The following is a 71,724-nucleotide window of genomic DNA, read 5'->3' as shown; positions in this document are numbered from 1 at the left end:
AAGTGCTTCCTTATAGGAGATCATCTGATTATTGGGGTTTCTTTCCAATTTTGTAGACTCTTTAACGTATATTATAAAGCACCATGAGGTGCCTTTTGTAATGAATTGGTGCTATATAAATACAGTTGAATTGGGTGTTAACGCTCTTTGTTCCACAAGACTGTCAATACAATCTCTTGTAATATGAAAGTGTTTTTGTCGTAACAGTATTCTTCACAATATTGTTATTATACAAGAGGGTACCTTTTAATTAGGAAAAAAATCAAACATATCCCCTTTTCCTGCCTCATTGAGCTATCATCAGCTGACTTCAGTTTCTGTAGTGGGAAGAGGAAATAATCAGTCATCAAGTTTTTGAGAAATGGAGTTATGAGCAACACTTTTATTTTTAGTCAAGCTCAAACTGCATCTAGAAAAGACTAGAAAAGTCTAGAAAAGACTATCTACTACTGCTGTATGCCAACCCCCAACGAAGCAGCCAAAGCCTGATTTTCAGCGCTTCATGTAGCCTAAGGTTTATATTGTAAACTAATAATAATGTGACAATGAATCTCAGGCTGTGAGAGCAAAGCAAAAGTAGTATAGAGAGCAGTGTAAAGACTTAATTTCTTCAGGGAGTAAATAAGTGACATAATGTATAACTTTTTGAGAAAGTAACAAGTGATTTGTAATACAATACCTTTCTGTAATGACCCCTCACGGTGATTGTTAATGTGCAATCTCAGAAAAAAATTAAACAGCTACTTAAAATCTAGCTTTGTAATTCACACGGATTTAATGGGAATTAGAAATGAATTGTGCTGTGCAGGTTAAGTCAAGGGGTTTTTTGAGGTCAGTGTGGTGGGAAAACACTACATATTCATTACAGCATGCGAGGATGGTGACCAGCACAATTGTTTCCCTCTTGTCATATCTGTTTTTCTGTCTCAGCTCTGGTGCTATTGTCTCATGCAACCAACAGCGTTTCAATGACAGGAATCTTGTTTTGTTGAATAGCGCTGCCTGGACTGACACAGATGCCAAGACATTCCTGGAGCTGGTAGTCTTTCCTTCTTGGCTACTCTACTTTACTCTCCTTCTGTTTTCTCTATTTTCACTCCTATTCCCTCCTCATCTTTCCCTAGTCCTCCTCAAGGTGACTGTCAACGTGAGAGAAACAGAAGAAGAGAACGCAAGTGGAATGGACAGGTTTATATTAAAGTTTTGTTCCCTTCTTTCTTTCTTTCTTTCTTTCTTTCTTTCTTTCTTTCTTTCTTTCTTTCTTTCTTTCTTACTTGTGTGTTAGGGTGTTGAATGCTCAAAGAAAAGCTGTGTACTCGGCAGTCCAGTCAGGATTGCGCAATACAATGTATATCCCAGTGTTGTTTTCCCCAGCTGAATAAGCCACGCCACTTCACAACACCTAATTACCATTCATTACATGTCAAGGTTAGCATACACTCCCTCGTTCGTACGTATCTCATGTCCTTCTTACATTTCCTACCTCCATTTGTCAGTAATCCTGCGATGGTAGAAGTTGGCAAGACTCAAAGAATGCAGCAATAGCAAGCCTGAGCTTTTCTCCAGGCTTTATAAAGTCCCCAACAGATGGCAGTGTGAATCATCCTATCGGCAAAGACCAGCTTGTGATGAGTGAATCATGTATTACTAGACTTCTTCCTATGAAATTGTAAAGCAGACACAAATCTTGTGAAATTATTAATTATACCTTGTAGCATTTTTAAACAAGGTTACAAAATTCTGCTTGAGACAAGCTGCATCTCCAGAAATAAATGAAAATGTAAAAAAATAATGAACATTCAATCAGCGTTAGGCCACATACTATTTGTGGTGAGAAGGCTTTATGAAGCTGACACATGTTAAACCAACATGTGATGTTATCTGTTCTCATTTCCATCCTGGGTGGTTTTTACTGCTCTTTGTGCTGTGGCTCCACTTTACAAGTTGATTGTCTTGTGTGTTATTTTATCTGATCATGAACTTGGTTTGGACCAGACTTTGAATATGGCCACAGGGAGCGAATCATCCTCTATCCTAAGCGGCAGAATGTTTCTACTCCAGCTGCAGTTAAGTCCATAAGTATTTAGACAAACACGCATCTTGTTTTTCTATATTTTTGCCCTCTCTACACTTCTACAGTGGATTTAGCTCAAAGGATCAAGATGCGACCGAAGTGTCGAAATAGAAGTCGCAGGATCAATTGTTGAGTGCGCAGTGCAGTAAAGGCATGGCAGAGGATCTCAAATGAGGAAACGCAGCATTTGGTGATGTCCATGTGTTCTAGACTTCAGGCAGTCAGTGACGGCAAAGAATTTGCATCCAAGTATTAAAAAAATATATAAATGTAAAATTATGTTTGTTCTATTACTACATACTACATACATTTTCCTGGACAGTCTGTTAGACTGGTGACATGACGACTTTTACGACAGTGTTAGCATCTCAACAAGGGCGTGGCTTCTTGTTGGCTCCATTTTTTTTGTTTGTTGTTTACTAGGTGACAAGAGTGGAATTTATGCACATTGTATGTGGCTGTACTTGTTATTGTGTACAAGACAACAGACAGTCCCAGGGGAGGGCAGGAAGGTGGTTCAGGAAGGGTGTTCCTGTGTGAACGGGAGCTCTATGCTCTCCTCACCACTGTGGTTCATGTCTCGACTGATTGTTCTTATGATTGGAAGTACATGAAGTACTGGTGAAAAATAGAACAAAGTGTACCTGCTTTGTTTGCTAACTTTATATAACATCCCTTTGTGTTCCCACAGTCATTGATTTTGACATTTTCTGTAAGTTAGATGATAGTCGACAACATTTACCAATTGCAGCCTTTACACTTTTTTCCTCTCTCGCTCACTCTCTGAACTGGCTCAGTCAGTCAAAGGGACCTCAGTGGAATTCAGGGAAAGCCCTGCTGCTGTAGTGTCAGGTTTGTGACTTATCCCATGTGTTGTCTGTGGTCAGAGGGCGAGGCAGGGACAGCTGGAGCATCACCTGTCACTGGATCGCATTTGTTTTTATGACACAGCAGTGGTTCGATCATGGCCCTAGTACAAATCACTTTGGACACCTATATAAATAATGGCACATTACAAAGTGTGCCACATTTAATTAGTATTTCTTCTGTATGTGCACTGTGACATAAACGAGCAGTGAAGCAGAAGGAACTTTCTCAAACTTTATAACCACATGGATTATTGTAAAGGCTAATGTCCGTATGATAATATGTAGATTCATATGTAAAAAGGAAATTTGTGTATTGAATAACTTTGTAAAAAGGCTTGTTATCATCTCTCATGGGGTCACGTAAATGGTTTTAACTATTATGTTTTTTTATTACACCTCAGCATAGATTCCAAAAGAAAAAACACCTCTGACATACGCTAGTGATATATTCAAACACATGCGCTTTGTCCCCCTCTCACCGGCACCGGCCCCCTTTCGACCCCATAAAGCGCACACATACATAAAGTCAGTTGCAATAAATAGGTCCGCCGTGTTTTGGAACACGCCTGTCTAATTATGTTTTTCTTGTCTCTCTGTGGGTCTCCTGGGCATTTCCTTTCAGATTCACAACAGGAGGAATTCCTGATCCATTTTAAGCTCCAACGAGAATGTTGATAAGTCTGTAGATTACCAGCAAACATGTTTATGATACCCTATTATTCTCTAAGCTTCATCCAGGCCCAGCGCGTGCTTCATCTACTTAGCACAGCTATTTAGGTCATGGGACAATCTCAGAAAAGTCCAGTGGGTGGTGAAATATAAGCAAACCTTAGCAGAAAAGGTCAAAATGAAGTTATTGTTGCACAGTCATACTGCAGAATATTGGCAACACAATTCAGAGCAATTCAAACTTTATGAGTAAGTGAAGGTAGCGCATTGAGGCACGACTGGGACGTTACTATCTGTGTAATCTTTAACTTGAAATGCGTATCATAAATTTAAGGGTAAAGCCATCCTGTCTTGATGTCTTCTCTCTTCTGATTTGACAGTGTACAGTTATCTGTGAATTATGGCCATTGCCGTGCTGTGATGTGATTTCACTCTTCCCTGTGACCTACTCTGATATCTGAGATTTACGCTTCCTATTATGGCTCATATTTCAACAACAATAATAGCCGCTAAATGTCCTACTCTACCATAAAAATGTCTCGGCCATCAGACACACACAGTAAAAGATGGGGAGGGGGAACAAAGGCACATACCCTTTATCCTAGAAAATGCCACTGATGTTATGATGTTAACTGCACAACTGTGCCTTGCCAGTAACACAACAGCGCTGTGCAGAGACCACAGTCTGAATCTGTGTGCTCTGCCTGATGCTTGAGATGCTCTTTGATGTGAGTTGCTGTTTAGGCTTTGATTTATGAAGCACAGTCATTTTCTACAGTATATTTGAAGACATCTGAGCCATCAGAGGATTTTGGTTTGTGTGTGTATGTCTGTAATTGCTAGATAAGTTTAAAGGTAAAACCAAGGTTAAGGCTAAGAATATGTGAAGATATAATCTATCACATTTACTCACACAGTGACCAGGGCCTTTGTATGCTTTTAGCTGCAGAAGATATCAGGCCTTTATTTGAAGCAATATGCTTATATTTATAGGCTGGCCTTTTTTTTCTAATTCAGGCGACTAATAATAAGATATGTTAAAGCATATAATTTTAAGTCTTGATCTCCTTGTCAAAGTTACTTCTTAGTGCTGTTGATGCTGTGGAGAACAGTGAATCTTTATCAGAAAGAATCTGGACAAGGTGTTATTTTAGCAACAAGCAGATTGGGACAGAATGCTGTTACATGTGCCAGCACAACTGTCATCAACACAGAAGCCCGCTGCACTCATAGTGTCACAGTTGGCCTAGTCTAACACAAAGTTAAATAAAACACAATGTGAGGAACTGAAGTAGAGCATGTTAGGCTTTACACTTTATGCAACTGACTTAAATTCAAAGCTCAGGCTTTATTTCTTAACAGGGCTTTTTATAATTGCAGCATTTGCAGGCTTTAGGGGGCGGGCATTGCCAACCACTCCAACCGTCATTATCAGACACCCAGCTTTTAATAGACTGTTAGTTTTTATTTAACTTCTGTACTTTTTCCCCTAAGTGTGGCATGCTAATGTCATTAGCAAGCTCCATATGCTCATTATTTCAGTTTAACTTAGTGACTGGGTGTTTCTCATATTTAGTAGAGTATTTAGACACATTGGGAAGCTAACAGAGAGTCTGGAAGCAAAAATTACATTTTAATTCATGCTCATTGGTACTGCACTGCTTAGTGTTATTTTTGACATGCAGAATGAACAGAAAAACATGATCTGTCAGAAACCAAGGTTAGTATTACTATTAGTAGTAGTAGTACTTTTAGAAGTAAGTGGTGGAAAACAGTGGTGAAACTATTTTTGAACCTCCAGCTCCTGCAAATAATTAAAAAGTATAAATAGAAGTTTTTCGTTTTTTGTATGTCCATGGATGGGTTTAAATCCATATTGTTGAATGGGTGGATGACTTTTTGTGTAAAGCACTTTGGGGTCCTTAGGGACTAGTAAAAGCGCTATACAAATACAGGCCATTTACCATTTGTTACAGAAAGAAAATTGCTTATTAATTTACAAATGGCCTGTATTTGTATAGCGCTTTTACTAGCCCCCCCTAGGGACCCCAAAGCGCTTTATCATCCACCCATTCACACACTGGTGGAGGCAAGCTACAGTTGTAGCCACAGCTGGCCTGGGGCAGACTGACAGAAGCGAGGCTGCCATATCGCGCCATCGGCCCTCCTGGCCAACACCAGTAGGCGGTAGGTGAAGTGTCTTGCCCAAGGACACAACGACCGAGACTGTCCAAGCCGGGGCTCGAACCGGCAGCCTTCCGATTACAAGGCGAACTCCCAACTCTTGAGCTACGATCACCCCAACTAGATGTAAGCCAGACAAGCCTATTTTTCATTCTTAATACCCAGTAATTCACAGCCTCTCAGATTCATTTATGTTCTTTTTGTGTATATGAAGGTATGTTTACGAGGTCTTGTAAGTAGGTGCTGTACATACATACGTCTGGATGTGCAGTGCTCACTGCATTTGCATGTCACCAGGCAGTCTGCGGTCTGTTTACTTGTGCAACTCAGGTGGAGACATTTATGTATTCACACCATGGCTAGACTGGCTACGCCCTGTTAGGTCTGGTAGTATCTTAGCATCTATTGGGTGATACACCTGTGTTTACAGTTGGGAAAGCATGTAAATAACAGTGGCCTTAATGTGTGTGTGTGTGTGTGTGTGTGTGTGTGTGTGTGTGTGTGTGTGTGTGTGTGTGTCTGCCCACTTAAGGATCATATAGCTCAACAGCTTTTGTAATGAGTGCCTTTAGCAGGTAGATGGCGACTGGCAGACTAACGTGTCATTATGCAGTCTGTCATTGGGATGACGACTATATTAAAGAGGCAGATGGATATGAAACAAAAGAGCAAACCAAAGCTGGAATTGTTACATAGTGCAGGTCTACACTGTACTTATGTTGCGAGTGTTCATCTCAGAGGTATTCAGCTAACCTAACCTGTTTGGCTTTTTTGCTGCTTTCAGATCCATCAGATGGACGAGAAAATGGACTCGGTTCTACGGATCCTGTTGGAGCAGTTCCCACCCAAAGTAGAGCTGACGTCCAAGCCCTCTATCCGCAGGGTGACCATCCAGAAACGGATGGGTGGCAGCACCGACGAGGGCCCCTGATGTCACAGAGCGGCTCACGTTGGCTACGATGATGTCATCACCAAAGGACAATTAAAGAAGCAGGAGTTCACATAAACAGCCTAACCCCTTATGTGGGGACTTAATAAGGGGGTTCAGTCTTCCGAAATCACCCGTCCCCCCACCCTACCTCTATTCCTTTCACAGTTCCAAATTTTCAAATTAACTTTTGACCCTTGAGAAGAGAACAACTTCTAATTGTCCGCTTAACTGTGATTTTGGACACAAGGGCAAAACAATCACTCGAGTGGGATTGATGTGTGGAAAGCAGACTGACTGGCTGACCTCTTCCTTAGGGTGTATGAGTGTTTTGTTTTGTTTTTTAAGTTTTCTCAATGTAGCTTTGTCTTCTATACTAGTCAGTCTACCCCTGCAGCACAGTCATTCAAGCAGCGACATGCTGCATGAATTTATTTCACTACATTAGCCCTCATAATCGCACTACTCTGTGATGTTAATTTATGTGTGGCCTGTCAGTGAGCTGCATTCCTCTACTGCAAATATTATTCCAAAGCTAACTAACGCCGTAATGAAGTCGTAATGCAATCAAAGCCCTGAAGTTCCCAAAGACATAGGAAAAAGAAACCCAACTCAAAGTCCAGCCATGGTAGAGGAATTCCACAAATCCTTCTGATTACCTTGGCACCACCAATGCCGAGCACACAGTGGAGTTATATCCATAGATACATATCCATCTCGCCTAGCTGTACTCAAACTGTGGCAGGTGTTTGTTGGTAGTGATCGAATAACACGAGGAGGGTAGATGGTTTATCTGTTGACTTTTTCCTACGTTGGGACCGGAGGGGCTGGAGTGGAAGAAATTAAGCTAACCAAATGTGTATGGTCCAGGCTGGGTGGCTAACACGGTGCTGATTTGCAGCTGTGTTAGTGATAATAAAACAGTCAAACCTCTGAGACAAGATCGGACACTGTACAGTCAAGAGTTGAGGCATGATCTGTGTGCTTGCTCGGGGTTTTCCTGTAGGTATCAAGCTCACGCATTTTAACCTTACACCACTGCTAGGATTCTGCAGGACAGCTTCTGTTACCCTCGTCACGGCGTTCCCACTGCTGTATTGCATTTGAGATAAATTTGCCCCATTAAAGCTCTGATTATTTTTTCTCTCCTGAGCTAATTAAGTGTCGAATTCGCGGTAAGGAGAGATTTCTGTCCATAACCAGGTAGTAAAAAAAACACAGTGTAGAATTTAAACAGAACGCTTTGAGGAGCTGGAGCGCTAATTCTGTGTGAAAGCCTTTTGGGAAAAGTCGGCTACTACCGAGGGCGATCGTCTGAAAGATAAAGACAATGCTCTCATTTTGTTTCTACACTCACATTATCTATCTGACAGAGGCCACTGAGGCATGGAAGAAGTAGAAAATAGAAAATAACTCAACTATGGAGCTGTAGTATGAAAGGCCTCCCATAATTATAGCATGCACATTCCTAAAAAGACGAATGCACACACAAAAAGAAGGGCGAACAAGGGAAGCAGAAAGCTCTTTCTCTGCACAAATGTGTGTTTTCTTCTTCTTCTTCTTCTTTTGCAGTGGTTAAAAATGTACTATTATTTATTATCTATTACCTAAAGTGGGTGTAATTCTTCTCCTGTACAGTTTTATAGAAGTTGTAAATAGAAACATTGCCTTATTGTTCTGTATTTATTATAATGTGTAAAAAGAAAAAAGATCAGCCTGGAATATGTCTGCTTGTCTGATTGGTTTAACACATGGTGAGGTTCCTGTTGTCCAGATGGATGGACATGATTGTAAATGATACTCTCACACACCCTGTGCACTGTAGCTCTGCTGTAAATAATAAAACTCCATTTCATTAAAGCTCTGCCCTCCTGTCTTAGTTTGGGAGAATTTGATTATCTCATCTATGCCATAATATAGTTTATAGTTATATAAGCTTATAGCTTATAGTTTTTGTTGTTGTTGTTTTAAGCTAGTTCTTTAAACATCAAGCCGAGAATGGGTCGAGGTAAGTCACGAGCTGACGTTTCCATCCAAATAAAATGTCTCCAAAGCCTCATTTCACTAAATTCCTTTTTAAGCTGCAATCACCACTAAGGAGGAAGAGAAGGGGGAGAAAAAAAACATGACACTTTCACTGTACCTACTTTGAACTTCAATATTCCATAACCCATTGAGCCAGGCATGCAGAGGAAGAGGGAATGCATCTCGTATTACCACTCAATTATATTTTCCTTCAAAGGCCAAAAAATACTGGGGATGTCCCAAGATCAGCACACTTAGATGTGAGATTTAGAGAGCGAGAGAGAGGCTAGAAGAAGGAGGCAGGGTCATCCTGGGGGAAGGGTGGGGAATAGGCAGAGTAAAGTGGAAGAAGGAGGAGATTCAGGAGAACAGCGGGGGCATAAGTGACCTTATGTGAGGCGGAGAGCAGGGGCATTTTCAATTTACCAGAGGGACTACGGGGCGTAGTGCTCCGCTGCTTTTTGTCCTCCTTTGGTTTCTATCACTGCTAGGGGATTTTGGCAGAGAGAGTGCCGGGGGGGGGGGGAGGAAAGAAAGCGAGACCCCATGGCTAGCTCCGTCTGCAGAGGCTGCTCTGTGCCTCCCCTTGCTGCTCTTTCATCTCGAGACTAGACAGAGAGAAGAGAGAGAGAGACTCCCACTTCAAAAGGCAGTTTGATCTCAGAAGTACACAGGAACGCAGCTAAAAGAGGATCTGAGGAAGCAGTTTAAAAGGAGAATATAAGGGGCACACTGTCACAGACGCTGGACAGTGAAATCTGGCAGTCCTGGAAAAAAAAACTGTGCAGAGGAGGAATTCAAGGAAGATCATGACCGGACTCTGAGCTGAATCGATGATCCGTGTCGACTTTAATCCCGCCTCCCGACAGAACCTCATCATGCAGCTGAATATGGCCCCGTACAACACAATATCTCAAATCATACAAAAGACTTGCAGTATATTATGTACTTTGTGTCTCAGACATATACAAATATCTGAGGATGAGCATGATCTTCTTTAATAGTGTTCATTTAAAGTAATACGATCTAATGGAATTAAAATAAAATTCCTGCTTACCCAAATCAGGGTCACCAGGGCAGGGGGTAGCCTATCCCAGCTGTCCCCCTGGACAGGTTGCCAGTTTGTCACTGGTCTAACACATAGAGACGGACAAGCATTCCCACTCACAGGCAATTTAGAATCACCAGAATCATCCTAACCTCATACATCTTTGGACTGTGGGAGGTGTCAGAAATTAAAAAATTTCTATCTGTTCAAGCAACTGAAAACTGGGGGGGAAAACAAGCACACTGAAACCCGAGGTTAGATTCATTACTCCCTCATATACTTGACCACGAGGGGCACTTCCAGCACGGTGGTGGTGGCCGGTGACTGGGTGGTGGTTTTCATGCTGGGGCGGCTGGTGGTGCATGTAGGCCACCTGTCTGTAGAGGCCCAGCAGCGCTATATGAAAGCAGATATGTTTCAACAGGTGTGCATGCATGTGTGTTTGTAGTGTATCTTTCAGGATTGTGACAAACAATGTCCGCAGCAGCTGATGCCAGCCACTCTGTCAGGAGTTGTTGCTAAATAAATGGGGCCAACAGTTGCCTAGAGGGCAGTTGCTGTAATTCCTTGCCCTCCCCCACCTCTCAGTCACCAGAGAATATTTTTTGACCTTTAGCATAAAATTTTCTTGGTGACCTAGTCAAGCTGTCATGAAACGCCTGATGTACGCACCCCTGTGATCCCATTAGAGTACAGCCTTTTTAGGAAATGAAAGAGGTTGCTTGGAAGAATAATTTTCATATTCACATTCATATTCATATTGTGTTGTAGAATGATTACTTGCCAAAAAAGTAAGTAAAAACAATGCACATAGCATAGCACATAGCACATAGCACCTCTCTTATTACTTAAAAATGTTATAAGTATGATAAAGCATGCGTAAATAAATAAATAAATAAATGAATCTATCAACAGAGGTTTAAGCACATTACTAGATAACTTGGTGCTGGGGAATTACGCAGTTTCCCAAATATCTAGCTAGCTTAGGCTAGCTTAGCTTAGCAGTTTAGCAAGAAAACAACTACCGCAAAAAATATATTAATGCCATTTGGAAGGTTTTTTTGGTATGGGTTGATGTGTCAGTTTTTACACTAAAGATCACTTTTGTATCGCCCAAACAAGCTCAATGCCCAGTTTATGTGCTATAAAAGCTATGTTCCACACTGTATTCTTCAACAGCTACACTTGCTTCACGTGCTTGACTTCATTCTTTAAATGTTTTAAATGGTAAATGTTCTAAAATGTTCCTTAGGCAGATTCTGCAGTGCAAACATCTCACTTAGCAAAGATATTAAGACTGCCAGTAACACTAAATGAGATACTTTCATTGCTATATATAGCTCACTTACTGCAAATACATGCATATTATGTTAACTGGTGATTCTAAATTGGCCAAAGGTGGAAGTGCAAGGCTGTACCCTCACACGCAAGATGGATAGCAAAATGGATAGCTCTTACATACTGACCCTTTAAGTACTTACTTGTTTCTATCTTTGCGTTGCAGCTGTGTGTTTACATAAGTGATCCCATAATTATTCAGTTGGTCTGTAGGCTTTTCTGCATCCTTTTATTCCTAACTGACAAAACCGTGTTGCTAAGCCGGCTTTCACAAAAGGAACAGATACAGTATGCCCTTTGACCCCTGTTCTGTTTGGTCCAAGCAGGGCAACATTGCCCCATGGGATAATAAATCAACCAGAGGCTAAGAGGTTAGCTCGACCCACTCTGACCTTTGGTCTTATGAGATTTTCCTCAGCCATATGTCTGTGGCTCAGCAGCGGCCCGCCCCTTGCTGTGACCAGAGGAAGGCCGAGCAGCCAACAACAACAAAAGCTCGGATCAGCCCTGTTCAGATCCAAAGATGTGTCTGAGCCGCTCAATTTCACGTCCTGGGTCCAGCCAGTCACAGAAACTCCGCCCAGGGCTGGCTCTGGTAATTGTGACTGGAGGTAATGCGTTGTTAACGGCTGCTGCAGATTTGAGGCGATGTCCAGGCACACTTCCAGGCCGAAGGTGGTGTGTGGGTGGGATGGAGTGGGGGTGGAGTGGGGGCGGGGGGGGTTACATAGGTCATATTATTGGGGACTTTTCTCCAGACAGGGAGAGAATTCCTGGCTGCAAAGCAGAAGGATTTCAGCGGTGCGATGAGGTTTGGCCAGCCAAGGCAGAATGTCCGGCATGGTGGACAGCTGCGCCACCGAGCTACTGTAACGAGAGGGGTGGGGGTGGGTAGTTGTTGTTGGTGGTGTATTACTGTAAGACAACACATATTCTAAAAGCTTTGACCGTCACTTCATTGGTATGTTTAGATGTTCTGAAGTAATTTTGATTAGCAAGAGGAAGTGAAAACACAACATGAACACCAGAATTATTAGAAAAAATTTGCCTTGCAGTTCTTTGTATCGTGGTTTCACAATTAGACACAATTTCACAGACACAAAGGAGGTGTGGTAGACACAGCTTCTGTTTAGGTATCATCAAATGTATGTCACCCTCAATTTAGTATCATTTCTATTGTACGGCTGTAGCAAGCTGCCGAAATCCCAACACTGTCATTTGCCGTGAGTTAAAATTGAAAACAGAGTGAAGAATTGAATTTTGTGAAGTCAGTGTAACACATCTACAGCTGTGGAAAAGCAAAAGGTGGGTTTTCATATGGTGAAAAATCTGCTTTTCTCATCAAGGTCCGTGTTGAGGAACATGCTCATGCATTCTTATGACAGCAATCTTTTCAACACCATAACAGAACCGTGTAGTGTGGAGGCCCCGTGAGCCTCCTGATGATGAGGGCAGCAGAGAAAGAAAAAAGAAACTCAGAAAGGAGGTTACAAAGAAGTCTGGGTATACGGTCATAAAATGTGGGACGTGTTATCGCAAGTGAAAAGTGGAAAGTCGATGGATTTCTGGTTCGACTCCAAAGCAACACTGAAGACAGTTTTCCACTTGGTGTCACACTTTAACCAACAGTGTTCCCTGTGTCAAAGGTTTAGACATGCTGGCAGATCAGCTTGGTGGATGGGATCTAATTTGATGTATACTGTGGTCCGTGATGTAAGACATATTTTGAGTGACTGGAATTATTGCCCCATACAGTTCTTCAAGAGTTACGCAATGTTGCATCATATGGAAATATTTTTGCATCATGTCAAATACAAATCGCGACCTAACACACCCATGCTGCGATCGACTGTGTTCAAAGCTCTTCTGGCTTGTTTACACACAGTTACTGTACACATGTGTAGTTTTCCGTAACAACTATACATTCTTTTGGGGTTGGGGGTGGGGCTTAAATCTCACATGCTCTTTCACCTCAGTGAACTTCCACATATCGCTGCACACACATTTATTCCTTTGGTTATTTATGGACTGACTTACTCCTTTTACTAAAGGTTAGCAGGTCAACCCAAGTGTCAGTATTATCGATACAAACGCCAATATGGGTGTCAGATCAATACTAGTGCGATAGGATCGATACTTTGTTTATTAAACGTTTTAAAAAAAAGATAGACATCATGAAAAATGTCAGAAACCTTTTGTGGGATTTATAGTCTATACCAAATTTAAGCAATAGAAGTTGACCCAAAGTGTTTTAGAGACAGGCACATTGTACACTCCAGGTCTCCAAAGAACACAGTTTCAAAATACATGAAAAGTTGAATGGTGTTTTGTTGGGTAAATCTTAAGAGCTTTACAGTTTGATAACACCATTGTGTGAGATTCCTTGAGGTCAATGAAAAAGGATCTGATATGAAACTGATGAGAGGAAAGACTGTGCTCTGCACAGATGTTTCAGCGGGAAGAGTCGTCTCGATTTCTCAGCCAAATGCATCCAAATACACCCCTCAGCATTCCTGACAGGATTAGTGCGCCAGGTACTATCCACTGGTCAGAAGAGACTGGGAGAGGGAAAGAGATAAAGAGACTATGAGTGAGCATGCAGCACAGTCTGCTTGTTTTGTGCGTCTAATGCTGCGTGCTTTAGCAGATTTCAATTGATAAGAGATAAAGGCTCTTTGATGGGCTGCAGGTGTGCTGCTTTAATGAGCATTACCCCCCGCCCCAATCCCACCCCCCGCCCCAAACTCCCTCACCTTTCTGTCCCCCCAAACTGCGCCGCAGATGCACATCTGTGCATCTGTCATTCAGAGCTCTGCAGTATCTCTGACCTCTTAACCGCTCCTCCCTGCCTCTCATTCACGCTAACTCTGCAGCATGCACCCTTTGCATACGACACCAGAGTATATGACATACTGAAGTTCTGACAGTGCATCTGCTATTCAACGAAGTCGTTTCCCTGTATTAAAACAGCCCTTCCTTGCTCAATTAATCAAATTCAGCAGTCCAAAAAAACAGTTGAAATTCCATCCCGGGCTGCAGCAAACGCTCAGCAAGTAAAGCAATTTGTATGCTTGCAGACTGTTAGAAACTACACTGGAGAAACCAAGAAACAGACACAGAACGAGACAGAGAGATAAATGTAAGGTGTTTGTTTGTGGCCACTTGCTTTCTCCTTATTCACAGCCTAAGGTGCCAGGGGAACAGCTCGATGACGTACGTTGTGGCCTGGGCAGGAAACACAGGGAGGAACTTGTGGCTTTATATTAAGTGCTGGGGCGCTTAACAGGAAAAGATAACCTGTTTCTGTTGATATAGCAAGGAAGTGTGAATTCTTGGCACATGCAAGATGTTGCAGAGAGGAACAGGCCAACGATGCCTTCCACATCTTTGATTGACTGGCTTACAGGAATTTCCTCAAACTCAGTGCGTTTTTTGTTTGGTTGGCTGTGCTGGAGTGTTACGGGAATGTTTTCTGGGACATTCCCGTTGTTGCAGAAAAGGTGTTTCCGACGCAGAGCTGGATGCTGCTGTGTCACAGCGGTCCAGGTGCACCCTTTTTACTGACCTTTTGAATAAGGAACCCTGTTATTCCCTGTCATTTAGAATATATATATTATTTAAGTGTTGATCCAATAGTTTAAACATTAGATTACATGAAATAGCAACAGCATGATAGAAGTATGCTACAGATAAGGATGCTCAAGCTGTTATACAATTTATAGATATCTATATGAGAGTTTTACAAACAGTGTAGCATTTGGGAAATGTGTGCAACTTTTACACCAGCATTGTACAAATATACTTGAAGAAATTTGAAAAATGCACCCATGTAATACAAGGCTGGTGTGAATATGTGGAATGATGTCAGTCTTATGCATGCAAAAACACCTGCGACTGTTGCATTTTCCTGGAAAAAAAACCCAACAACAAAAAACTCTTTTGACATTTTTTTATTTACATTTCAGAACATGTCCCTTGAGTGCCTCATCAGCCTGCGTCATTTCACAACTTATAGCACTTTGTTTTTAAATGATCACCCTAACTGTCAAAATCCCATTAAAGCTAATGCATTTTATACATATTATGATAGTAAAAAACTTATTTGGTATTTCATTCATCATACATTTAACAGTATCACGTATATAAGTGACACTGATGTACACTGAGTATTACAGATTGCCTGAAACACAGTACTTCCACTCTTCTGCTCCATCCAATCAATCACTCAACCAATCAGGCACCCAGTCAGCCATTCAGTCAGTTAGTCAGCCACCTAGTCTGTCAGTCAGACACCAAGTCAGTCAGTCAGTCTGCTGTTTGGGTAGGGTGGAGGCTCATAGACGGGGCCTTTGTTTGAGCAGAGAAGCCCCAGACACAACAGTGGCCAGCCCTGGGCTCTTACAATGGCTGTCCACACAAAAGCCCACACACTGGGACAATGGGACAAGCTCAGAGTGGGGGTGCATGGCTGAGCTGAGGTTACCCACCTGCACACTTCAGGAGTGGACCCATCCCCCACACACTTTTACCGTACCACACCACTCACACCCCCACCATCTCTTGGGCACACTCAAATGCACAGCCTCCACCCATCCAGCTTTAAAATGCTCTAAGCACAGGTGTCTTCCTGTGCTGCTCACACAAGAAGGAAGTTGGGAAATTCTGTGCAGTGAAAACATTTAGTGAAGTTACTAGAGGTCAAAGAGCATCTCAGCACAGGTTAGGGCTCCACTTTTAGCATACAGTACAACATTAAGACACTTCTGTTTAATAGAAACACCAATTTATTTGAAGTAGCATCACTGAGTCAGTTTTCTACTGAGTTTCAGACTCACGACAGCCAGATTGAACAACACTTACTCTGAGGAATTCTCTTTATATTATTATTACTATTATTATCAAGTACTGGATGAAAGTTGGTGTACAATGGCACATATGTGTTGCCTGATAGCACCTGTAAGAACACCTTTCATTTACTAATTCATCCTTTATTTGATCTTTTTCATGTTTCAAGTGGATTACTGTAGGTGATTTAATTACAAAAAAAAATGCAAATTATAATTTTGACTGATTAAGGGTCAAACCAAATCAATACCTATGTGAATTAATTTTAAACATATAAAAGACATAATTATGATTTTTCAGTTCGAAGATTAAAATGTATATAAGTACAATACTGAGCTTGTGTGCACATTGCATTGTACACATTCAAAAAATTACTTGAATTAAATAAAAATTTATAAAAATAAAATTTTGATGAATTTGATATATTATAGAAGACACATGTATGAAAGAAAAGTTTTTAAAAAAAATCACTCTGGGTCTTCCAGTTACACACTCCCTTATTTTCTTACACACACACACTTTTTATAGACACAGACAGATGCAACTAAGCCCATGTAAATAGTGAAAAAGAAAAAACAAATGGTAATAAAAAAAAAAAAAAAAAAAAAAAAAAAGCCTAACAAAACAAAAAACCTGACTTGCCTTGTTTTACTTTGCATTCAAAAGACTCTTGTACTGAGATTAAAAGCAAATGAAAGCCTTACCCATAAATTACTAAATGTTACTGGCTGCAGCGAGTGGTCTGCTTTCCCCACTGTCTTTTTGATTGGATGACTAAAGTGTCAACCTGCTGCTCATAGTGCTGATGGAATTATATTGGGAGTGTCACTGTATTATTCCAGGAAGTCCACCCACACAGCTGTTGCAAATACTTTGTACGTCCCAATGATTTGGGGAATGAACAAAGCAAAAACTATTTTCATCCTATTTTTCTACAAACCAAGTGTGTAATTTACACCGAGTGTAAGAAGGAACCACAACTCATTTTTTTCTTTTTTAATTGATTGCAATACATTTTATAACCACACATTAAAAAAATGCACATCAAAATATTTTACCAGGCTCAGTTTGCAACCTTTATAAGAAAAGAAACAAAACAAAACACTACCAAAAATATGGTTTTACAAAATAAAACAATTATAATAAAGTAAATGCCACTTTGGATAACCGTAATCAAAAACCCATATTTTTTTATTCTACATAAACAAAAAGAAAAAAAAAAAAAAAAAAAAGGCTTGACATAAATAAGTTAGTATATTTCTCAGTGTTTTTACAAAATTATGTACAAAGGTACATTGCAAAGATTTACATAATACACAGGCATGGTGACTGCATTCCAGAGACGAGCTGTTTTCTGTCTCCATTTAGGTGTACCCTGGTCTTTTTCAAAAAAAAATAAAAAATAAAAAAAACCACACTTCAGGCAAATAAAGGGAAGCTTTTAGATGCTCATGTGCATCCTCAGCAGGCTAACAACATTGATGAGAAAAGTACAAACATCTCTCGGTTATCACAAAGTAACACAATGTGAAGTCAATTGAAGAGCACAAGCAGTGCTGGCAAATATATTGATGCAACCATGTATTTGGTATTGTAGGACATTCAACCCTTTAACAAAAAAACCAAAAAACCCAAAAACAAACAAAACCCCTCACAAGCCTTAATGTTCATCAAACAATAGGAACAGTCAAAGAGAACTCAACCTGTGCAGTTTGTATAGTCTTTGTCCTTCAATATCTGAGTACCTCGCAACTCCAGAGCGTGGGAGGGAAAAAAAAAAAAAAAAAAAAAAATCTTCCAGGATTAAGCTGATGCTAAAAGCACCTCAATTACAAAATAAATATCAAGGGACTTAAAGACTGTCCTTACACAAATATTACACTTCTTCCTGTTAAACTAGATCGTATAGGAGAATTTACACTTGGTGACACTAGACTTAGCAGAAAAAGGGGGGAAAAAAAATTATTAAAAATCAAAAAAACGCTACATTTGTACCATTCTTCAATGCTGAGTTAGGAAGATGACGAGGGAAGAAACACTATTAAGAAACCGTAAGAAGCCAAAATTTTTTGTTTTAAATGTAGCAATTAGGGACTGTGTCAACACCCCCCCCCCCCCCCAAAAAAAAAGAAAAAAGAAAAAAAATTAAAACAAGAGAACAGCATTTTGGAAACATTTATCAAACATTGCAATTCAAGTCAAATCAAAATTCACACCGTTTTACATAAAGGATTTCTTTTTAAATCATAATGTCTTATGTGCTACATATGGAGAGAAATAATATATATGTTTATATATTTATATATATATTTTTTTTTTTATTTACACACAGGTAGTTAAAAAAAGAAAAAAGAAAAAAGAAAAAAAAAAGGAGCAAAAAAGTAAATTAAACCTAATTGCACACTGCTACATCGACTGCTTTTAGAGGAAGTAACTTTTAATTAAGTGCCAAAAAAATTTAGTGTTTCTATTCAGTGCTTCAACAGCGTCCTTCCCAATCTTCAGGAAGGTTGATATGTTTCGGATGCTGTGTAGATCCTCTTCCAAAAAAACAAAACAAACCCCCCCACAAAACAAAACACTAGACTAAAAGCAAACAAACAAAAGAAATTACAAAAAAAACAAAAACAAACAAACCCTAAAACAAAACCAAAAAACAAACCAGCCAACACTGAGGTTTCTCCATGTTAAACAAGGAGGGGGGAGGCATTCATCTTCAGTTCTGTGAGACAAAACAGATGAAAGAAAGAAAAAAGAAGCATAAGAGGTTGCAATGATGACACTAATGTGGGCATTGTGCAACAATTTCTGCAAACAAATAAATGAATAAATAAAATAAAATAAACTTAGTGTGGTCTAAGGGGTAAACCTCAGAGCAGCAGGAGACCTGAATGAACTAATTAGTTTTGTACATGTATTAATACATAAATAAAAACTGATATCAAAAAAGAAAACCTGGTATAGTTTTACATTAGCACCCCTATTTAATCATGAAAAGATCTGAAAATGCCTATGAGACAGCCTTGTTTGGGGGTATTTTTTGATTTCTACAATTAAAAAAATAGAAATAAATAAAATGCATTAAATAGAAGTGACCACCCCCCAGCTTTGACAGTTGACATCCTGCCATAACAATGCTGATTGCATGCCTATTGGCCGTCGCCCTGGCCAGTACACACACACCCACACACTTGCTTTCAGACCTGCACGACTCTTCTGCACACTCTCCACCGGCAGGGACAGATGTGTGTTGTAACGTTAGTGTGCAACGCGTGTGCAGCACTGCACAGAGACCAGCCCCTTCCCGTCCCTGCTCTCAGTTGCTGACGTGTTACACTACTACACTGTTGTTCAGCACTTGTTTACAAGTTTCGACGGAAACTCAACGGACTCACCGTGTCAGACAGCGGTTAAATGTTAAAGATCTTTAAAATGTACAGGCATTATTTGTTCGTTTGTTTTTCCTTCCCCTGTTTCACCTCGATCGCAGTGTATCGACAGAGCTCTCTCTGTCCGAGTGGAAAATTAAAAACCAACCCCCCCCCCACAACCCCTTTTACTCCCTCATGTTTCTGTCCCCGCTCATTAATGAATGAGACAGACTGACAGCACATTTGAAGGACGTGCACAAAAGTATGCAGACTGTCAAAGCTGTGTAACATCCAAATCTTATTTAAGTGAACTGAAAGGGTGTTTAAGCTGAATTAGAATGCCTCCTAATGGTTTAAAAGCGGTATCAATTTTTCAGTAAACGAATAACCAGATGTTTTTGCAGATTTACTCGTTTTCCAAAGGTACCCCCAGTTGGCAGATGGAGTAGCCAGTAAACAGCCTACTGTAGTTACACTATGCACAGAGCTATTTTTTTTTGTTACGAAATCTTTGCTTTTCCTTAAGAAAAATATGATTAAAAAAGGAAAAATATTGCATGAACAGTCTTTACCTTTTCTCACGTTTTCCTCTTGGGACTGGTCTTTCTGGGCGTGTGCTCTGCAGAGTGACTCCGACTCGGACAACTAACATCTGAGCTGCTGTGTGACCTCTTGCTCGGAACAGGGGAGTCTGCAAAAAGCAAAAAAAATAAAAATAAAAACAAAAATTTCGTCATTTCTTAAAAAAAAAATAAAAAAAATAGTGGTATAGTGTTGCAGGCAAACCCCACTCTTTACAGTGCTTTTTGGGGCCATGATTTTCAAAATTTTATTTTCGGTGCACAAATCAATACGCGATCAGCTGCGCTGCTCAGAAACAACTGATGTAAACGGGTTAAACTGGAGCGTATGTAGTACCGTGACACGCGTGTCTTTTCCTCAGCGCTGTACACTGTTCCGTGCACTCCATTTGCCCGTCAGCCCTGTCGGGATCTTCGCTCGGAGGCACCACAACACAACTGTGATTCCCGTTAAGATCCACATTGTTATTCCCAGTGGAGCAGACGCCTTTCTTCGTAAGCGGCTGCCGAGTGTAGAAGCCCGGCAGGTCTCTGCAATCCACTAGTTTCCACTCGAACCTGGAGTTGGCCCTCGGCGTGTCAGTGGCGAAGTCGAAGCCCCAGTGGTCGGAGGCGCGCTCTTCCAACTCCCGCAAATGTCCCTTTAAATCCCTCTTTAACTCTTCGTGATCCACCGAGCCGAAGAGGCTCCTGCAGGCTGACGGTTTCGGGTGTTCAGACAGCCGTGAGTCCGTCCGCTCCAGCGTCGGGCTCCCGTTTGAAAGTCGAACATCTGACATTTTGCTCCAGCAAAACACGCAATTTTTTAAAACAGCCTGGAGCGTCCAGTTTTTCACGAGGAGGGAAAAAACAAAAACAAAAAGGCAGCGCACACACACACACACAACACTCAAAAACAACGGTTATCTCCTCGTCGCTGAGAAAGCTCCAAAAAAAGCGTGAAACGCGTTATGCCATGCATACGTCGGAATGCAGACGCGAACAGCCGCCGTGTTGTGAAGCCCTGCGTAGTCTCATCAAAACAAAGTGCTCAGGAACTGAAGGCGCTCTGTCAATTTTGTCCCGTAGCGAGAGAAACTGCAGACAGCCCTTCTCTTTCGCCCAATATGGCGAAAGGTTGATGTGGGGGTAGGGGCATGATTGACATGCTGAGCTATTTAAATTCCCGAAGAGGTCGCTCATTGGTCAGAGTTTTTAAGCCCGCCTACTTTTCTTAAGGTGGACCGGCTAAATTAAGCCGCTCTGATTTCTTTTTTTCTCCTTTTCCCTTAAAACAAAAAAATATCAGCGTGTGAGTGTCATGTATATATGTAACTCTGTATTTAACGTATAATAAATAACTGAGTGGGGGAAGAGGATGTACAAAAAAAGGTTATTGATAATAAATGTTGTCATGGCTGTGCCAAATAAGAAAAATTATAATCTTTGAAATAAAAAAATAGCATAACAAATCATTCCTAACAGGTGCAGAACAATTAACTTAAAACAAAAAGATCAAACAAAAAAAAAATTGTGCCAATCTGGCTAATGTGTATCTTTATGACATGCCATTTCCACCAATTATCTGCACCTCAGTGGTTAAGGTCAAGGTCAGCACACATCAGACTCTGTCCACACTGCCACCAGAACCCAGAGCGAAAAAACAAAACAAAAAACACAGTGCTAAAAAAAACAAAAAAACAAAACAAAAAAACCCCACACAGTATCAGAAGTCAGCAAATTTAGAAATTTTTTTTTTTTAAAAAAGAAGCCGAAAGTACTCAATGTTAAAGTTTTTCCCCCGACACCTCAGGAAAAACTTGGCAGGTTCGCACAAATCCCTAGCGTTATCCAAATCCCATTAGAAATTACCAATAAAAAAAAGAAAAATATGGAAAATTTTAATTTTATGTTTTTAACCCTAATCTGGAAAAAAGTAGGCAGGGTGTGCCAAAGTGCAAAGCAGTGATTTCTAAATTTACACTGACTCTCATATTGAGGACACTAGATTAAATGTTTTGATCATTACCTGCAAGGAGGAGGGATCAGTAATCTGCTAAAAATGAGCAGATGTGTTGCTTTCAACACAAGTCAGGTCAACAATAATGTACAAATTCCTGCTTTGAATTGAATTTGAAAATAATAGTCCAAACTTCTTTGTTTCTTATTTAAGGCTCTATTTAAAAATGTGATCTTCAAGCAAAAGTACTGTTTGTTTTTAAATTTATCAAGCTTTTTTTTCCAGCTTCTTTTTCTTTATCGTCCAAGTTTTACACTTTTCCACTGAAGGGGAAAAAAACAAACAAAAAAAGCCCCCAAAACAAGAGTGATGTCAAAAAAGATGCTCGCCTCAGGTTCTGATCAAGATGAAACAAATTGGATTTGCTTAAAATAGAAGCAAGCAACCTGCAAGAAATGATGCAATTTAATTTTACTGTGAGCAATTATTTACTTAAGAGGTCACAGCAGGCTATGTGCTGCAGCTGTGGCTGCTGGCTGGCCACCATTAATTCTGGGGCAATGATGCCCCCTAGTGGTCATCACACCGCCTCTCAATGTCCATACAAAGTAACCAGGAAGCAATCGTGATATCAAACGCTTTTAATAGAAATGTTTTAAATAAACATTTAATCTGTACATACACATATTTATATCCAAAAAAATGGAAATGATCCTTCCTGACTCTGCTGAGGTGTAGTCGCCTACCTTCCCAGTTAGTCCATTATAATATAGTGGTCTCCTGCTTGATAAGGCACCGTCAGAGGCTAAGCCACTTGATAATGTAGAAGTTCTTCTTGCCCACTCTGAGCAGCGTGAGTCCATTAGCCAGGATGTGGAGTTTGGGGATCAGTACCTGCTCCGGGTTGTCTGTACGTGTGTGGTTGATCCACACTGCTCCATCTGAAACCATTTGATACCTGCACACAAACATTTACACCATCAGTTAGGACAGGGTTTCATCTTGAAAAAGAAAATCTAAAAGTCATGTGAAAAAGAAAGTACACCCTGTATTCTTCCACAGGAATTTAGAGAGTGAGGAGGATCCAGGAGCTGCTAATCAAATGGACTTAACTGATCTACAAGTGTGAGCACCTCTAAAGGTTTTGGCAGTTTACTGGTCTGAGGCATTCGGGCACATGTTAACATAGTGCCAAGGAGGAAAGACAGCAGTGGCTTTAACAAGGTCATAAGGTCAAATAATTTCAACTCCATCTCTGTACAGTCAGAATGATTATTCACAACTCGGAAACATTCAAGGGAGCTATCAATCCTCAGATAAGTGCACATCCCAGCAAAGGTCAGACTATGCAATGTTCAGAGAAACTCCAAAAAACCCCAAGAGATACATCACAGACAGTAGAGGCCTTTGTTAGCATTTTTAAATGCGGAAGTTCATGATAGTACAATTAGAAAAGAGTTAACAAGTCTTATTTGGAATCGTTACCAGAAGAAAGCCTCCTCTCTCCTTAAAAAACAAGCAAGCTGTCCTTTGAATAAACAAGACCAATGTGGATATATACTTGACCTTCACATTTGGAGTGAACCAAATACAGCAAATCACAAACACCTCATACTGACTGTCAAGCACGGCGGTGGAGGGCTGATGATTTGGGTTCATTTTGCAGTTTTGCATGGCTTGGGTAGTAGCCAGAAGAAGGAAACAACGTACTTTTCAACAACATTTTTGAAAATACGTTAATCTGATCATGACATTTTTATGCTGGTAACCTATAATTATGACACATTTAACTGTTTACATGTTGCAGGGCTGTTGCTACATTATACACCTTAGATGTGGCAGTTATCTTGGCTGTAGCTACATGACAGCAGAGCTAGAATCAAAGAAAACGCTTTTGTTTTCTACAAAAGAAGCTTTTTGAAATGTGGCGGCGTGAATGTGACTGGTTGCTATCGTTGCACTAAAGGCACACATCAAACTGTTACATGGTTACAGGCTGTAGGGGCAGCTGCAACCCAGCTAACACAAGCAATGCTTTTTTTTTTTCTCAGGAAACCAGCTTATGAAATTTGACTGCGTGATCGTGACTGGGTGTTATCGTTACACCTCGGACACAAAGAAGTTGTTGTGGCTACCTGTGAGCGTTATCACTGAAGAACAAAGAGACCACAAACTCCTGCACCTGCTGCAAAAAAACACTACTCTTCAGCACTTGTGTTCTACAGGATAGAAATAAAATAGCTGTGACAGTCAACTCAAAAAGGTTCAGATGTTTTTCATTGAAGATTTTAGCTTCATTTACTAAAAAATTATTTGGTTAACAAAATTCAGCGGGCTGGAGGATAGAAACAAAGTATCGATCTTATCTTGCTACTCTCGTTCTGATACAAATACCAACTTTGGTATCGGTGCTATCGACATTTGGATCAATCCCCCCACCTCTATTTCCCAGAATGTGTAACTGCATTACACACCATACACAAAAGATTACACTGTGGATCTCTGGGTGCATGTATGCTCACACTAACAAGCTCTATCAAAGCACTACATACCACTCTGGTACCGCATTTAGATAAAGGAGAACTGGGGTGCTTACCCTCTGGGACCCTCAGGGATGGCGCCGACCTTGCGGCAGGCATCTATAACAGTTGTCCCCGGCTCCAACAGCAGCTCATGGAAAGGTGCCTCCCTGAAGAGTTCCTGAAGCTCCTCATCACTCATTTCCTCCAAGGCTTGCACGCTGCTGTGATAAAGTGCATTGGTGCATCTGCAATGACGACATTAAATATGACCATTCTGTCCACATGGAAGACAGAGGACATGGGCAGCCACAGCAAACAAAGACTACAGCAATGAGCACTTTCCTCTTACTGTACTGCAGGCATAACATTTTCCACTTTTTGGCAGAGCATAGTCCTGCTGTTCTAAACACAATGCACTTTGACTCTAATAAGTTACAGCGTAAAAGAGCTCTAGATGAGGATTCAAGAAAATAAAATGTATAATTTAGGGGAATAAACACACAGATCAATTCTAACCTCTTTGCAGTCTCCAGGCCCTCCTTTCCATGCACCAGTTTTGTCACTTCAGCAGCCAGTCTTTTGTGGGCGAGGCGTTTACTTGGATCTTCTCTCTGTTGCTCCATCAGTTTCTCTACCTCTGCCAAAGGCAGAAAGGTGAACAACTTCAGATACCTACAAAAAAAAACAAAAAAAAACAGCCCACACAGTACACCTCAGCATCCTATGACTGTGCACCGAATACTTACTTTCGGATAAAAACAGGGTTGCGATGAGACGTTTGTGGATATTGCACTTTCATTAAAACTCAACAAACATGATCAGCCTTCACTTCCACATACCCTTCCACACTGGCATCAGGCTGCCTGAGAAAGAACTGGTAGAGTTCAAAGGGTGACGTCTTATCTCTGTTGAGCCACACTGCATTGCCTGCAGTTTTCCCCAGCTTGTCCCCGACAGTGCTGGTAACTAACGGGATGGTCAGGCCGTACACCTCCTCGCCGCTTACTCTGGAGAAAAATAACGTTTTCAGTGTTTCAAGGCAGCCTTCAGGGTAAATCTGGCAGGCATGTGTGTGTTTTGGTTGGTAGAGAGACAGGCAAAAAAAAAAAAAAAAAAAACCCAACCCAAAAACATCTTGGTGGTATAATTGGGTGTAGAACTTAATGTCTCAAAAAATTTGATGTATGTGCATCTAATGATCAAGAATATATAGTGAATTTGCAGATTTTATAATGGAGTCTGAAATACATGCAGGGTTTATCCACACAAAAATAGCCTAGTCCTGCTTCAAAAGGTGGACTGCAGGCTTATCAGGGACAGGTAATTATGAATTAATTAGCCCAGTACTGTAACAGTAGTGGGCTTGGAAAAACATTTACTTGTGAATGTACTCATGGCCAGACATCAAGTTGCCCAGTTGGTCGGTGCCTCCAAGCTGAATCTTGCAGCCGTATATTTGGTTCAGGTGGTGGAAGTCATAAGCTTGGAACACCTGGTAGGTGAACTCTGTCAGGCTCATGCCCTCGGCGCTCTTTAGCCTGGACTGCACGCTGTGGCGGCTGAGCATGGTGCCCATCCTGAAGTGTCTTCCAGCCTCCGACAGAAACCCCACCACGCCCCAGTTCTTATACCAGCTCAGGTTGTTTAGAACAGTCACGGTTCCCAGCGGCCTGGAACCGTCGTGAAAGTGCAGCTCGTGGTTGGTGAAGATCCTCTGAATGCTCTCCCGGATGCTGTGGGTGTTCGCCTCCACCACGTCCGCGGACAGCTGCTCCCGCTCGCTCGTCTTCCCGCTCGGATCTCCGATTTGTGCCGTGGCTCCTCCGAGCACCGCGATCACATGGTGTCCGGCGCCTCGGAAGTGCAGCAGGCCGATGAGAGCGAGCAAGTTCCCCACATGGAGACTGTCGGCTGTGGGGTCAAATCCGCAGTATACCGTCTGAGCACCGGACTGGAGCAGCCGGGGGAGCTGCTCTTGGGCTGCGTTTTCTGGGAATGAGTCTTTCAGAACGCCGCGTTTGTGCAGAGAGAGAAGCAGCCCGTGGTGCGCGGAAGAAGAAGAGTGAAATTTAGACCTGAGTGTGAGGCAAAGAGTGGCCGGCCCGAGAAGATTACAAGAGCCACGCCGCCACACATAACAGCAGATACCCACCATGGACGCAGCCATGTTGGACAATGTGACAAGAACACGGAGGTGGAACTGAGTAGAAGCTTGGGTCGTTTGGTAGGAGCAGAGCGCCCTCTGGTGCGGTGGTTCTCAAGGAAACGCTTGGGTGTACTACCCGCAGTTTACATATACTCATCGTGGGCATGAATGCTGTGGTCAGTTTGGACTTTTAATGATTTCTTTGAGCTATTTTCCCCCTCTGATGCGCAGGGAAGCAAAACAACGAAATGACTTTGCTTGGACCAAGAGTGTTCATCTTTAATATGCACACAGAGGAATTTAGAGTTATAGGCTCTTTCAACAGCCTCTTTGTTGATGTACACAGGACCTGTGTCTGTTCTCTTAGACCAGGGGTGTCAAACTCAACTACACAGTGGGCCAAAATTCAAAACTGGAACAAAGTCACGGGATAACATTAATATTTATTAAAAAAAAAAAATCTTCCTCCAGATATAGGAATGAATCTTTTCTTATGGACTCAAATAAGTTTTGCTGGAAAACTGAATATGGAACAAGCAAAGCTTAATACTAAACAATATATATATTAGCTGTATAATACCAGTAGGCCAGCTCTAATAGTAATTTGGTATGGCTTCGCGGGCCAAATGTAATTAGGCTGCGGGCCAGAGTTTGACACCTATGTCTTAGACGGTCTGAAGTCCACCACAATCTCCTTGGTTTTGCTACCAAGGAGACAGTGTGTGTGTGGTGAGGTTGTTAGTGGTGCACCGTGCCATTAGGTTCTGCACTTTATCTCTGTATGCAGTCTCATCATAACTGGAGATCAGGCCAATGACCGTTGTGTGAACTAATGGTGTTTGTCACACGGGAAGGTTGACAGTCATGGATGAATTGGGCATAAAGAAAAGGCTCAGCAGCAAATCCAGGGTTCTGCAGTTTGGACTACCAGTTTGCTGGAGTTACCCGTTTTAAAATGACCCACAGGATCAAAAGTATACATACAGCTCATCTAATATGTGGTTAAATGTCCCTCAGCAGTCTTGTTGATGGCACCTTGGTTTTGTATGTGCACATCTTGGTGTCGTAAAGATGCATCTGAACTAGAAACCTAGCTCTGGTATAAAAAGTAAATAAGGCAATGTTATAATAAAAATAACTTGCACTGACTGGCGTTACCTACTAAAGTCTGAACACACGATACGTAGCAGATTTTAAAATCACTTTATTTTTAAATCCATTCAATCTCAATTTGTTTCATCGTTTAAATGACTAAATATACATTCATCAAACATTTACAGTATTGTTATCAAGCCACAGTACACATTAACAACACATCGAAAGGGAGACTCCATGGTCTCTTTGCATGACACTACAGCCACAGAAACAAGTTTAACTCAGGAGAGAAAAAAAAAAATCACGTTTCTAAATCCTATAACTGCTGCCCCAAGTAAGCCCAAGTTTTTCTTTTCTTTCTTTCAGTTCAGGAAAAACAAAAATAAAGGTAATCTTAATCTGTATTGTTGTTGGTGTATGCGTATTGTAAGGCAGAGCACTCTATACTCACTCCAGAGTGAATGAGGAAGGGAAAACAGTACTGTCCTATATCCTGAGCTAGTTCAACAAAGGAAGACTACGATTCCCTGATAAAAGTTTAAAAGTCCCTTGACAGTTCAACACACAAAAAAACATTCTTAAGGGAAAGCTGACTTTGCAAATTTACATGACATCTTGTTGACATTTTAAGTTGCCTTGTTGATAAAGTTTCTAGCAGTTTTTTTTTTAATGTTTAACATTTAAAAAGTCTGTATTTTTGAAAAGCAAATCCTTCACTGTTACTGCCCAGAAGGGTGCACATTGTATAGAATGTACAGTGACATTATTTTCCAGCCTGTGGGACCCTTTTGTGTCACAAACAGCTAAATCTAGCTGAAGATGCCAACAGTTTACAAGTGTGTGCGCAAGAAACTTTTTTTATTTTATTTATTTTTTTTAAATCTGGTGTTTTATGGCACACACTAAGGCACACACAGGTTTGTGGTTTTTCCCCGAGCACACCTGGGATGAGCGAGTCCCAGGAAATCTGCAAGGTTAAAAACTGAGCTGCGCTGAAGTGGGTCTGACATTCTGTGACCAGATATATGCAAGTAGAGGCAGTTTAAAGATCAGTAATCTACTTATGGCATAAGAAATGCTTGGTAAGTTATTACAATATAGCAGCGAGTGAGAAAAGTCAGACAAAAACAAAGAGAAAAAGCACGATGAGATCAGAATTGTAAAACAATATACGTGTTTTTCTCATTACTGCAACACATTTACTGCTATAGCATGTGATTTAACACTTAGACCCCCGGAGAGCAGTCATTTTGGTTTTCTACCTTAGACCCCCGCGGAGTCATCATTTTGCGTTTCTACCTTTAAAAGCCGGAGAGCAGTCAGTCAAATGCTGGAGTCGTTCATATGTATATTGGGTCGTTACCTAGGAATTCTGGAGGGAGGGGAGTGGGGGTGAGTGATTGAGGGGGTGGGGGAGCTGCTAAAAGCGGTGAGCTTCCTTTTGTGTTTCATCTTGATGCATTCTCAATCATCCAGGGAAACAAATCTCCAAAAGTCACCAACTTGGAGTGTTTCAGTTTGCCATCTTGGGGAGAAATCAACACACATGGGTGTATGTCCTTTGTTGCTGACATTTATTGATAAAAACAGTACAAAAAACCAACCATTTGTACACATATTTACAAATAATTCAACATTGTCAGCAATCACTCACAATCCTGGCACTGCCATGGTACCTGTAGTCTGCATTTACCACATGTGTACCTGTAGCAGTGAACACATCGCACAGTGGCCTGATTTTTCTTGCATTTGTGTTTGACCTGACACGTGGCTCTTTTTCCAGGGCTCGGTGTGGAGGGTTCTGCCCGAAGCAACTGATCTTTTCTTGCCTTCTTCGCAGCTACATGAGAGTGAGCCAACTCTGTTGCAAGCGCCACCAGGAAGTCCACCCGTCTTTCCTTCGTCCCGGTGCATGCTTGATACAGCACATGTGCATTCAGTGCTGCCATGTCAATCATGTTATAAAACACGGCGACTGGCCAGCGCCGTGTTCCTTTGCGGACAGTGTACTCCAGAACCATCTGGTCAATCACATCCACGCCACACTTTGTTTTGTTGTAAAGGGTGACAGTGTTTGGTGAACCACGCTGTGCATGCTGCTAAGAATATAGACTGTCTTCTTCCGTTTGGCCGCATACGCCGTCAGCGTGGCAGCAGAGGTTGAAAACACCTAAGAAATAAGATAAATTGTTATTTTCATAGCCCTTTTACACACAATGAAACACATAAACATAGAACCACAAAAGACCTGCAACATACCTGAGTGGTGAATTCATTGCGATCTGTTGCGATCTGCAGCAAACTTGTCAGTCTTTGCTCGATCACAGCGGGTGGACTTGTCATCAAAGCGTAGGTGTTGCATGATGTTTTGGAAGCGGTTTCGTGCCATAGTTCCAATTATCTGTGGGTTTCCCAGGTTTGCTGACCAGCAGTCATTTACCGATGGAAGCCTGCAAACCCCCCGCAAGATCACAATTGCAATAAATGCCATTAGTTCAGGGAGGTCCATGAACCAATGAACATGCTCCGTTTGCTGTGCATGTTGAATAGTCCATTCTTGAATGCTACGAAGCATGTCAAGAGTGACGAAACACAGGAAGCTCTGAAGGCGACTCGAGATACTTCTCCTGGCCTTAGCCGTTGGCTCTCCATCTGCAGCGTACGCTTCTATTGGGGTGAAAGGGAGACAGGTCCCCACCTGTTCTTCACGCCACACTGTGCCATCTTTCGCTGTCTCAGTCCCCAAACAAGGTCTCTTTTTCGGTGGAGAAGCAGTCTCCTCATCTGCAGTGTGAACAAATTCAAATTGTGAGCAAAATGGGAAGGTCAAACAAAATCACAAATGCATGCATAGATACTAATTATAATTCCAGTATCTCCTCCTCTGTATCAGAATAATGTCTGAAATATCTTACTTACTAACTACATCCACTTACTTGTTTGAAATGAAAAAGGAAATAACATGAAATGAAACTAACCGGAAGACTGATCAGACAGCTCTGAGTCCGAATCCGGCTGAACTGCTAGGTCTTCTCCATCCGAGTCACAAGGGTCGACTTCCGTCAGGATCATTTCCAAGGCCTGCTGAGTGGTGAGTCTTCTCTGCATTTTCTTTCCTTGGAGAGGAGGTCCGTACACCAGAGGCAGTGCCAGGATTGTGAGTGATTGCTGACAATGTTGAATTATTTGTAAATATGTGTACAAATGGTTGGTTTTTTGTACTGTTTTTATCAATAAATGTCAGCAACAAAGGACCTACACCCATGTGTGTTGATTTCTCCCCAAGATGGCAAACTGAAACACTCCAAGTTGGTGACTTTTGGAGATTTGTTTCCCTGGATGATTGAGAATGCATCAAGATGAAACACAAAAGGAAGCTCACCGCTTTTAGCAGCTCCCCCACCCCCTCAATCACTCACCCCCACTCCCCTCCCTCCAGAATTCCTAGGTAACGACCCAATATACTTATGAATGACTAGCCAATTTAGCTTCCACTTCCACCATTTGACTGCTCTCGGGTTTTATAGGTAGAAAGGTAGAAGCCTGGGGATGCTAGTGTTAATGGCAAATTACATTACGAGTGCATTCAGTTTCTCTATAAACCAACAGAGATATTATGTGACCCCCCCCACCCCCCCCAATCTGTGCATATATTACCCCCTTTGTTTTCTTATGTACAACCTGAGATAAAAGCATTAGAAGAAGGGATTAGTACTGGATGATCAGTGCTAAGCTGTGCCTTCACATTTCCTATGAAATGTTTTGTTCCTTTTTACTCTTCATGGTAATCAAAAGGTCACAGAGGTCAAGTTTATAACTAACCACTCAAACGTGTAAGCTAGTGTAGCCCTGCGCAGACCACGCATGCTTGCAGTTTAAAATTCTAGTGCTTAATTCGACAGATAAACGAAGTGCAACTTGAAGGAACTGAATGCACATTATGGTCTAGATGACTCTCCATTTCAAAAATTCAGATCTATGGATATGCAGATTACCAGTTGCCCTGTTACACCTTAAGTCTATTTACAATGTACTCTTCAGCTGTGCCATTTCAACTAAACACATGTGAGATTTTGTTATTTATATATATATATATATATATATATATATATATATATATATAGTCATACTTCAGTATAAAAATACGATTCGATTCAAAGACAAGCATGACGCATTTAGACCAAAAAAAAAAACAAAAAAACAAAAAAAACAGTACATAACTACATTTACTGTAAATGTTCAAACATCTGAAAGTATTCACCCAACTTACGAATACAAAAGTCAATCATCATTAGTACCTTGTTTACCACGAGAGTTAAAAGCTGGGGTGAGCAGTCAGTGTGAAAGCTTCAGTTATGTAAAGCCTGCTCTGATGTTGCGATGTGTTACAAACATAAGGAACATTTCTCTGAATTCAATGATCATTTCAGGACAGTGTGAGTGATGAGGCAGAAAAGGAGTAGCGCCCTCTCACAGAGAGTCAGATGTGTATGATCCGAACTATCAGAAAACTATGCATGTTTTCAGCATTCCCTTAACATAGGTCCTCTGATGTCCACCGTATGTATTTTATATTAAAGGCAGTGTGACAACAAAATGCAGGAGCGGCACTTTCACATGGAAATGTGCCTATTTTGTTAGATAGCAAAAAACACCAAAGCCAGAGAATAACTGAGTAGGAAAAGGGCTACAGACTCATTTTTCTTTTACCTGCATACGTCCAGATTGACTGTCTTCTATAACTGGCCAAGTGATTTCACAGAGAAAACTAAACAAATGAAAGTGTGACAACCTTTCAACTAACAAACTAGATGTTTCACCAATGAGGCCTCATCACTGTGGTTTTCTCTTAGCTGGGAAAAATAAAAACAATTACATTTTCATCAGGGAAAAATGTGCACATAAGATTGTTAAATCTTAACTAACACGTGTGTTATGAGGACCAAACAGACAGTTAAACACAATAACAGAGAGAGAGATTCGCTGAGTGAATTCATGTGTCGCCCGTGTCAGAGTTGTATTGTGGTTAATAACAGTGTTAGCCCTTTAATACCAGAACACACATCAGGAGGGAGTGCTAAACACCTGTGTATGTCTTTTTTGTCCTTTGAAACCTCCATTAGAAAAGTGTCACATTAACATATCACAGGCATGCTTGTGCTTCAGTGCATTGTGGTGCATGTACACAGTGAGTCTGAACTTTGGGCACTGCTACCTAATTTAAAAAAAAAAAAAAAAAAAAAAAAATAGCATTCCCAGTACAGTTTGTGGACAACTTAAGCACTAAGTCGTATTTCTTGTTAAGAATATTAAAATAAAATAAAATAATAATAATGATGATGGCAATTTCTACTGTGTCATTAAGAAGTATGACTTCGGGGACATGACGTACAGATAAAATGGTTATGTTCAGGACGTGACTCCACAGAAAAGCTTGAGAATCACGGTGGCGGGCTGGTGTGCTCATAACCACTGGCTCCTCAACCGGCCACATTTTGGTAGCCAATTGAGGAGAAGCTGCCTTGATTTAAACTGCATAATTGCTGCTGTTATTAAGTTATTCGGGCATATGGCTCGTTGCTGTAAAACATCCGGCTGGAGTGGCAATTATAAAGTTCACTTTTGTTCTTCAAATTAGGGTTACCTCAGGGTTTCACCAAGGAGGCGACCTTACAGACGTTTTAAAAAAAATATGGAAAAAAGAACATTTAGAGTTTGGTCAGAGATTGCATTCAGTGGTGTCTGGACAGGGGCTCAATCAGCTGTACAAAGTATCTTAGCATACATGATTCTTCTGCCTGATAAGGTTCACACACAATGAAGTGGAAAGCACTTTGTCAAATCAAATGAATCATCAGCCTCCTTTTTCTTCACCTTTAGGTTCCCTTACACTGGATAGACACCAAAGCTAACCCTTTAGGGTCAGAGGTTAAGTGGTTCAAACCCAGTATGTGGACGTCTCCTCTTCTTTTCAAGTCCCCGCTCAGAAGGAGATGGTTTCTTGTTTTCCTACTGTGGTTATACCTCCAAAGTCTTCAGTACATGTCTCTGTAGATCTCCTGCAGGAGCGGATGCAGTGAGGTGTCCTCTGTCTTTTTGATCTCCTGCACAAGCTGTGCGTGCTCAGTGACTAACTGCCTCAGGTCAGCTAGTTTCTGCAGCAGCTTGGGGAAGAGGAAAGTGTCATCGGGGTGATTGGCCAGCAGATGGAGCTGCAGGACCTGGACGATGCTCTCCTGCATCACCTCGATGTGTGCCACATTCACCAGGCCTGGCCGGTCTAGCCAAAATGAAAATGAGAGAAACATCATCATCTTTTGTAATGTAAAAAGGATTTTATAGGATACTGAAGAATGCATGCAACAAATTTCCTCACCGCCACAGCAGATGATGGCAGCCACAAAGAGAGCCAGATCACTGTCGTCCAACTCCAGCGCATTAAACTTCATGGCAAACTGGAACTTTGGCTCCATCATGTCACTGAACGGTCGACGCAGGCTCTTGAGGAATTCCCGGGTGATGAAGCCTGAGCCGTACGCTACAAGAAGCCCGTCCTTGTTCATGCTGGAGGCGAGCATGGCGAAAATGGCTTCGTACACTCCGTATTTCAAAAGAGTCACCTGATCGTTGAGGTCCAAGCTCGAGAACCCGGGGACGGACTTTGCAAACTCTGTGAGCTCCGTGACGGTTTCCACCGACGTGCACTGGCAGCAGTGGAAAATCCGAACCTCCACCTCCTTGTCCTTCATCGCTCCCACGGAGCCGACCATCTTGGCCGCCAGTGTCTGCTCTGCCAGCTGGAGGGTCTCCATGTCGTGAATGACAAAAGGCTGTGGATGGTAGGGAAATAAACGTCACTATAAAACTAAAAATATAATGCTTTGTTAAAAATGTGTCTCAGCTGAAATGCAACACAGGTTATAGAAGCGAGAACTGGGATTTTGGCCTGTTAACAAAAGACGATTCGTGACAGACGAGACCTGACATGGAACATGCCGACTCAGCAAACTTGTCAACGTGAATAACTGACTGACTGGAGTGTTTACAGATAATAATCTTCACTGAGAGGAAAGGCTAAGCCTAGAGCCCTTATTGACATCTGAATGTTTTGTTTCCGCGATGACACGCGTACTGTCCTTCATTTTACTGCTACACACACACACCAGCCACATCATTAAACCCACAAACAGGCACAAAGTGCAACAGTGATCATCTCATCACAACGCAATGCTTGAATTCATGTGAAAGTTACTTGAACAGCTAAAACTTACTTAAACTTAGATGCTGATGCACACATTCCACTAATTCCAAATCCGAGTGAACCAAGCGGGGACATGTGGCCCAGAGGATCCGTCGCCAATGTTCTAGTGCCAAAAACCGCTGGACACCCACAGAGGTCCCATATCCATGCCCTGAGTCAGAGCTGTTTCGGTGCTTGAGAAAAACCAGCTCACTATTACGTGCTTGAAGTTCTGCTGAATTCAATTATATTTATATAGAAAAATAAGAAATATATGATTGTAGGTAACTATAATTATAAACCTCGCACAAAAAGTAAGGAAATTTGTGTTTGATCAATTATTTCTTTGTTGTAACAACTGTTCTTGGCAGTAAATCTGGAACGTAAAGATTTGGCTTTTAGGGTTTTTTTTGTTTTTCATATGCGCAACCCACAAATGCATTTTCTGTCATTTTCTGGCGCCATTGTTGGGCAAACAAACAGGCTTTCCAACAGTATAAAATTTATTTCCAAGAAGCATTGTCACAACAACGAAATCATCGACCAAGACAATTAAAAAAAAATTTTAGATGTTACTCACAATATCCACAACTGAAGGCACAGTTAGAGCTCAAAGAAATGCAGCGTGAACACAGAGTTTAATTCAAAATGTCTAAAATTTTAAATGTTGACACTGTGCCCAGTGCCCTGTCAAGAGGTCTGTTTACAGTGAGTGTACCTGTACAGAAACCATACAAAAGCATTGTGGGCAGTTAACGGGTGTTTCGGTTATGTCACTGTTCCCACAGAGGACAAGTTACAGCATTTCGATGAACAGCTTTACACCTGCTGCTGCACATCGGAGCTCTGACTCATGAATGCTGCTCTTACTGTGGGCTAGAGTAACAAGGGAAGGTATGCGCAACACAACGCTGAGGTGGTTAATTTTGTACTTTTACGTCATGCTAACATTCCTTGATTTGATAACGGAGGTTCAGATGAGGAGAAGATCAAAAAAGGTTCACAGCTCCAGAAGTCAAAGCGTGTATACTCTGCTTTTTGAGCACAACATATTTTTGAGTAAAACTCGCTAGAATTATTATTGTGATGCATTAAAAGAAAGACTAAATAGGTGGAATTCTTTTGAAAAGCGTCTTTCTATTTCTCTTAAGTGAAATAGCAAAACTAGTGTTTTCCACAACTTGTTGCTGATTCCAATTTGTCACACGATACACTTTTCAGGAACTGTCCTTATATTATATCACTGCTTGCCACATGAACTACACAAATGTGTACTGGCATTGCAATCATTTGAATTGTTTTCTAAACAGAAGACGCTGCAGTGGAGTAACACGTCAAAGCAGGGGGGGGATACTAATCTACACTTATAAAGTTTTCAGAATGCAGAAACTTGCTATTTACTCATTGGTGAGACCTTTAGGCCTGGGTTGAAGTGACAAGCATTTGTATCCAGATCAAGACATATATATATACATGTATATTTAATAGTCTCTGTATGAGTAAAGTTAAATTTGACGAGACTTATTGAGATGTACATTATTGAGATTACAACAAGATTTTTATGGGCAGTTACGAGTTGTGTAAAAGCGCTGCGATAGCAAAGGTAGGTTAAACAATAATCAGTCACTGAGTACTTTCTACCCACTCTGCTTGTTCATCAGGAGCTTTGAAGCAGTGGATAAGATCTGTGCCTGAACTTGGATGAGCGCTTGGACCGATCTGTCCCTCTTGACCTATTTTACACCTACACATCCATCCATGGAATTCAGACTCTCTGGGCTGCAGTCCATGAACCTCTCCTTTTCTAGCCCCCCGCTTTTTATCCCCCTCGGTAGGAAAGAAGCACATTGGAGGGGGGAATGCTTTTAGGGTGAATGGGAATGGGTGATAAAAAGAACATACACATTAAGGGAAATGCACAGTGAAAGGCTAAGTAACAGGCTTAAGTAAGTCCTTGCCCATCCTGTGTGCTGAATTGCTCCGCTGGTTGAGCAACTTATTTTTGTCATTGGCTGGCTGTGTCTAATCTCTAAGGGAGCGATTGCCAGGTCATATTGAGACATGAAAAAATAAATTAAAAGTTACAAAACCACATGACCTCGCACTATGAGGAAAAGCTGGAAATGGAAGAACGTGCGAATATGAGGTCCACATGTGCAACACTTTTCACTCACCAACCCATTACTTTACTCACTAATCAACGTACAGCAGTGTTGGTCTTGCCCATGAGAATGGATCGAGCCTTGGCCTTGTTCATGTTGAAGTTCTTCAGGTAAGCCTCATAAATGTGCTTGGCCAGGGTCTTCTGGTCAGCTAGCTGGGGGTTTTCCACCTCTTTGTCCACCGTCACCATCTCCGCCTTTAGTTTGAGCTTCTCTGACTGGGGCATCCGACCAAACCGGATGGCTGCGGACAGCACACAGAGAGATGGAGATGACTTTGTGGTGACATAAAAGTGTCGAGTCATAGATTTATTTCAGTTACACTAAGTGCAGTTCCAGTAAAAGCACCTTGCTAAATACAACTGTTTCAAGCAAACTTAAAAATGAAGGCAAAATATTAAATGTATCCAGAAAATATAAACAATTTCTGCAAATTCAAAAAGCTAATACTTTAATATGGTAGTACTGCAGAAAGCATATCTGTTGCCAAACACCACAGAGGATGTGCAGACAGGCTTATATTGTATTCTAAAGAAGGAACTCTTGAATAACATACAAGCACAGGATGAATTTAGTGGAAGAGAATACACAGATGGAATGGACAAGTTAAAACGGCATTTATAGCTGAACACAACAGAACACATTCCACGATAACACCATAAACGTCCAATGCTGAGCTCAATCAAAGATGTAATTTAACTTGTATCTGCCCGTCTCAGTGCCAGCTTAAATTCAGTGGCTTATAGCCGGATGAAAGTACAAACATCGAAGAAACAAGAGACTTGTTTCATGAAGTCAATTTAGTTCCCCTAGCTTTTGCCAAAACATCTCGCTATGCCTGAACACGTACAATAAATCTACAGCAACAAAAACAGTTTAAAAGGTCAGGAAAAACACTTTACCATAGAAGGTTCAGTCAAATATGTAACAATTTTCAGTGCATCAGAAATATCCTGTGCTATATGAAACAAAGGATAAGAAGAAAAAAAAAGAGACAGTAAACATGTCTGCTTGCCATTATAATAATAATAATAATAATGGATTGGATTTATATAGCGCTTTTCAAGGCACCCAAAGCGCTTTACAATGCCACTATTCATTCACTCTCACATTCACACACTGGTGGAGGCAGCTACAGTTGTAGCCACAGCTGCCCTGGGGCAGACTGACAGAAGCGAGGCTGCCATATCGCGCCATCGGCCCCTCTGGCCAACACCAGTAGGCAAGTAGGGTAAAGTGTCTTGCCCAAGGACACAACGACCAGGACAGAGAGCCCAGGGATCGAACCGGCGACCTTCTGGTTACAGATGCGATTCCCAACCCCCTGAGCCACGGTCGCCCATTGAAAGGCAAATGGACTCACTCCTTGGCGGCCGCTTGTCGGGGCCTGGGGCCTGGGGCTCGCTCGGGCCCCCTTTGGAGGTGGGGTGCCCCCGGCCTCTCGGCCTGGGGCTCGGTCACTCAGGCGCAGCTGGGGGCCGGCGGAGCTCACGGGCGCGTCACTGCAACTCCCCCTGACTTCTGCTCCGCGGCTGCTGGGCGAGCCCTCATCTGGGACTCTCCTCAGCTCTTACTGGAACAGTGGCGCGGCTGCCCCTCTGTTGGTCTTCCATGGTCTCTTGTGTTCTGGGGGCCTCTGGATGTCTGGAGTTTTGATCTCCTCCATACCCGCTTCACACCCTGGAGGACGGGGCTGTGGCCCCCCCACACTCCCTAGCAGATCATTACATGGAGAAACCTTTGGAATGCAAGCATGCTGATCCACACAGGTATGCACACATGGGTATTCACAGACGCGGACTAAAGCTTTCTTGGCTGCTACCTCAAAGCACACTGTGCGCTGTCTATCTTGCGTGCTGCACAATATCGTTTATTATTTAGTAAATATTGATATCTATGGCTAGCTAGTTTATTGTGATGGTGCTTTGTTTTCTCTATTATTATGTTGCTCTTTGTTGTTTGCTGTCTCCTCTGTTTGTTTTTTTTGTTTGTTTGTTTTTTTTTCTCCATACAGGTGACCCAGGAGTTCTTTTTTTTTTTTTTTCTCTCTCTTCCCCCCCCTTCTCACCGTCTCTTCTCCCCTTTGGTTTTCTTTCTTTCTCTCCCCCTCTTTCTCTCATTCATTCCCCCTGTCCTATTTATTTAAAAAAAAAAAAAAAAAAAAAAAAAAATGACAAAGGATGAACTGAAGCTCTGCCATCACGTAATGTCGCATACTGCTGTTTCTGATGTCATTTAAAAAAAAAAAAAAAAAAAAAAGAAAGGCAAATGGACTTTTTATGCATTACAGTAATGACATAAGTTAGCACAAATTACAAAGTGGGCAACATTTGCTTGAAACGTTCTTCAACAACGTGTTAATAAGCGCTATTTCTCTATGAGAGGATGCTGGCATCGCTCAGACTGTCTGATCCCATTTGACTAATGAGATTAGAGGTGAACTATTTCCAACCCCTCTTCACTAGTTTAAATGTGCACAAGCTGTTTTACTCACACACAAATCTGCACGTCTGTGTGAGGAGACCAGCTGTACTAACTGCCTGTTTTTTATGAGCCCGTAAAAGCATTAAAAAAAACATCAGACATTTATTGATGGTTGCTTACAAAATGAATCCGAGCATACTGAAGAGGACTGCGAAAGGATGAGACCTTGAGCTGGCAGGCAGCACGAGGGCCCGTTAGATTACTGCTCAGAATGTGGATGGATCATCTGAAGCTAGTAAAGCTCCACGGTGGGCGCCTGGCCAGGAGCCAAGTCCAATTAAGATGTGAGGAAGTGATTGATGCTAAGCTTCGTGTAAGTCTAATTCCTAAGCAACAGTATGAGGGGATAAGCGTGGAAGGGAGCTGAAGGTGGGCAGGGGTCAGTCCGTCAGTCTGCTGAGCCGTCTGCGTCTTGTCAGCAAATGAAATGCGTGAGGAAATAAGTTGCTGGATTTGAGAAAACTTTCAGTCCCTTTTGCTAATAAAGAGTTTTTGTGCTGTTGCAATGCTTAGAAACAAAGTGTTTGGGTAAAGAAAAGTGCGATGTGTGTATTTTTGGGTGAATGAAGCTTGTATTAAAAAAGTACTTTGAGTGTTCATTTAGAGTAGAAAAGCACTATATACCATGATGAAGGATAACATTATGACCACCTGCCTAGATATTGTCTTGGTCCTCTTTGGCTGCTAAAAACAGCCCGGCTCCTCAGGGAAAGACTCCTGAAGGTGTGGTGTGATATCTGGCACCAAGATGTTTGCACCATATCCTTTAAGTCCTCAAAGCTGAGAGGTGAGGCCTCCATGGATCAAACACCTCAAACTTGTGCTCAAACCATTCCTGAACCATTTTTGCTTTGTGGCAGGGTGCATTATCCTGCTGAAAGAGGCCATCAGGGAATTCCGCCTCCATGAAAGGGTCACGTGGTCTGCAGTATTGCTTAAGTAGGCGGTATGCGTGAAGTAACATCCACATGGATGGCAGGACCCAAAAGACAAAAAAAATCTGACTGCCCATCCCTGACTCATTTGTGTATTCTGACACCTTTCTATCAGAATCAGCATTAAATATTTTTCACCAATTTGAGCTACAATAGCTTGTCTGTTAGACCGGACCACACTGGCGATCCTTCACTCCTCATGTGCGTCAATCATCCTGTCACTGGTTCACCACTGTTCTTTCCATGGATCAACTTTGACAGATACTGACCGCTGCAGACTGGAAACACCCTAAAAGAGGTGCAGTTTTGGAGATGCTCTGACCCAGCCGTCTAGCCATCACAATTCGGCTCTTGTCAAACTTGCTCAAATTCTCACACTTGCCCATTTTTCCTGATTTTAACATGTCAACTACAAGGTCAAAATGTTCATTTGCTCCCTGATATATCCCACCCACTAACAGATGAGTCTGATCACTGCCTGATCGGTGTACCAGTCCTTTTTTCGATTACCGTAATTGTCGGGCTATAAGCCGCTACTTTTTGCACAAGCTTTGAACCCTGCGGCTTTTAGTCAGGTGCGGCTTTTCTATGGATTTTCCATGATTTTTGTCATATCGTAAGACGATTTGTTTTGTTTGTTCCGCTGTTGTACGGCACTACGTTGCCTGGCGGAAGGATCGGGGTTCAAGAGTGGTATGTTAGTCACATGTCCGTCCGCCAGGCAACGTAGTGCCGTACGAAGTAGCGCGAAAAACAAACTTCAAAGTAGCGCTACGCATTCAGCGGGAGTCGTGGATGATGAGCGGCGATAAACTTGCAAAAAGCAAGTTATGCCCAACTCCACCGGTGGATTCTGACAGCGTGGAAAAGTGTGAAAACATCCACGATCACCAACGGATTTTGAAGGGCTGGACTGCTGCATGATGGAGAGGAGGACTCTGACACTGACAATGAGGATTTCTTTGGTTTTGAAAGTGACAACGAAGGAGAGAAGCGGAGAGTGGATGACGAAGCCATCCTGAGCCTGTTCGTTTCCGACATTGGAGGAGAGGACTTTGGTGGTTTTAGTGCGCAGGAAGAAGAGAAAGATGGTGAATGACTGACTTTTCTTCTTGTTAAAGCTGTGTCACTGCACCTGAGCCTAAAAGGTAGGCTGAATCTATTGTTCTGGTGTGCTGTAGGCTACTGTTATGTACTACATGTGCAAATATGTACCCATAACTTGTTTTTCAAAATATTAATAAAAGGGGTGTGTCTCCAAACAGCCATCTCTTTCCTGACAATTCCCTTTGTGCATATTCTCTTACATATGATAAGTCAACATTGAAACACCTGCGGCTTTTAGACAGGTGCGGCTAATGTATGTACAAAACAGGATTTTCCCCTGATTTTAGCTTTTGCAGCTAATATTCAGGTGCGCTTTGTAGTCCGGGAAATACGGTACGTTTTGGAAATAAAGACTTTTACATAAACTACATGCTGAGACTGAAATGTAAATGTAACCATTTTTATTCTAAACTTCTTCACCTTTCTGTTGACGCTTTAACTTTGAATGTCTGATCAGTTTACATTTGAAATTTAAAAAAATAAAATAAAATGCAATACTTGTGGCTACTGTAAATGACTCTAAATCGATACAAAGAGACATACAAAAATAGCCGTGCTGTGGTCCTCTGGTGTCACCACACCTCCAAAGATCAGGTTGTAAGGTTGCGACGGTCTCACATACCCTCAAGTTCCTGTACTCGCTTACATTTTGCTCAATGAAGTCAATAACATAAACCATAAGAGGAGGGGTAACCTAAACTATATCTCAACAGAGAAGGCTATATTCGGTCAATCTCTCCAGAGAGAAATCAAAGCTGTTACACACTGTGTGCACGGACTGGCTGCATTGATACCTTTAGCAGAAGTCCACTCATACAAACACATACACTCATGTTTTCGATCAGCACAATGACCTTAGCCCAGGGTCAACATGACGTGCTATATTTTGAGTGTAAATATCATTTCACACAATATTTTTGTATTTAAAAGAAAGACAGCCCACACCAAGGAGGGAATCTTTTAAGCTTTTCCAATTGTGAAATCCTTGTGTTCCAACATGCATATCTCCCCTCACACACAGACAGAAATAGAGGTTATTGCTGCAAAACACAAGATTTATTTTCAGTGTCCAAGTGAATAGAACTATGCGGAAGTTCAACGAACTAGTAACGGTGATAAATTAGCAATAGTGAGAACCACTTAAACTCTTAATAATTTGCTCTCCTGATGTTCTCCATGTGCTAAATTTGCACAAAATCGGACTATTAGTGAGCGCCAGGTATTTGCAAGCTGGAAATAAAAAATAAAAAAAATCGGGTGGAGGGACGCACAAGGTCATGTGATTTTCCCTTCCTGTTTGCACATCTGCACCAAATGGGTCAAGCAGTTTCAGCCAATGTAATTATAATGCAATGTGATACTAGCACTGCCAAGACAGAGAACGGGCGTGCCTTCCATCTGCAGGTTTGTTTCTGGTCTATTTCTGAATAAAAAGAGTGGAAATTGTCCAAAGGTTAAATGAAGACGACATATAAATCTATATTCGCCTGAATTAGGTGTCAGTTAGGGACCTGCCTTAACATGCATCTGAACACCCAACTGTCTGATGGCTTATTTGTGCTAATTATGTGGGTACGTGCCTGTTCAATCTTCCCTGGCAGCAGCACAACTGTGCTACTCTGTTAAGTAGTCTGTGTTTACAAGTAACAAGCAAGATGGACGTGTGGATGTGTGCTTCTGAGCTCGAAGCACTGCCCAGGACTCACCATTGTGGGACATTCCCACTGACAGGCACTTCTGGAAGCGGCAGTATTGGCACTTGTTGCGGTTCTTTTTTTGGATTTTGCAGCGACGTTCACACTTGTCATACTCCAGCTTCAGACGGATGGTCCGGCGAAAAAAACCCTGGGGGGTTGAGGGGAGGGGTTAAAAAAAAGAACATAAGAAATGTAATTAGTGCTCACATGAAGCAAACGTGTTTTCATTTGACCAGACTGCTCAGACACAAAGTGAAGTATTCTTTGAGAAAGTTCATAAAAATTTAAATAAAACAGAGTAAAGTTTACATTTTACTTTTAATAAAGTTAGCCGTTCAGCAGCCAGTTTCAGAAATAAAATTATCGTCTCCCCACTGTATTAAGACGATAATCATGGGAAAAGCAGCTCTTTGTTCACAAAGCAATACCACCAGTTTCCTTCTGTTTACACAACCTTAACACAAAGCAATATTTAACTTTGGTAAGGAACAGATGGACCAAACAGCACTTATAGTTCATCGAAGGGTAGGAAAATGTCCTGGGGAGGTGCTTCATAACATATTTATCCTTTACTTGCTAACAGCAAGCTTCAAAGATTTCATCCAAAACTCAGTCAATCAGTTTGCTAGAGTATGTACGGAGCAAGAATACACAGACGTGTGACAGTCATGTGAGCTCGCAACACCGGCTGACTTTCACCTACTAACCCTGAGCCTGACACTGGCACACAAACAGGTATACAATAACACGGTGATGGAAAAGAAATTCAGATTCGCTCAAGTGGGCTGCATGCCGGCTTTGGCCATGTCCTGACTGGTGAGGGTCATGTTTCTATTACTGATCGCTGACCAAACATCAGAGAAGAACTAAACAAAAACAGGTGGTTTCCATGGTTGTTTCCTCCTTATTTTTTTAATTAATTAATTAATTTTTACACAAATAAAAAAAATTATATTTAAAAAAAAAAAAAGCACTTCTAAATCAGTATATGGATGAGGCAGGGTGCTTAATGGTCATGCTTTACATTAAATATGGATATTTGTGTATATAAAAAGCAATACTTTTAAATACTATGTGTATTTAAATAATTATTGATCAGTGTATACAGATATATATATAAAGATATTTTAACACGTTGACGCCGTGAAGCCCCACGCACGGGGCGATCCGCAGTAACTCGCTAACAGAGATTTGCCACGTTAATGCGGTTATGGCGTTTAACGTCATTTTAATGAGATTAACGCTGGCAGCACTAATATATATATTAATCTAAAAAAGCCTGTGTATTCGATAAGTATATTTATTTAGCACATATATGTATAGATTTGATTGTATAATGAAAACTTATACACATATAACAGGGGTGGGGGAACTCCAGGCCTAAAGGGCTGGTGTCCTGCAGGTTTTAGATGCGTCCTTGATCCAACACAGCTGATTCAAACGGCTGAATTACCCCCTCAACATGTCTTGAAGTTCTTCAGAAGCCTGGTAATGAACTAATCACTTCATTCAGGTGTGCTGACCCAGGGTGAGATCTAAAACCTGCAAGGCACTGGCCTTCAAGGCCTGGAGTTACCCACCCCTGGCATATAATGACCTAAAGCACGGGTGTCAGACTCCAGTCCTCGAGGGCCAGCGTCCTGAAACTTTTCTATGTGTCCCTGCTGCAGAACACCTTAATAAAATTAGTAGGTCATTAGAAAAACTTGACTACATGCTGAAGTGACAATTCAGTCATTTGATTCATGTTACAGCAGCTCATTAGTGAATGAACATGGTACAATAATAGTATTTTTAGAAATACAATTTTCCAAACACTTAAATTTATTTAGCATGCAGTCAAGTCCTACAGAGTCTTGTTAATGAGTCATTTTCACTCAGCTGTGTTGCAGCAGAGAGACATTTAAAAGTTTGATGTGAAACGTGAATATGATAGCTTTCTTTTATTTCATGTTCATTTATTTCTTTTGTAAATTAACATTTCTTTCTTATATCTTTGAAATAAAGACTTCGATTCCATGGTTTGGCTGTGCAATCATCAGTAGCTTGTAACAGAAAAACCTTTATCAACGTTAAACAAAGTAAAAATCTGATTTTCATTCATTCATATTTTTTTCTAATTTTGGCTAAACTACTGCTGTTTTTCCTCAACTGTAACTTTGATTGTGGCATATTTAGTCATCCATATTTCAGAATTTCATTAAATTTCTTGAATACTTCCTACAGTTTCTTCCCACATCCCAGTAACCCTTTCACTGTCATCAGTCACTCACTCAGCTCATTATACAAGGTGACAGAAGGACTCACTTTCTTCTCACAGCTGTCATCAGCAATGTGAGAACTCCTGCTCTACATAATCATTTCTCAGTTATTGAGTGCTTTAAGAGAACGTGAGGATAACGCTGTTTAAATTTGTAATTAAAGGCACAATTTCCAGATTTTCTGGTTATGATCAAGAAATGTTGACTTCTCCCATTCAACTCATGTTCAAAGTTTGGGGTTTAACATTAACCTTTAGTACTTTCAGGCCACCTCTTATAGATATGCACTGACATGACTTTTTCCTAAAGGTATAGGCTGAACAAATTTACCTTGACTTCGGAGAAATTCCTTTGATTTATTGTTTTACAGCCTTAAGACTTGCTGTAAAACAACTCTGGCTGACCTGTGGACTGACCTCAGGTAGCATCTACTACAGATACATCTGTATCAAAGCACTGATCTACAGTCACGCAACATGATTATTCCATTTTATCTGAGTTTTTCTATCACTTCTATCACTGGCTGACACATCTAAGTTAAGTGTATTTACAGAGCGCAGAAGTACAGACGTCCCCCGATTTAATCGCCATGTCTTCCAGATCGTTTACCTGAAGTAAGTGACAGCCAGCAGTAGCTGAAAAACATCTCAAGTCACGCCGTCTTTGACCCTTAGTTTATCTTAAGACGGCCTTGGTTTCCTCTTCAACAACTGGTAAACAATTAACTGAATGACTAATAAGCAACCATGTGTAAAGGCCAAATGTGACATTTACGATGTTGTTATAAGCCATCATTAGTCACAAGACACACACTGCACCTGGATTCAGTCTGGCTTTTCCTTCTTTTTTTAGTGTTATACCTAAAAATAAGAAATAATTTACTCTATTGAAACTGGTTAAAGTGGGTTAAGCTGGCTTTCTGTGCCTCACTGAGGGTGCCGTATGGGGAAGGAGATTGGATGGATATTGGTGGTAAAGATTAAGCAGGGCATAGGGTGAAAAGATGAGTGCGCTCATCTGGCAAAAGGACCTATGAAGTCTATCGAGCATAATGACAGAACCACTTTTTCGACAATAGCTACATTCGCCAAGGGAGTTTTGACTTTGTTAGCATTGCATTATTTATTAAACATTTAAAGGAATTTTATACAACAATTGCATGAATGCTACACATGTAGTGTAGGCACATATGAAAAAACTAATTACAGTACTCCCGCAATTATCCGAGGGGTTACGTTCTAGAATGTAAAAACCATGTTTATTTTATTATTTTTATATATTTAAAACCATAAAAACCCTCCGCACACTCTTATAAAACTTTTCTACCCTCCTAAACACTTTTGAGATACATCCATACGTATTTTAAAAACATTTGTATGTGCAGCGGCACAGTATACCTATAGGCTGCAGAAACCCGCGATTTAACAAAATTCCCGTGATATAAATTTATAGATAAATCCGGGATTGTAGAGAGTCCGCAAAACGTGAACCGCGGTGTGGCGTTGGAATACTGTACACTCAAAATCTGAGTATGTCAAGCATATTAAATTCAAAAAGGAAAATAACAAAAGCCTGCACTTTACATTTGTTTTTACAGCACTATAAACGTCTTTAAGTGCATTTAAAAAAGACCGAAGAAAACAAAATGAATGTATAAAAAAAATACAACACAATTCTCTTAAAAGTAAATACTGTCCAGAGAGTGAGCTGCCTTGCTGTGTGCGCTCTCAGAGCACTTCTTCTTTATTTTACAAAAATCTTTATCTCACCTTGCAGCCCTCGCAGGCATGGACTCCGTAGTGGTAGCCCGAGGCGCGGTCAGAACACACTCGGCACTCCAGGTTCAGTGATGTGGATGAAGATGACAATTCCTCCTGGCCAGCCACCACGCCGTAAACAACCGATGATGGGCTGGATGCTGGCGTAAGCGCATCTAATAAAACAAGCATGCACATGATTACATTTTCTCCTGATATATAATAATATATTGCTCTAAATGACACTAATATTTAATGGTAACTAAAAAGATCTGGGTTTTTTACTATTTGTCGACAAATGCTATTATAATTTTAACTGAAGTAAGGAATGGCACAAAAAACTAAAATGAAATGAATATTCACAAACTTGTACAGAAGACGGAATCACTGAGAACCAAAGACAAAGTGGCCGAGTGTCTGAAGGTCACAAAATGAAAAGAAAATGCTTTTCCAAAAATCCTAGTTTTTGGATCCTTGCATTATTTTACACACAAACAAAACCCTAGTTTCATCTCATCTGACCAAAGGTAGCGCTTCCAGTTTGCCCGCATACTTCAGTCTGGCTTTAGGGTGTCTCTTCTTCTTGGTCTGCAAGCTCTCAGTCCATTCCTGTGCAGGATTCTGGTGACTGTCTTCTTTGAGACTACAGATCCTGACTTAGCTACGTCTCTTGCTAGTGTCTTGGCAGTTGTTCTGGGGTCTTCAAACACATTTCTCACTAGTTTTCTTTCAGAGCCTTTGAAATCTTTCACTTCCTACCTCTGCCAGGCTTGTCCTGTACTTTGTGGCTCTTTGAATTTCTTGATGATACTTCTCACTCCAATTCTTGTTCACCTGGAAATGCTGTGATAACTTTCTATATCCATCTCCTGCTTTGTGAGACAATTCTTTTTCTGCTCTTTTATTGTGTGCAGATAGAAATAATTATTTCTAAAGAAAACTAGTATATTTAGAAATGCTATGTTGAAAATCCCTCGATCTCTCGATAAAAGCACTGCACAAAATTTTGACCCAAAAAAATGTACATTTCACAGAGCCGCCTCATCCTATGTCTAAAGTTGAAAGCTTGAGAAATTTGAACTACATATGATCATTGACATCTGCACATTCACCTCTCTCTGCCAAAGAGCCGGTGAATCTGAAGCACAGTTGCACCTCTATGACCCAATTAGGACAGCCCGTTCCATCACAGCATTTACTTACAGATATTAACACGCTGTGATGTACTGCCTGTCACAAACATAGGATCATTATGTAGTACTATTACAGATCCTCGTCATGGATGACAGGTCATGGGGTTTGCTGCGTGTTGCCAACAGCTTTCCATTTCCACACTGCAAAGGGAACGTGGTTGGTAGAACTTGCTTGGTACACAAATAGCGCAGATGAAATGGTACAAAACAGTGGCACTAAGTCAAGCCACATGAGTTTTGGCGATAGATGCCAGCACAGGGATAAGCAGCATTTGGCAGTGAGCTGTGTTCCAGCTTGGGGCAAGTGCACATGTTTTGACTGAAAGCATATGAGTTTCTGCTCCTGTCTCTCACCGTGTTTGTGCTCCTAAACACCCATAAATCGCATGCACCCTCACACTGCCTTTTCCGTGATGTCATCAAATGTTTCTCCGATGCTCAGTGCTCTTCCACCCCCCCCCCCTTCTTCCCTGTCTTACATGTACTCTTCACAGCTCCTTCACTTGTTGCATTTCTTCTTTTTTTTTAAGCATGTAAATTTACCAGACCCAGTCTATTCAGGAGGAAACACAGAAGAAAATTGGATGTTTCCTGATAGGTTTTGCATGGTGGTTTAGGAATGTGTAAATTCCTTGTTGGATATGGGGCAAAGAGAAAGGCTGGAAGGAGAAGGAAAAAAAGAGGTAAAACTAGAGAGTCACAAGGATGATAGGTGAATAAGGCCAGAGGAGAAAAATGGAAAAACGGTGGAAATACTGAAGGAAAGAAAGGAAATCTCTCAGGAGACTCAGATATCACACCAATCGCTAAAAGGGCAATTTCTCAAATCATTAGGAAGTGTTTTAGTCTGGACAGAGGAGACTGAGAAAAAGTTTGTTAAGATAACAGATAATGTAGTACAGCCTTTTAAGAGAAAAAAGTTAAAAAGGCCAAAGTGAGTTTCTTATCTAAACCTCAATTTGGAGCAAAATAGGGATTACGGGGCTAAACTGAAGGACTCCTGGTTTGACAACAACAAGAATGGCAAGGAGATTACACTGAGGTGCTGGGACATTGTGAAACCAGAGCGAGAAAGCAAACCATTCATGGTCTGACTGTAACTTTGTAAACAAAAAGAAATCACACTTAATTTTACCGAGGACGGTGGACCCATCAGAGCCGTTGCTGGAGGATTGGTATTTTGGGACACCAAATGAGCTAAGAGCGTCGTCGCTGATGGATTGGGAGATGTCCTGGAGCTGCTCCATGCTACCCATGAAATCGTCATCAGCACACAGGGGACTGCCCAGCACCGAGTCCTCCAGGGGAGAGGGGGGATGGTAATGGGTCTCCATGTCGACCATTGTGGTGATGGGAGGAGGCTGGCGGCACTCTCACTCATCAAACTGGAGACCAAGGACAAGGGTGCAAGGGAAGGGAAACAAACAGAGGTCAAAGAGGTCAAATACAAACACGGGCTGGCCGACAGAGATTAAAAAGTCACCCCGATTTTTACATTTGTATTTGTACATAAAGCTCACATGAGCTTGCCAATATGGCCACGACATCACGACATATAATGCTTATTATGTTTATCATTTTTGGATAGCAGTTAGCAGACATTGTTAACAGAATTTTTTTGACTTGATAATACTAACCAACTTTTTCTGGTCATTTTGGTTTTTAGGGTCTGCACAAAATGTAAAATGGCAATCTAAAGAAAAGTAAAGGCTTCTGAGTAGATATCTCAGTTAATGAGTTGACGCTGAAATGTCCGGGGACTGCCAGAGAGCGAGGGGTCTAAGGATTTAAACTTTCACTGTGGACATCTATGTAAAACTTTATAGCACTCTATCCAAAGGTTGCTCAGATATCTCAGTATGCCAACAGACTAAGAGACCAAACACTAACAGTACCTTTATCATCATCAACACAGCTGAGTAAAACTCCATTATCTTTCAGTGCAAATGATTCAAAACAGCTCTGAATAACACGTTCAGGCCTCATGAGAAGGGCTGACGCAACATGTGGCCATCAATACGCTGACCCATGTGCAACAGCTGTTGCACATGGGTCAGCAGGCCATGAAGGAATGAAGCACACGGAGTATCTTATGACACAACACGGGCCTCTCTACTCCCCTTAGCTATTCACCGCACGTAGAGTAACTATATCCACACAAAACCTTAGTGCTGAAATAAGACAAAGACTGAGGGTAGAAATATAGACTGAAGACATGTGGAGGCACGAATGTAGGACAGTTATTCCAGCTATAGGCTGTGCTGTAATAGGAAGGCTGAGTCTGAGGTTGGCTAGAAGACACATAAGAGACTGGCATGGCGTATTAGGGGTGGGGGAAAAAAATCGATACTGTGTAGTATCGTGATATTTTGTTTGCTAATAATGTATCGATACAGGGACAGCAGAAATCGATTTTGTTACAAAAAAAGTTTTTGTGGACTGGAACTGACTTCAGAGCATGTTGATCCTTTTTCTGAGCAAGAATCCTGACATTCCTTCACTGTCCAAATGTGTTTAACTTGTTTTTTGGCAGCAATAAACATGACAGTTTACTTATTTTAATTTAAGACATGTTTTATTTTAATTAAGTTTAAAACTTTTTTATTTAATGTAAAATTATATTTTATTTTAATTTACTTTCAAGTTCTTCAGTTGCTGAAGGGGCTGCATAGTTTTCATAAATTGCATAGTTCAGAATAGCTATAATTGTACCAGATGGTTGCATTCAGTTAAGTTGGACTAGACTGTAATATAAACCGTTCAGTTTGTCAACAATAAAACTGACTGAAATGAGAGAAAGACTGAGTGTGAGACTTTGATATTAGATAAAATGAATATTGATAAAGTTTACCTTTATGTACAGAATCTGAATATCGCAAAATATTTTAAAAATTGCAATAATATCGTATCGTGCGTTAAGTATTGTGATAATATCGTATCGTGGGATGTATGGTGATTCCCACCTCTATGGCGTATAGATGGATGAAACTTTGCTGAATTGCACAGTGGATGCTGGGAGGAGCTACACAGTTGCTTCTTAGGCTTAGCGTAAGAATGGTATTGGGAATGGACCCCCAATCGCATAATTCAACTTTGTAAAGTGGGTCAATCTTTAGTAAGTTCATTCCATCAGGCCATGCTAAGGACATGAAACAAGGGGAAGAAGATGGTGACAGTGAGATAAGGGTGAGGATATGACCACAAGACAGCAGCTGCTGGATATATATATATATATATATATATATATATATATATATATATATATATATATAAAACACCCAGCACGCCCCTGCGGGCGGTTTATCCTTCAAGCTCGGGTCCTCTACCAGAGGCCTGGGAGCTTGAGGGTCCTGCGCAGTATCTTAGCTGTTCCCAGGACTGCGCTCTTCTGGACAGAGATCTCCAATGTTGTTCCTGGGATCTGCTGGAGCCACTCGCCTAGCTTGGGAGTCACCGCACCTAGTGCTCCGATTACCACGGGGACCACCGTTACCTTCACCCTCCACATCCTCTCGAGCTCTTCTCTGAGCCCTTGGTATTTCTCCAGCTTCTCGTGTTCCTTCTTCCTGATATTGCTGTCATTCGGAACCGCTACATCGATCACTACGGCCGTCTTCTTCTGTTTGTCTACCACCACTATGTCCGGTTGGTTAGCCACCACCATTTTGTCCGTCTGTATCTGGAAGTCCCACAGGATCTTAGCTCGGTCATTCTCCACCACCCTTGGGGGCATCTCCCATTTTGACCTCGGGACTTCCAGGTTATACTCGGCACAGATGTTCCTGTACACTATGCCGGCCACTTGGTTATGGCGTTCCATGTATGCCTTGCCTGCTAGCATCTTGCACCCTGCTGTTATGTGCTGGATTGTCTCTGGGGCATCTTTACACAGCCTGCACCTGGGGTCTTGCCTGGTGTGATAGACCCCAGCCTCATTCATATATATATATATATATATATAGAGCCACTGTTGGTAATAACAGAAGTCATCCCCCTTTTACTGACATTTTAAGCCTTGAAGTAGTATGAACTGAATGGAAAAACCCAAGGACAGTCCCTACTGGCTCCAGGGTTGGTGAGCAACAAGCCTGAGGCAAAACAGATCAAAAGCAGAGGAGTAACATAAACGAAACCAAAAAAAAGACAAAATGTAAAAACAAGAACACCAAGATAACCACAACGAGCTCAGACTTCTGTCATGTTCAACAGGAAAAACCACATAACAACAGTTATAGGGAAAATATTTCAAGATTCAAGATTCAGTCTAGAGGAACTAAACCCAATCGGATAGTAAAGACCCCGTAAATTCCCACTCTTTCAAAGCACTTCCAAACATGAAAAGAGGCCTGGCATCTCAGCAGGAAACTTTACTAAGCTACTCGGTCTTCTACTTTTATCTGAATGGAGGCAGTGTTAGCTCTATTAGCACAAAGTAAACCTATTTAGCATTCAGCTTCTCACTCCTGACCCTCAAGTCTTCCTTCCGAGGATATCCTGTTTCATAAACTATTTTTTTTCCCACTCAGCATCGTCTTATTGTAATTCCTCCTTAAGGGGAAACAATAAAGAATCCTCTTGACCACAGCTCGACTAAGATCTAGACAAGCTTTTGTGTAATCGAGTAATTGAGTGACAAGATAAAAATCCCACTTGTAAAAAGGTCACTACTTGCAGCTTCTTCCACAGTGCAGACATTGATCAGTCTGCAGTGGACTAAATGGCAGGGTTTTGTGTCAACATGCCCAGAGCATGTGTGGCTTTGTATTTAAATAACATAGAAAAAAGGAGCCCTTTACTGAACTCGTGACCTCTCAGCCAGTAGCTTAGATGTAATGGACCACACTAAACCTCATGTTGCCACCAACATGCATAAGAATGTAAACACAGAGAGCGCTGATTAGCATCAGACTGCACAGCTCTGGTGGACTCAGAGAAAAACAGGAGGGTGGAGAGGAATGTCTGTTAAACTACACTTGTGGGTCTGTATCAGCAGTGTGTGAGACAGAGTGAGCATATGAGGCATGGAAAAAAGGAAAACAACGGTCCCTATGGTAACAGAATACCTTTGTCTCGTAGGTCAGGACCTCTCTCTTGTGCTCACTCAGCCAAGCCTACTTGAGGGCACTCTGCACACAAGGTCATAAGTATTTTTGTGTGTGTGAGCGCGTCTGTGCGTGTGCATGCACTGGGGTTGGAATTAGGGCCTAAAGCAGACAAGAGGGGGTTACGCTGAAAAAGAAAAAAAAAAGGCTGCCAACCTCCCAGGTTGCTATAGCAATGCCATGGCAATTATGACACACAACACATGCTTTGAAATCAGAAGTGTCAAGCTGATATAAAAATCAATCAAAGCCATTGTGATTTGCTACAAAAGAAAGAAAAACAAGGGTTGTGTGTAAGTGTATTTGCAAACTGTGATCACACAGCTGGATGTGCGGGCGAAGCATAAATAATCCATACTGTCTGATGGCTTTCTGCTCAGCAGTATCACCCAACCCCCACAAGGCAGCAAAGGGCCACGTTAGACAGACAGGCCATGAAAACTGCTAATAAGCTTTGGCTAAAGTATTTGAAGCTCTGAACGTCACTGAGGCGTGCAGACCACTTTCTTGCTGAAGCAGGTGTGCACAGCCCTCTGAAATCTGCAGGAAAACTACCAATGACCTTGGAGCCTCATTAGTGACACCCATCACTCAGGGGGATCACGTCATCTAATCCCACAAACATTATATACACGAACAAGCACGAGTAACGTGGCCACAGTAAATGTAAGCATCCAGCCTCCATGACTAGCTACCTGGCTGAGAGACACTCAATGAAGCTTTACAAATCCCACATTAGAGCACGATGCCAAGAAAACACGAATTAAAGGCAATAATCCAAGACATCAGGAGGTGTGTATGGACTTGTCTCACTAAGGGGTGAAGAAAAAAATATGTAGTTCTTTGAAAGGCCAGAACAACAAAAACCTGCGATTGGAAATGGAAGAAACCGCCAAACTGCTCACATACAGTGGTAGAACAAAAATGTTTAAAAAAAATTCAGACTAGCTGTTATATATAAAATATGGATATGAAAGTAGAAGTATATGAAAACAGAAAAACAACAAATAAAACATGACAGAGCCCCTACCTTCCTCATCAGCAAAACTTGAAGTCTTCCATGCAGATTTCCAGACAGCAGTTTAACATCCAGCTCTAACAGTTTGTATGATCAGAGTGTGTGCATTTCAGTGTACATGCATGTATGTATGTATGTGTGTGTGTATTAAAGAGTAGTCCACAGGTTTAATGCTTAACCCATCTATCTCACGGCCTGAAAGCTGTCATGCCTGTAAGGAGGAGTCTACGAGCTAATGGTGGTCATAGAGGAAGAAAATGGGCTGATGGGGCTGCCCCGTACCCCTGCCCCTTTGTTTAAAGAGTTCACCACGATCTTAGTCTCAACCATGCCTGCAGTGTAAACACTCGAGTGAACCCTTATCGCTTGGAGCTGATATGCAGGCCGGCACCCTCTTATCGTTATGGTGATTGACCAAAGTACAGGTCGTGGAAGTGATTGACATTGGACTTTAGCTGTTCCCTGTGACAGATGAGCCACATGACAGCTAACAAAGCTGTCCTATTATTAGGTAACTGACAGTTAAATACTCAGCTAAAGCAAATTTTGTCTGCTATTTTTAGTCCTGAAGATCAATACCAGTGTCTGATCTAATTATATAAAGTTTAATAATTTTGATAGTGACCAAGTGCATTGCACAAATTTTACCTGTTCTGGGGCACATTTCTCCAACCTGTCCATTGTGTCCATTGATTTTTATATAACAGAAAAACCAGTCAGCAGAATCACGGGACACATTAGCTTCTTATTCAAAGCGCCTATTTGAATGTTTGAATGAAAGCAGAAGTTCACTTGAAAATGAGTCAACAGCAGAAGGTGGGTAAAATAGTCCATTACTTTACCTGTTTGTCAGACATGTTTATGGGCAGATAACAAATCCACTGAGATGTTTCTCACTCTTTTGTAAATAGACAGGACGGGAGGGTTACTCAAGATGTTGCCTTGGCTGTCAGCTTGCGAGCTCACGGCTGCACAGAGTTGAGAAATAAAACATCAAGTTACACAAACTCTTCTGGACTCCGACCTCTGCGGTGACAACATGTTTAGTGTCAGAATAATAATCAAATGCCACTGCACACTAAAATGAGACAAGCCCTTACGATCTGAAGAGACTCTATGGGCACAAAGCTGTGGTGTGGCATTGTATCAGGTTACCTCAAAGGTCTATGTTGACCTGACCCTTGACCCTGGCTGTTAATATTGCACCACTACGTGGCAGTAAACGTGCCTGCATGCATGTGTTTGGTAGCGTTCAAACAAGAACATGGAAAAGAATGAAATTTTAGATTTGCGGGGCAATCAACTACTAACCATGTTTATTCCTTCTAAAGAGACAGGTACATATACAATGGAGCTGTCCTATAAACTTTATGATATGTGAATAATGGGAGTTTTGGCCAAAGGTAGCTTTTACTACCAGTACCTTTGTGTGTTTTGCTTCTGATAAGGCTTAAGTGTTTGCTATGTTTACATTTTGATACATTTTATTGTGTAACCTGTTAAAACTAGGGATGGGTACTGGTATCGCACCGGTTCTGACATAAACGGTAGTAACCAGACCAAAAAGCAGCGCACATTTCGGTGCTTTATTTCCCCTGAAATGTCATACACTTTGGATTCTAGCCAATCATTTTACCTTTGCAAGTGTAGTAGGCGGGCCCAGGTACGTACGTTCTTTTAGAGCAGAGCTACAGATTAAAAATGCCCAAGGCAAAGTGGTCAAAGTCTGGCTGTACTTCACAGCAAAAGATGCAAACTCAGCAGCCTGCAACAGGTGCTTTAAGGTGATACTGTGCAAAGGAGGTAACTCCTCGAATCTAATGAAGCACCTGGCGACGTATAGCGTATTTTTAAAAGATGAGAAATGCACCGTATTTGATAGCTTGCTGCGAGACCTCACATCGAGCACATCTACTGTGGGTGGGTTGCCTGTTATCGGACCTGGAGTTAGCAACATCCCCCAAAAACCCAAAGAGTAGAGTCCTGGCCCCTAGCCCTGCCAGTGTAGCAGAAATGATGACGGATGATGATGGCAGCAGCAGCCGTTCTTCTCTGCGTGAGTAGCTTAATGTTGTTTGCATGTAATTTACGTTGAGTAGGCTAACCACGTTATTAAATTAATGCATGTAAGGTGAACTAGCAAACACTGTCATAGTTACATGCGGCTGTCTTCTTGTTTGATGGCAGATACTTGCTTCACCCTGGCCAAAAAGGCTAAAATGACCAAAGAAAAAGTGGAAAACAGTTAAACATGAGAGGTTTAGGACAAAGTTTGTGGTTTTTTTCCACTGATTAAGCACTGCTTCCAGCCAAGAGTGATGCCATAAATCCCCTATAGCTGCAGAAAAGGCTAACATTGTTATCTTTTTACAAAAAACAGCTGAACATGAGAGGTTTTTGGACCAATTTTGAGTTCTCCATTCTTTAAGCACCGGTTCGAGCACCGTTTAAGCACCAGCACCGTTTCAAAAGTACCGGTTTGGTACTGGTATCGGATAAAACCTAAACGATACCCATCCCTAGTTAAAACTACAAATGCCAAACCAATAAGATCAAATCTTGAAGCATTATGAATTTATCAGGGAGTCAACTTTGCAAGCATGTGATTTGCAATAAACTGATCTCATGGGACATCTTTGGCTCAGAGGAATACATCTAAATACTATTATCACATTTGAAGAATTTCCCAAAATATGACATAAAGTATTTATTGTCATGCTTTATTATTCTTAAATGACAGTAACAGTGAGGTTATATTGAGCAATGACACAGCTGTGCTACAGCCCTGACCTGCAGTATAGGCACAGCTATGACTCCCGTATTCCAGTGAGTTAAATGCATTAACAGCTGGATCAATGGTTAAAAGACAGCTACTGCTTTTTCCAGCTGTTAAGATGATCAATAACAAACAACGCCATGGTTGTCCTTGAGCAACATTTCCTTTCTTTGCCAAAGTCTGACTGCTGGCTGCCACTTTGTACCTATTTCCAAATCAGTCACAAGGATCAGACAGGCCAGTATTACAAATCTTCCCCACAGTATAATGCAATCTTTTCCAGCGGCGTTTATCACTTGACAAATGCTAAGCTGGGGGGTGAAGAGACACCAGGGAAGACTTGTATTTATTAAACTAGGCTGAGAATATCACACAGCTCCTTACTGCGTCATGTGTATTCCCTGTAAGATTTACTCTTTTGAGTTTGTGATCTACACTGTTGTTGCTGATTTGCTGCCTTCCAAGATCCTTTTCAGGTGTCAGAAAGTAATTGTGGATCGGTGACTATGCTGGATGGCCGAGATGTACAATGCTATCACAGCTGATCAATCTATTAATGCCCATGACAAGCAAAAGTGTCAACATTTTCACAGTGGCTCATAATATTTTAAGGTAAAAATGTCAATTCTGCACAACTTTTTAGCTGCGATTTTTTTTCAATTAAACAGCAATAAAAATGACCAAAAGTGGGATCTCCACTAATAACAGACCATCAGCAAGCACAGCCCTCCCCAGTCACCGAGCGTTCTGTGGTTTTAGGGTTCCCATTAGTGCACGTGTCTATGTGTGTGCACTTCAGCAACACTGTCACACAAAGTATTTCTACAGACAAAAAACCTGCATTTAAACATTTTTAAACTTTAAACCTGTGCTTAAGATTATTTGACAGACTGCACATAAAATATAACAGTGACTGAGCTCTGCTTTGAATGTAGGAGTCTGAAAAACCTCCAGCTAATAACAGTAAAACTTTTGTGTATGACAGTGACTGCATAGTCTACTGTCATAGCTTTCCCCTACAGCGTAATCGAGGGAAATCAGGAGAAAAACATGAAGCTTAACTCAATCGAATAAATCTGGGGTTTTTTTAAGGGGGGTGGGGTCAAGAATTTTTTGATGCTAATTTTAAACTGTATGTCACTAAAGTTCAACCCGAAGGCTTGTTTTTCATTGTAGAGATGGATGACAAATTAAAGTATAAACCAGAATCCCTGACCCCAACCTACTACAATAACAGAATCCAGCTGATGATATTTTGGTGGCCTGCTTTGGGTCAGCTCTCACCTGCTAATAAATATAAAAATTATTCACCTTTGTACTATCACTATACGTTTCTTTGGTGGTGTGACTGGTTCCTTCTAGGCTGACAATGGCATGTTTCATGAATCAGTAGGAATCCCTGAATGAATAATCCGTTGCCTGGCCTATAAAAGAGGACCTGATCTGTAGGGTGGCAGATCAATAAGTTACATCCATTAGCAGTACAGTAGAACATTTGATATTCAAAGCCTCTTAGAGTTAGTTGCAGTTTGTCTAGAGATTGAATGGTACCATTTGTCAACATAACAGCTTTAGTCAACTTTAATCAAAGAGTTTTCTGGTAAACAAAGAAAAGTTGATTATTACAGTTTTTCCACCAAGTCTTAACAAACCCAGTGAATGCACGTCCTTCAAGGTTCTTGCAAAGCTGAATTCCTGCATTATTTAGGTCAAATTTACGAGCAGGCAGCCATCTTTCTTTGCTGGTGCATTGCTGCACCTATAACACCACCTGTAGCTAAGTGGAAGTGGTATCTTTGTGCATGGAAACTCTTAAGCCTGTGGATTACATAAACCTGAGACCCACATACTGCTACCACAGTTGTAAAATTCCACAGGCAAAAAAAATGTCTATTGGAGTACATAAAGGTAGTAAAGTGGTTGCTTAAAAAAACAATACAGTGATGAGTACTTGAGTACACGTCAAATCTAAGGTGAAGCTGGGAGTATTTCTCAGGCAGCTGTGTATCTCATTTCATTTTCCAGCTTGACACTGGAGTCCTGAGTTCCCCTTTCTGGCTGCCAAACCAGCCTGCGTGTTTTGTGGGGAGGCATGCAGAACACAGTCCTAGTGACAGATCAACACTGATTTGCTACTGTAGTCCAACAAAAAACATAAAGCTCTTTCAGCTTTTCTTATGGGCAACCCTTAAGCAGGAGCTGTAATTAGCAAATCCTAAAGAAGATGTGCGCAGCGCGAGGACAAAGAGTTCATTTTGATCTGCTACACAGCTGACATATTTGTGGATAAGTTGTTTCTTTGGTAGCAGTAGTAGCAAGCAGCAACCTTCATCTAAAACCACTCTGCACTGCATTTACCTTTGGTCATCTGTCATGTTAAAAAGCTCTGCGAGGTCCCATAAATGTGTCAAACACCTCTGTCATACCAAAACAAGCAAAAGTAGTTCAACCAAAAAAGTAAAAAAACATTTTGTTGTTAGCAACGCAATTCCAATGGGAGAGTAGATATGGTCAGTGACAGATGATTGATAAGGATTTCTGCATATCTTGTGCCTCCTACTGAGGCAGTTGCAGTGGGAGTGGAACTTGTCAAAATGAGACAAGATAGTTGGCAAGAAAGAGAACACCTTCCAGCAATCTGTCTGTCTATAAGAATACAGACGTGTGCAAATGTGACACTAACATAGGAAGACTGGAAACAAACAAAGATATTGTTCAGGGAATCAGTCAAATCCTCTTGTCCTGTCAACACACAAATTCAGCTTACATACGGCATCTTTTCTTGACTATTAGCAAGGACGATCTCCTGTCCAGAGCTCCTTACTGTAAATCTGGCAGGATGGCCCCAATCCTATTCAACCCAGAAAGGCTTTACAATAAAGAAGGCTCAAGGGGAACAGACCTGGCTCAGAGGAAGGTCAACCCTGACTACGAGAGGACGAAAGATGCCAAACAAACAGACCATATAAGTGATTAGAACCAGCCAAAGTGCAGTGATTCCCTGCACTTCATAAATGCACACTATATTTACTTTTGTATTTATTTTTGATGGTGCAGGAACTTGAAAAACAGGCCAAAGGAGCTATGTGGCGTTTCGACATGTCTCTTTTATGTCCACAAAGAGATACAAATGATAAACTTCTGAACCTGAAAGTCCTGTTTGAGGAGAAAACGTTGAATCTCCCTCTGTTCTTTTCTCTGTCTCTACAAGCTGTGAATGCAGCCAGGCAGAAGCAGATTGCAGGTCTCAGGTTGCCTGAGACAAACAGGGTGCAACAGCTCAGCCAGACAAAAAGTAACGATGGAAAAAACAACTGACGCACAAGTTCTCCAAGACTGACATAAAGAAGTCTGAGCAGGAGACTTCATAAACTTTTATGCTGTTTAATGTCTTTTTTATCACCATAAAAACTGAGGTTATGCCTTCTATATTTGGTCCATTATTGTTACAGCAGTGAAAATAGATCACTAGCACCATACCAGATCAAAGCCACAAAAAATTACATGTTAGTGTTTGTCAAGTGGACACAAAATTAAAGGGGAAAAACACATAATACATCCCTGATACACGGTACTCACTCACTTATATTTTGTACTTTTAGCAAAGGGATTTGCTTTTATTATTTGATCAAGGTTTGGCTAGCAGTATTTGATATGATCTTTTGAAACACTTTTAGTCAATCAATTAGCTCCCGCCCATAGGCAGTGCCCGAGATACAAATGGAATTTTAGCGATACACACCAGAATGATACGACCTTTGTCCCTGAGGTAAATGGCACATCAATGCATAGATTTAGCACACAGCTACAAGTCTGGTGTGCAAAGAACTTCACGTCTCACAGTGCAGTTACAAGTGGATTTCAGAACAGAGGATCTGTCTTCGGTTCATCCTCAGCAAAGATCCAAAATTTCAGATGTGATTTTTTTTCCTAGCCCTTACAAAAGATTCGGAGGTTGGATTCTCTCTTTAAACCATGTGTATTTCTATCATAAACAAATCTTAAAGCATCGCGCATCAGTCACGATTCAGTGTGGTGTCTCAGGCGGCCCCAAAATGCATAGAAGAGTGGACTGTTGCCACGGTTACAAAAGAGAAAACTGTAATTAGTCACAACACAACAACAACATACATTATTATTAATCTCAGACAAGGACATTTATCCTTAGTGCACCACAGGAATGGGGGTGCTTTAAAAGTGTCCTAAACCTGGTATGCCACAGCGGGAGTAAAAGTGGGATGGCAGTAATATATGCTGATTCTACAGTGAGCATCCCTTCCTCCTAAACTGTGTATCTGTTGGTATTTCTTTTGGACTGTGATGGCTTGACTAACCGTAGCCATGTTAACAACAGTGATATGAAATTTATGAGTTTTTTTACGCTACAGAATTTATGCCACTAACAATAAATCACATGCTAACAGGCCGATTTTATCATGGGCGGGCAGCGGCGGTATCCGCTGGTCAAAAGTGGCTCATGTGTAGAACTGACACATGCCACTCAACCACGAGTGGGTGGATGCCTGTCCGTTTTTCAATCTAACAACTGCTGGGATTTCAATCAACATAAAATAGTGTTTTTCAGAAATGAAAAGTGCCAGTTGGTCCATTTCCTTCACTAAAAAACAGATCATCTAACAAATAATTTGCAGAACAGCGACCAACTTCTGATTTTTAATACATTGTCCATGTTCAGACACATAAATGAGAAGGAGAAAGGCAGAAAAACTCTAACTCAGTGTTACTTTAGGAGTTACACAGCACCTGCAGCCACACACTAACCACTGCTTCACTCATTTATTCCCTCCACCGTTGTGCTATAAAGGTACTAAACGCCGCTAGTGGGCAATAAAAAAAAAAACCCTAATATTTCTTGGCTGCACATCAAGTCTGCAAGTGAGGCCTCCGTAAGATCACTGTTACTCATCCAACCATGATCCTTGTCACACCTGACCGTCACAGTTATTTTGTGTATGTAATAAAATGGCACACGATCCTGACTGCACAAGCAGTGATCCCACCTCTGAAACAAAACCTCTTGATTGAGTCTATGAAAACAATATTTACATTATATGCAGATGTTTACCTTTCATTGTGCTGAGTATTGAACACAGCATTAACCCTTTGGCATTACTCTTCCCATCACTGCATCACATGCAGTGATGACCAGACCTGACCAGAGGCCTTTATAAAGGACTGCTCTGACAGCCGGAGCAATCTCTGCTTCTTCAACCGCTATCTTAGAAATGGGCCGTGCAAACAGGACAATAAACAGGCCGTTGTGTTGAACTAAATGAATAGCTTACATCACAGGGAGATGATGCCTATTGATGAGCAAGAGCTGTTCTCCCTGCGCAGGCGTGCAAGCTAAAAAAAACCCCACAGCTTACCTCCCCCTCCTCCCCTCCATACAATAACAATAATCCTGGAGGAAATTAGTAACCCCCCCACCTCCCTGTGACTGCAAACTAATAATGTGCATATAACAGTTGGGCAGAGTGTCAAAGTGGGAGACACGCACTAGTCTGCAGTTTGCGCTACACAGCATTCCCTCACAGTCAATGTCAGCTGCTGCAAAGAGGACTTATAAATAAAAGGCCACATGAAGACATACATATATATGTATATACCTGACAGCAGATAGAGCAAAACGTCGGCGCCATATCTTCGGAAATATCTCGGTGGGCTGGGAAGCGTTCAATGCAACAGCGAGAAAAGGAGCAATGAAGGAGCGAAAACGTCCCCCAGACACCGACCGCGTCCTCGCTGGCTCCCCTCGCAGTCCTGCCGCTGTCAAAAATCCCCCAGCACGTCCATACAAAGCAGAGCCATGGTGCTCACGCCCGCAGGAAGTGACCTCATGACTGACAGCTGGCAGAGAGAAAGCGCACACCCCGACACACCTATGGTTTCAGCGAATGGAAACAGCGCAACAGTTTCCCCTGAGAAGGACGCCCCCTGAGCCTGGACAGAGGGAGAGCGAGACCGACCGGAAAAGCCTCTCCTTCTAAAAGTGACCCTGCGCACTGCAGCTCACAGAGAAACTTCTTCTCCTTCACTGGATTCCTTTATTCCTTTATTGTGTTCAAGTGCACAAAAATGCGTTGTTGGCGAATGTTATCAAATAACCTAAGCAGCAAAGGATTATAAAAAAGTACACACAAATAAATTAATTAATAAGAATAAATAATAAATAAATATAAAAATATATACATTTTTAAAGTTAACCTGGCTATTTTAAATGGGGATTATTGAATATACACTGTTAGTCTTTGAGTTTTTATTTTATTTTTTATTTTTATTAAATAATATTAAATAATAATTACATTTCTGGAAAGTTCTGTCAAGAAAAATTGTAGCAACTGCAAACAGCGACACGTTGCAAAGGGAGGAATTTACAGATAAACAGTGGTAAAAACAAATAAATCAAATCAAATAACACAATAATAACGATAACAATGATAATACAGTTGTGTTGAACTCAAGGGCGTAGATTTGGCATGGACAGAAGGGACATGTCCCCACCAATATCCAGCGATTATTGAATTGTCCCCACCAATAATTTGACCTCTTCGAGTAAAGAAAAACAAACCCGATAGTAAGAAAAAAACGATCTGTCAACGTCTCATTCACCCAGCGGTGCAGAAATTACGTTCTCCACTGGAGTCCTACGTCATGTGACAAATATGGCCAATGTGATTGGCTGTGCCTGTTTAGTTTTAGCAGCGGCAAGCCTGCGCTGCGAGGACCTTCAAGGAGGAGAGGAGGATTGCAGCAAAAAGGAAGAACCTGGATATAAGAAAGTATTTTTCAAAGAAACCTGTAAGTCACTTAAAATCAAGTTCACTCATAAAATGTGTCCGTCATAATAACGTTACAGGCTATGCTAGGCTTTGGCCCACATCAGTCTAAAATTGTATGTAACCACGAAAAACGTGTTTTGGAAACTAACTGCACAACAGGCAGCAGTATTAGTTCTCTCAGTCTCAGAGTAGCATTTCTAATTTTGATTGAAACTGTCAGAGAAAACGGCAGCCTCGAGCAGCCAGGATATTAGTTTACAGAGGCTGTTAGAATTATATGTCTAATGTTAAATGGTGGTGACACAGAAATTTCATCCTAATGGCACTGACATATTCATAGGTCATAGTCACGAATAGTCATGATTTTGCAAATATTCCACCTTGTAGTGCAGTTTGCACAAATTGTTTTAAAAATGCACTCACCCTACAAACATTACTGATGAGTCAAGATCTGCACAAATTGACAGAAACACTGAAGCAGCTCCACATTTTATTCTTATTGTCATGTATGTCCTATTTGTCAGGTGACAGAAGAACCAACACAAAGCTCAGAGAGTAATGGTGATACAAGATCACAGGTGAAATTGGATGATGACCTGGTGGTTCATGACTGTATTTGAAGCACATGTGTGACTGCATGTATTTGGAATGACTCACTGTTATTTATCAGGTGACAGAGGCAGCTCTGCCATGTTGTAGCTCGGACAGAGGTGAAGAGGCGAGGTCACAGGTGACTGACTGATGATTTGGTGCTATAAATTAACTAGTATTTATTATCATGACAATTGTTAGGCTGCTGATGTAATTGATTCATTAGTGAATATATGACAAAGAATCTGAATTGACATGTCTCACTTTTTATATGGAATATGGCTGAAGTAAACTAAAGTCTAAAATACTTAGTCAGTCATTTGTTTAATAGTAATTTAACATTATATAATTCACATATAAAACTATGAATTGTAATTTTAAAAAAGCACGTAGAATAGCATATGTAGACAAGTATATTTCTCCTTTCTTTTAATCAAGAAGCAAAGACAAAAAGGAAAAAAATAAGAAACAGGGCAGAGTTCGGTGGTTGAATCATCCGTCCCCACCAATTCCAAACTGAACTGAATGAACATGGAATGACAAAATTTGCCCCCCCCCCGGTACTGTCCTCACCCCCCCCTGCCCCACCGCCCATGTGGTCATCCAAGGTTCCTTCCACCTTGGCCTTCAGTTCAGTGTTTAATTCAGTTCGGCGAAGCTGGGATGCCCCCTTGAATCGTACACCTCGCTGCAAAGCACTCAGTAAAAAGCGAGTGATAATGGTCAATATGAAAATTGTAGTGATGCATAAAAAACACAGATGCAAGAATATAGAGAAAAGCCCAATCACAACCATGAAACAAAAATGCAACATGACTTCTAAATTTATCCTAAAAAATATCAGTTTCATGTTGGTTGAAATTCAGTAAATGGTAAAATATGAGCATTCAGCCAAGGCTGCTCAGAGCTATGTGACCTAGATTTGCCCAATGTAAGCACTTAATCACAATAAACTTCATCTGAGTCGATTTTAATCTGATTCTCAAACTGACAAACAAATACCTACAGTAGCGGGGGTGTCATGTCTTTTACTTACAAATAATAAAATGAACAGTACCTTACTCTCCTTCACCTTAAAATCTAATATGTTGCCAGTAAACAAATGTATGCAAACTCATTGCCATAGAATGACAAACTACTACGTACCTAAGATGGTCAAGTTAGGACAGCTTGTTTACTGTGAGTGCACAGTACTTAGAATATAGGGATATTGTGTCAAGATGTGGGAAAGTGGGGGAATGATTACAAATGCTGTGCAGTCCCACATAAAGAAGGACATGTGGTCACCTTACATGACAGTGAGGAGGCTCAATTTTTTAAAAAGGTATGGATGAACTTTATCCTCGTGCGGTAGAAAATTAGTATTACAGACCAGAAAAAAACCTGAAAAAAATCCTGACGACAAGAAAGAGAGAGAGAGCGAGAAAAAAAAGTTTTTTTATTTGACAGTTCTCAAAAAAAAAGAAGGAAAAAAAAAGAAAGAAGTTAGTTGAACCGATGGGGTGTTGATCTGGTCAGTTGAGAGGGTTGTTGATCAGTTTCTGCTCCTTTGGTGTTCATGAAGTTAACAATAGATGCCCTACAGGGTGAACAATGAGACAATACACAAATCAGGAATGGTTTTACAGGTGGAGGCCACTAAAATTTTGTGTGCGTGAATGTCTCTGACCAAAAAATCAAAAACGGACTTGATGAGAGTGGCCCAAGGGCCCGACGTCCTCTAGTGGGCCCTGTCCTCACTGCCCTGTCCTCACACAGGTTCTTTAAAGCCAGATTACGAGCTGGATCTTCCCTCGAAGATCTTCTCATACAAATTGGACACTTGTTTGTTGGGTCTGCTCTCCACCAGCTCTTCAGACAGCCTCTACAGAATCTCTGGCTACGTGACAGAAGAACAGGATCTGTGAAGATGCTCTGACACACCGGACAGTGAAGATCCTCATCTGATCTTGAAGCCATCAAGTTTCTGAGTGAAGCTGAAAACTGAAAGTACAGTCAGTCCTGGTTATTCTCGCTCCTGCTGACTTAAACTTCTTCTGAATAATATTTTTCAGTCAAACTTACTTTTAGTGTATGCAACATGTTGTTGTCTTCCACTTTTCTCTCCTGCATCTGGGCTCACTCAGTGGAAACTGGTAATTTAATCAAATTGTCTTTGTGTGTGTCTTTATTGACGAAGAATAACGAGGTGTTTCCTGGTTTCTGTCATGTGAGTTATGTGAGGGGCTCTAAGAAATAAGGACCAGAACTGTAAAATCTGTAACTTTACCTAACATTTTTGATGAATAACTAATTGTCTGTAAAAGTACCAAACAACAACTCTATGTAGGCTGTATAACAATACATTAGTTCATAATAGTTAATATGATAATAATTAAATTATTTCCAATTACAGACAGATATAAATAGTAAAGAATTTTGTTCCAGTTGTGTTTATGTACTTTAAGTAAAGCTAAATTTAGCCTAGCTAGGACTAGCTGTTAGCCTAGCTGAAGAAGATGGTTTGAATTTACATGGTACTGACATTAGTGATTATTACTACCACCAAAGAAGTGTTGTTTTTGGTAGCGTTTGTGTGCGTGTCAGTTACTGGAGGATGTAGGAATTGATACTATTGACTGGTCTCCACGCTCGCCTTACCTAAATCCAACAGAAGATATCTGGGACATTGTGTTTGGCTCCATCTGACACCACCAGGTTGCACCTCAGAATGTCCAAGACCTCAATGATGCCCTGGTCCAGATCTGTTTTCTTTAAGTTTTTTTGAGCAGTGTATATGTGCTTGGACTTCAACTTTCCTCATCACAGTTATTAAAATTGCATTCTGGATCATGATAAAAATAGTCAAGTAAGAAACTCATGCTTGTATGCTCTTACATTAAACTCATAGTTGAGCACAGGGAAACTTTCAGCATGGAGAAACTAAATGTTTCCCAGTCCCGCATGAAAATGACAGGAGTGGAAATCTTACATGATCCCCCTATTTGTGAGAAAAAGGACAATATCTTTGCATTTCCAGATGGCTTGGCAGCATTGTATCTTTTTTGTGGGATATTTAGCTTTTCAAGGTTGTGCTAATTGTGCACATTTTAGGACGAGAAAAGCAGCTGGAGAAATCCTAGTCTTTCACACTGACCTCAGGCCAAGTAATTAGGATTTCCAGCTAAACTGTTGCAATAAACTGCCCATTGCTGTAGCTGCTCTGTTTTCCCAGCTCATGCCAGATGCTGAGTGTGTGACCCTGGCTGTCAGTTGCATCTCTCTGCTCTACTGTTTCTTCACCCCCATTCCCTGTCCCAGCTCGCCATTACACGTCTTTGCAACGTGGGCGTCACTCTCTGGACTCGAGGTCTGGAACCAGGCGCTGGCTGCTCTGCATGTGTCTTGGGACTACAGTGGACTTTCACAACCTCCATGCACACTCAGCATGTACAGCATAAGTTCAGTGATGGCTGGTGTTCATATTATTCAACAAAATAATCTAACCCCGTTCATTTTTAAGACTGTAAGTTGCTAGCTGATGGTAATCAGGCATTTATTCTACAGTCCTAATCTATAACAGGGTTGTTAATGTATTTTATATCGAGGAGCCCACTTTAAGCTTAAGTGTGCTCCTTTCTGTCAGCTTAAAGGAGTTTAACTACACATTCAATCCCTAAAATACGTTAATATTAGAAAAAAAAAAAGACAAAAAAGGTCTTCACCAGGCTGATTCTGACCCCTGAGCCCTATGTTTGAAACACCAGATCTCTAACAAGGCCACATTTGCATGTTTGTGTATATGTGTGAACAAGCTCGTGCATAATCTGTTTTCATCTAGGTTTTCAGTAAACCTATTCAATTCTTTATAACCAGTGAAGTTGCATGAAGATACCAAAGAATATTGCAATTATCAAACGCAAAACTACTCAGTGCTCAGAAAACAACACAAACAAACATATCCATTAAAAAAACAGCTCATGGCTTCTGTTGTGTAATATGGTATTATACTGGTTCTTAATTTGTAGCAACAGCTACTGTATATGTTCATGCTTGGTCTCAATAATAAATGCCTAAAAAACAACATAACCCGAAGGCTCACTCACTACATTATCTGTTTGCTTGGAGCATGTTCAACATTTTAATCAGTCATTTTTTGATAACTGACCAAAATCTTGTTGGATCTTTTGTTTAACACAGCGATTTAATTTATGACATAGTTTCAGTGGGTGTGTCAGCCTCGACCTAACCTATCCCATGAACTGCTACACCTGTAAACACTATAACGTTTGTTTTACCTATGTGTGCGTCTGTGTCTTATTCTTGTCACCCCATTGCCGTCTTCCACGACCCTTGATATATCTTTTTTCTTTTTTTTTTTAGCACCCACAGCTAAATCATACCCTCCACTCTCAGTCTCCTGTGTATCAGTATAACTGTGGTGCCGTTTTAGTGACTCAGGCTTGGCTTACCTTACCTTACCTAACAGCCCAAATTATTAAGAGCACTGTGCATTGTTAGTCCAGTTATTCCCAGGTTACTCACTTCTGGGAACAGTTAAGGCTTCAGAAAAGCCAAATATGGTAAGTATATTTTAATCTTTAATCACGAGAAGCTTTTAAGAAACTTTTAAGCTTTTAAGAAAAAAAAGTCAAGTTATTACATGGGAATGACTTTTTGCTCCTATGGACATCCACATTGATACCAGCTCCAGTTTACCAGGCTTCTCCTCAACTGCTGGCGACTTCACTGTGTGAGGAGGACATTGAGAAACATTAGACCGAGAAGATACGGCTCGTTGCAACACAGCTCAGTAGAGCAGACAGAGTCCACAGTAATGGGCTCCGGTCAAGACTCTCTGTCTGGATCACAGCTGGTTTCCTAATTAAGGGGAGACTTTCCACATCTAGATAATTTAATGACAGCTGCTTACAACATGTCTGTCCATGAAGTGAACCTAGCTGTAATAAAACAAACTCTGAACAAGCAACTGTGTGATGAAGTACTTTGTGGTTACGAAAGAGAACCCATCCTTAGAATTACAGCTCTTTCGAAGACTCAGCGCTCCACAGTGAACATCATGGATTTGTCTGCTTAATACTGTGTTTTCTTCCCCAACTGGAAATCAGGAAGAACATGATCAAAAATGAGTCCGTAATTACAACTACATTGTGTTGGTGTGTTAACAGTATGACAGTATGATTCTATGACATGTGACCCAATGTTGGAGGTAAAACGACTGAAAGAAAACATGCTAGTTGATGCTAGAATTGTTGGCCTCGATATCAACAGTTACACAAGTTAAGTTTTAGGCCCTGGATGGGACTTTCGACAGCAGGCTGGGGATGTTTTTTCGAGTCCTTATGGTAGTTTTACACGACCTCTACTGCCACCTGCTGGTAAGAAACAGCAGCTGAAGAACTTGCAAGGACATGACATGTTTTTTAAGCATCTTCTAGAAAAACTGCAGACTTTAACAAATACTTTGTAGAAAACACATTTTATTTTAATCAACCAGTTTTGTACTATGGTGCCAAAGATCACATCAGGCTAAACTGCCCAAAAAGTAATCTCCACTATCAGCAACAACAATGTCTGTCTTTGTTTTCCTTAGCACAAACATTCACACTGACAGAACACTGACGCCCGCAGCATTCATTTCTTGTATTTATGATGTAGGTGCATCACTGTTGTCTGCCCACTCACGAGAACTCAACAGCCGCTTTCCCAGGCTGCCTGCATCCAGTCATCCAGTCACAATCACCCCTTTGTGGTCAACTTATTGGAGGCCTAACTGGTGTTACTGCAATAATTACTCGATTCACTCATCAATATATGGAAAGAATATGAATTTGCAAACGGTCAAATAATTCAATGTGGCCAAAATGGTTCATATAGAAATAAAATATTCAGCAAATATGGCACAAAGAAAAGTGTAGAGCGTCCACTAGGTGGCGCCTTTGCCATGTCTTTAAAGAGTGAGAGAGGTCTAGTGACTGGAGGGATCAGTGTTAAATGTGATTAATTAGAAATGACTCTGTGTGCAGAAAATATAAATACGCAAACAAAATAATTTCATTTCCTTGGTTCTATACTTCAAACTCATTTTATCATCGCATATTTAATGTGGTGGCGGAAGCTATTTTGAAACCACGCTTAGCTTTGCTTCATTTCAGCAAATGTAAACTGCTCAGTGGTTTATTTGCAGGACCTGCCCACACAGAGCTTTCAATCCTATCCACTTACACTCAATCAATAACACCATTCCATTTATACAGGAATGACATCATGCAAGCTCTTATAAAAGCGCTGCTGCAAGTATTCTTCTTTTCAAATTCCTGGCAACTTTGGAAAAAGCAACAGTATATTATTGAATTCTGACTCATATGTGTCAGCCTGAGCCTTGCAAGCATTTCATTAGTTCCTTATTGCATTGACATGGGTGGGGGTGGGGGGTATCCCAAAGCGGATGTCAGAGCTTTTTGTAGTGTTTTGGGTGAAGTGGCAAAGCAGGAGGAGATGAAGGATGGTGCATGGCCTTTAGAGATGCAACCCAAGAGACAGGATGCACACAGAGTCATTGTCTCAGCAGGCTTAGTATTCAGCTCCCTTTTGCTCCATCACCATGGCCGAGGACCAAATCAATTCAGCCTGTTGGCTGGCAGGGGTACAGCTACCCAGTGGGTGCAGCCCACATACAAATACACCCAACACTGGTCTAGACACACAGAATGCAGTGCTGTGGTAGACTTCTTCCCACGCTACAATGTTACAGCTCTGAGCAGTGTTACTCCAGTGATGTGCTGTCAAGCCATTCCCCTCTTTGTGTCAGAGACATCTGGTGGCTGCACAAGAAGCTCAGCATGGCTGCTAACGTCTGATATGTGTGAAACTCTGACATAGGAAATGATATACAGGTGGCAGTGCAACACGCTGGAGTTTTAGTGCCTGTAGGGACTGGATTATGTCAAAAATGAGAAATAGT

At 41.3% G+C, this 71,724-nt stretch overlaps 4 protein-coding genes and 1 long non-coding RNA gene across 6 annotated transcripts in view; 2 read left to right on the top strand and 3 right to left on the bottom strand.

Moving 5' to 3' along the window:
- Positions 1-8,548, top strand: part of kcnq1.2 (potassium voltage-gated channel, KQT-like subfamily, member 1.2) — a 182,448-nt gene extending 173,900 nt beyond the window's left edge. The window contains exon 20 of the mRNA XM_080862223.1: positions 6,581-8,548. Within this exon, the coding sequence (XP_080718349.1) occupies positions 6,581-6,727 (147 nt within the window). The 3' untranslated portion in view covers positions 6,728-8,548. The remainder of the gene's footprint in view (positions 1-6,580) is intronic.
- An 8,417-nt stretch (positions 8,549-16,965) lies between these two features.
- Positions 16,966-22,330, bottom strand: cdkn1bb (cyclin dependent kinase inhibitor 1Bb). The gene is made up of 3 exons (XM_080876381.1): positions 20,270-22,330; positions 19,924-20,042; positions 16,966-18,702 (listed from the first exon to the last, which is right to left on the bottom strand). The coding sequence occupies exons 1-2, from the start codon at positions 20,709-20,711 to the stop codon at positions 19,930-19,932; spliced, it is 555 nt and encodes a 184-aa protein (XP_080732507.1). The 5' UTR covers positions 20,712-22,330; the 3' UTR covers positions 16,966-18,702; positions 19,924-19,929.
- A 190-nt stretch (positions 22,331-22,520) lies between these two features.
- On the bottom strand, positions 22,521-26,885 carry yars2 (tyrosyl-tRNA synthetase 2, mitochondrial). The gene is made up of 5 exons (XM_080876380.1): positions 25,773-26,885; positions 25,233-25,400; positions 24,910-25,065; positions 24,468-24,638; positions 22,521-22,829 (listed from the first exon to the last, which is right to left on the bottom strand). Exons 1-5 carry the CDS (start codon positions 26,558-26,560, stop codon positions 22,670-22,672), a joined length of 1,443 nt encoding a protein of 480 aa, XP_080732506.1. The 5' UTR covers positions 26,561-26,885; the 3' UTR covers positions 22,521-22,669.
- A 4,864-nt stretch (positions 26,886-31,749) lies between these two features.
- On the bottom strand, positions 31,750-63,217 carry pparab (peroxisome proliferator-activated receptor alpha b). 2 transcript variants are annotated; one of them, XM_080864474.1, is made up of 7 exons: positions 62,997-63,217; positions 49,606-49,855; positions 47,290-47,453; positions 43,269-43,407; positions 37,081-37,280; positions 34,011-34,464; positions 31,750-33,914 (listed from the first exon to the last, which is right to left on the bottom strand). In XM_080864474.1, exons 2-7 carry the CDS (start codon positions 49,811-49,813, stop codon positions 33,670-33,672), a joined length of 1,410 nt encoding a protein of 469 aa, XP_080720600.1. In that variant the 5' UTR covers positions 49,814-49,855; positions 62,997-63,217; the 3' UTR covers positions 31,750-33,669. The 2 variants fall into 2 exon arrangements, with proteins under 2 accessions (XP_080720600.1, XP_080720601.1); XM_080864475.1 differs by lacking the exon at positions 62,997-63,217 and adding an exon at positions 54,603-54,792.
- On the top strand, positions 38,410-39,214 carry LOC308385522. The gene is made up of 2 exons (XR_013969538.1): positions 38,410-38,805; positions 39,051-39,214. It is a non-coding gene; the product is annotated as an uncharacterized lncRNA (long non-coding RNA).
- Positions 63,218-71,724: the final 8,507 nt, after the last annotated feature.

The sequence above is a fragment of the Rhamphochromis sp. 'chilingali' genome (genome assembly GCF_963969265.1).
Source record: "Rhamphochromis sp. 'chilingali' genome assembly, chromosome: 2".
In the NCBI taxonomy this organism is placed as follows: Eukaryota; Metazoa; Chordata; class Actinopteri; order Cichliformes; family Cichlidae; genus Rhamphochromis; species Rhamphochromis sp. 'chilingali'.
Note: the sequence above shows the minus strand (reverse complement) of the source record. Positions and strands in the feature narration are given on the sequence as shown.

What these genes read in the sequence shown, in the direction of transcription:
- pparab (XM_080864474.1), bottom strand. Translation starts at nt 49,813, where the DNA reads ATGGTCGACATGGAGACCCATTACCATCCCCCCTCTCCCCTGGAGGAC. An exon ending in TGATGGGTCCACCGTCCTCG is followed by an intron (nt 47,454 to 49,605) that starts GTAAAATTAAGT and finishes TTGTTTTATTAG; the next exon opens with ATGCGCTTACGCCAGCATCC. An exon ending in TGCCATCATCTGCTGTGGCG is followed by an intron (nt 33,915 to 34,010) that starts GTGAGGAAATTT and finishes CATTTTGGCTAG; the next exon opens with ACCGGCCAGGCCTGGTGAAT.
- cdkn1bb (XM_080876381.1), bottom strand. Translation starts at nt 20,711, where the DNA reads ATGTCAGATGTTCGACTTTCAAACGGGAGCCCGACGCTGGAGCGGACG. An exon ending in GAAAAGACACGCGTGTCACG is followed by an intron (nt 20,043 to 20,269) that starts GTACTACATACG and finishes TGCTTTTTGCAG; the next exon opens with ACTCCCCTGTTCCGAGCAAG.
- yars2 (XM_080876380.1), bottom strand. Translation starts at nt 26,560, where the DNA reads ATGGCTGCGTCCATGGTGGGTATCTGCTGTTATGTGTGGCGGCGTGGC. An exon ending in CCTGATGCCAGTGTGGAAGG is followed by an intron (nt 25,066 to 25,232) that starts GTATGTGGAAGT and finishes TTTTTTTTGTAG; the next exon opens with GTATCTGAAGTTGTTCACCT. An exon ending in GGCCTGGAGACTGCAAAGAG is followed by an intron (nt 24,639 to 24,909) that starts GTTAGAATTGAT and finishes TCGTCATTGCAG; the next exon opens with ATGCACCAATGCACTTTATC.